Source organism: Chelonus insularis, unplaced genomic scaffold (genome assembly GCF_013357705.1).
Source record: "Chelonus insularis isolate UGA/USDA-ARS -01 unplaced genomic scaffold, ASM1335770v1 contig_74_pilon, whole genome shotgun sequence".
NCBI classification, from domain to species: domain Eukaryota; kingdom Metazoa; phylum Arthropoda; class Insecta; order Hymenoptera; family Braconidae; genus Chelonus; species Chelonus insularis.
Window position 1 is genome coordinate 31,602 of NW_023276734.1, and position 55,673 is coordinate 87,274.

Here is a 55,673-nt window from a genome sequence, read left to right on the forward strand (position 1 = left end):
CGACCTAAATTATTCATGCAAGAATAGTACTCACCAAATCCAGAAATGTTGATAATTTTCCAATGTATATTAGATTCATCAGAAAGGAAGTCAATAACTTTAATTTCTATAATATGAAAATTAATAACTAAATTTTCTATGGTGGGGTTCTCTCTCCTTTTTTATACGGAAAATTTCGATTTGGAGGGAATTTTGCTTAGTAACTATTAGTCATTAAAAACTCAAGTGAATGAAGCACGCGCGAGAGAAGTTTCCTTTTTTAATTACAAACAAAATTCTAAAAGTGCGATTCTTAGAGAAAAAGTCACTGCAAGAGGGGAAGAAAGAAAAGTGGATCTTCTAAATCCCACTGCTGCCACCAAAAAAATTAACTGTTACGTCCGACTTTTTATAAAAATTTATTTAAATAAAAAGGCGCGAAAAATTAAGATTGAAATTTATCCTTTTGCAGTGTTTAAAGTTTATGAGATACGTTGGAAGCGCTCGGTGTGAACTTGGCCCAGGAGGCGCGGACGTAAGTTAATCTCAGATAGAGGACAGAATTCCTCTATCTTTTAATTTTTATTTTTAATTTAGGGATCGTTCAGAAGGACTCTATCCTTTAGACCCTTTCTTGCAGAATGACTTTTCCTTGGATATCGGGATAAATGTGCACCTTACCTTTTTGTTGATAACTTATCCTACACAGCTACGACCGATGATGGAAAGATTGAACCTGCTGCAGGTTGTCGGGATGTTATCCAGAGAGGCACTAATAATTTATTGTACCACAGGTTTTGTCTCGTTATGAAGTTTATTTATTATTTTAATTACACCCAAATTATGTCACTTTTAATAACATGAATAGTATCAATATGTATATATATCTATATATGTTTATAAATGTATGTGTGAAATATTTTTAACTCATTAACTATTATTAGGTAGGAATATTATTCAAATCACTTGTAGATATTAGTTAGATAAGAAGAGTAATTTATGCGTAATTAAACTGAAATGGACTGCTCGTTCGACGTCGTTGAGCAAACTGACGTCATAAAATTCTCGCGACGCTAAGTACGCGGGCTGTCTTGACTAATCTCTGGTCAGTGACAAAAAGCCTCGACAAAAATTGTTTAGTCTACAGGTAGACTCGGTACTTGGCCTAAGTCGCCGGGGGTTTCCAAGAAGACCGGAACGATAAAGCATCGTAAGCGCTTTCGATTTCAGCGTTTTATTTAAAAAGTACTTACAATGTAATAGTTATTTAAATATAGCCTCTACTTTGTAAGGTAGCGACTGTTTCTCAGCTTAGTCAGCTTGAGAAACTAAAACTTAAACAAAACGAATTTTTACATTAAGCAAGGGCTTCGGGTTTCTGCATGGGAAATGAATTTTCTCTTGAGGAAGCGTGAAACTCAATTTCCGTCAAATACAAAAATTATTTTGTCAGCGTATCGGTAAATTAAGTATGCGTTTTATTTTGGTTTACCAAAAATAAAACGAAATATATATATATATATATATATATGAGAAAAAAAAAGAAAAATTGTAAACATAAAGTCGGACATAACAAAACGTTCAAAGATGATAATAAATTCATTAAATTGGATGAATAGAACTTCTCAAAAGATTCCACAAAGCAAGACAATTAATTAAACAAAAAGTATACTTCGATGTATTCAAAATTCGTATTTACATTTATTTCGATTACTCCTTCCTTACTCTTCCTTACTCCTTCCGTACTATTCTCCGAAGGCTTCGGCCAAAATGGAGAAAACACCGATACATTCGACTTTCATCATCATCGTCAATACAATAGGCACAACTTCCTCATTAACAGAAGTTTGGAATTTAAATTACGCTACGTTGTAAAACTAACAAATGCTTCTTTATAACGATCAGCCGATTTTCATGAATTGGAGGCGAAAGATTTCATTCTACTTTATGCTTTATGATCCTTATTCGTTATAACAAAATTATTTATAGTTCAAGAGTTTTTCGGGATTATTTAAATAGTAGCCCTCATGCAGGATTCGGTTCGGCACATGTTACCACGATTACTAAGAACACTAAGAGCTGAAGTGGACGCTATACTCATTTTTGCTCCGCTTTTGTAGCTTTAATTTGTAGATAACAAATTTTGCACCGCTCAATAATTTTGTCAACACCATCATGATAATGGTCACACATAGATTTCTTTTTTTGTAAGGTTTTCTTCCGTTTCGGATTAACATTTTTTAAAATTAAGAACAAGAATATTCTAGAGCTAGGATTCCCGGAAAAATAATAACAGTTAGGTACAAATTAAGTCTGTCTTTATTAGTAATAAACACTAACACAGAATTTCTCTTAGGTGATTAACACAGCACAGATATTTATTACAGTCTTATCTCAAGTGTCCGTCAATGTATAAGTGTGTGAGATTATTGAGAGTGTATGTGCGTAGTTGTACACATACAATGCTTGATGTTCCGGAATGCTGAAAATAACATTTATTTCCACTCAACCGGTGTCCACCTACACCGACTCGTCTGGCTGCTACACGTGGTTCAATCTTCAACAGCCGTCGAGTGACGTAATGTTGTACTAAGGCTGACGTGAGTGCGTGAGCGAGTCCACAATAGATTGAAAGCCTTACTAAGGATGAAAACTACTATGTCACAATGTTTAATTAATTTCGAACGCAATGAACTGAAAGAAGACCGAGAGTGAATGAGTGGAACGTCTGTTTGCGTTTACTTGATTGTCGGGAATGGCGTCATGAGATCAGAGTTTTTGTTCCACGACTATCAAATGGCGTTGAGTGTGTGGAAGGCCGGAAGATGCTGCCCTCTTAGCGAACGGCGGGGGCATGAATCAAACTTTAAAGTTTTTAACACATCTAAATGTAAAGGCATTTTGAACCACATACAACTAATATACACGAACAAAATACTCTTGATCATGACAATAGTTTTAATAACAACATCTCAACAATGCCTCAAAACACCAAATGGCTTTGTAAAAGCAAACTGACTAGTGAAATCATTGCTAGAGAAACAAGAGACGGCCACTCACACCGGGTAATCCTCCTATGAAAAAACTATTTGGCTCTTAGTACCTTGAAACATGGTGATACGTTAAAAGTTAGAATTCGCAAAATTGAACCCATCACAATTACTTTCTACTAAAGAGTCGATAATTTACATTGATTTTTTACTCACTGCAGGTTAAAGGCATAAAAATTCAAATTTATGATGCGACAAGCATTTGAATATCCTTTGTTTTTAATTTCAATTTATTTATTGACAACGATTAAAACTATCTTTTCATTAGACAACTGTTTGGAATAGCTTGTAATTATTGATAATAACTAAAAATCATTGGTTTTTTTGAATAACATCTCGGACTTAGCAGATATGAAGAGACATTCATTTTCTGATCATAAATTCGAAAATAATTTTCAAAGTATAACAAAAAAGCATTAATCGATTATGTATTCATAAAAATAAGTTAAACTTTATCGGAAACTTTTACTCATAATTATCTATTTTCTTAAATATTTCGGTATGGTCTTAACGACCTATAGATGCATCTTCCGTTTATGTTTGTCTCGACTTCAATAAATCTGCAAAAAATATATTACCATAAAAAACAACATTTTCCTGCATTACCATTTTTTTGTACAAGATTCGTTACATTATCTCATCATTGTTATTCCAGGCATGTAGGAATAATCTCCAAAATTGTTGATATGTGCCCATTTTACACACGTGGCCTTTGCGTTTACGATAGATACATACAACGATGGTCGATTTTTGCCTGAATTTGATGTTGATCTTATCAGCAAATTTTTCGTCTGAAAATAAAAATTTTTGTAAGTGTTGTTGTTCTTTTTATATGAAAAGAGAATAAAAAGCTGTTCAATGTAAAATTTATGCCAAAACTTTAAATTCAAAAAGTAATGTCCCGTATAATTAAACACAATTCCATGTATGAAGTAGCTCTCCAATAGTTATTGAAGGGAAAGTTTTACTACCGATAACCTCTACAAATTAATTAGGTTCTTTAGATTTGAATGAGAACTAAATAACTGATACAACACTCGTATTGTTGGAATACTCATATTATGTTTGTAAATTATTAATATACTACCACAACTAACCACACTACATGCCAGTGAAACGTTGCGCCACGTACAGATCTCAAATTATTCTGAAATTGGGAATTTTTTTAGTCATAACAGTTTAAATTTCTTTTTTTTTAAAAAATAAAAAATTTTCTAATCTTGTTAATCACCGAACTAATCGTTGGATTGATTTTTTTCTGTTATAGATTACTAATCTATTAGCCGATTGTATTTTTTAAAATTTGATACTATTTTTAATGTACTAATGAAGAGATTTTTTGAGAAAAACAGAATTTATGAGACTTGAGCCAATTTAATCATGCCAAGCTAGGGTGATGCAGGAGGGAAAGAGAGTCTCATGGTGGAACAAGGCACTTGAAAAAGCTCGCAGGGAAACCAGGAGACTCTTCAACAGGGCAAAGAAGCTCAAGACAGATCAGATATAGACTGAATATAAAACCTCACGGAGGAAATTCAGGTCTATGATCAAGTCGGTAAAGAGGCGAGCCTGGAGAAGCTTTTGTGAGAGACTGAAGGCCCTACCTGAGGTAGCCAGGATCCGCAAGCTGCTTACTCCTGGCAGGAACGTGGCGCTTCGAGGCCTAGAATCTCCGGACAGAGAGATGGTCGATAATCATCAGGGCATATTCGAGCTTCTCATTAAAGCGCACTTTCCGGGATCGACTCCGGTGCAAGAAACCACAAGCGAGGCCGATAGACCAGGTGGGTTTGTGAGGGCCGACTGAGAATCTGCCAGGCGAGTGGTGACCTACGATCGGGTAAAATGGGTAGTTGGTACCTTTGATCGCTACGAAAGTCCGGGCACAGACGGAGTTTATCTGGTTCTGCTGAAAATGGGCGGGGAGCGACTATGGCGCAGTCTGGTACATATTTACCGATCTTGCCTTGCCATGAGCTACATACCTAAGGCTTGGCGGACGGTCAGGGTGATATTCATACTCAAAATGGAGAAGGACCGCTACGACCAGGCAAAGATCTATAGGCTCATAAGTCTAACCTCCTTGGTACTAAAAACGCTAGAGCGGCTTGCGGACTGTTACCTTAAGGAGAGCGCACTGTGCACCAGGACCTTGTGCTCAGCGTAATACGCCTACCAAAGTGGCAAGGAGGCCTGAAGAGAGCCCTGTAGACAGGCAGGTCGGCAATTGGGGTCTTTTGGGATGTAGAAGGGGCGTTTGACAACACACCCTCCGAAACTATAGGCGAGGCAGTTCAGAACTCCGGAGCAGACGTTGCGCTTGCACGTTGGATCATGAACCTACTCGCCAATAGAACGGCCGTCGCCCAATTAAAAGGTACGGAAGTTCGAGCTACAGTTGCCAGGGGCTGTCCGCAGGGAGGTGTCCTATCCCTTCTGCTGTGGACCCTGGTAGTGGACGAATTTATTACGAATCACGGTCACAGGCAACGAAATAAATGACTGATTTTTTGTAAAAAAATTTTAACACCTAATTGCTCATTTTCAATGTAGCAGAGGTACTAACTACATTACATTAATAAAAAAGATTTTCTTGATTTATAACAAAAAATCGCTGTAAAAGAGCAGAAATCGAATCTAACAATTCAAAAATTTTTGATTAATCTATTGTTATGTAACGTAATTATATAATCGTATCTCGAACTTATCAACAAAACTCAGTACTGATACAATTAGACTGATTGTAAGATTGAAAGTATTGATGGCGTTCATAGAACCATCAAAACTGTGCATTGTAGTAATCTGGTAATTATGAATTTTAAATTAAACCTTAAAAGTTATAAACATTAAGATTAAAGTTAAATGAAACTAATTTTATAATACCACATCGTTTAGCATTCTAACAATAATACTGTCGACTCTATCAACAATAACAACTATAAATTTATTAACTTTTTAATAATTTGCAACGATGATTATCAAACAATAACTTGTACAAACTTATTAATTAGATTAACTTTGGTATTATTTGTTATGCATTAGAAATTTCTGCAATTCTTCATAAGCTGTCTTAAAACATATTGAATACAATTCAGGGTTTTCACCCTTTTTTTTATACTATTCAAGAAAAGTGTTAATGCCCTGAAAAGCTTCGATAAATGTTGGACAAGGATAATCCAGAATAGAATCTGTTCTTCTGGGTAACAGCTAGTCAATCTATAATTATAAAATTTGATGATCTCACATTGATCATTTACAATTAATAAGAAATTTTTATAATTAGCTGATAAAAAAGCATTGTCTCAAATTTTCGTAAATTAATTCCTTTAGTTTATGACTGTTTACACCGTCACATCGTATCGACGCGGATAAAGTCCTGGGAATAAGTAAATCATCTTTGTATAATTAAAAGTGTATCATACTTGTGGATGAACATATGTAAAAATATGAAAAAACAGCGCAAAAATGAAAAAGAATATCAATCAATTATCATTTGTTTTATTTGTAAAATTAGACCAATGATTGGTTGCTATTAAATTATTGATTAACACAAATATTTTTAGTTATAATTGTAAAAAATTATGTAAAGGAATCCTTCAAAAGAATATCACCGTAAAAAGATTATATGCAAACGATAGATAGTCTCTAGAATTAATCTTGTTTGAAACGAATTGTTTGTATTTCGAAATTACAGAGAAATAGTTCTAGTTACGTTTTTACGAGTCGAGAGATGATTAATTTCCTCCAAAAGTAATTCAGCAATATTACATTTAGGATTATATTATTAAAATCAGAATGTACACTGAAACGTAGGAGATATATTTCTCCTAAATATCGATGTCATTCGCGTTAATTCCATCGTCTAAGAATGTAAGTAAAATTTCAAAACAATCAATTTGTGTCTCCTGATAATGTAATGAAATTTTGGAATAATTTTTGAATAAAAGTATTGTCAATATTTGATTACAATAGAAAAGCCGTGTAGAAGCATGATTAATTCCAAGAAATTGTTCGTACGTTACAGATAACCAATTTGAGTACACATTTTTATTATCATTGTAATACAGCGAACCATTTAATATGTTTTTATTAGTAAATAAATCTGTCTAATTAAAATCCAGTCAGAGTAGCAAATAAATATAAAAAAATCAAAGTAGTGTTTTCTCAAATCGGTAAAAAAAAACCTATATAACAAAAAATTCAAATTCATTGTTACTAATAGCTTCTACAACGAATCATTAAGAACTATTAAAAATTACAATTCATAACAGTATCCAAAATAATTTATTAAGTAGATTGAAAGTCCATCTTAGAATGGGATACTTCAGGGAGTTAAGTTAAAATGAGTTAAGTTGAGAATGATGTTTCTACCACGACAAAGCAATTGAGTTTAAGTCGAGTGAGGTACTGTATATAATCAAGAATCCATCATACATGATAAGATCAATACATCTTATACCTTTGGTCGAACTTTATTTTTTTTTCCTAGTGGAAAGATTTATATGACTTCGACTTCGATCAACTCATCTTAGTTTAACTTGTCTTAATGTAACTATTATTATGGATAAGAAATAAATTTCGACAGAAATTTATACTTGATAATGATAGAATTATAATCAATAATGTGACTCGAGATTATTATAAGAAATTTTAGTTTTCTTTTACTGTGCATGAGTTCTTTCATAAAACTAAAGTTACCGAACACAGAAAAAAAATTTAAGAAAAACGTTTATTGTTGTCTATCGATCATGCCTTTGAAAAATGTTGAAAATAATATTTTTTGAACAAGTTTAACTTGTCATAATCGAAGAATCATGGAATAGTTTCCTAACAATTGTTTAATAAAAAAGTCCAACAAGTATGCTCGACAAATTATAGATCGAATGTTTGATTGAAATTTTAATAAACATTGGCTGGCATAAAATATATTCATCTTGGAGACAAATTTAAAAGCTTTGATTTTTGCATTTTCTATTATTCCACTAAAAACGTTTTTCCTTTGCTACTGTAATTAATATACTTTTATCTAAAAATGATTTATCGTGATTTACAATATCTATTTTTTTTGTAGTTTGTTAGTAATATCAATTGAGTTTTTTCAAATTATTTATGAACAACAATAATTACAACTAACATTGCAAATAAACTTGGATGATGGAGAAGTACCAGAAAATTTAAAACACTCAAAAAAGATACTGCTTCGACGACTGGCAACATTAAACAATCAACAGACATTATTTCACATTTTGAATTTGGGATATTTGAGTGAATTTTTAATAAGTGCTGTTATGTAGTATATTTATTGAATTACTCCATCTTACATGAAAAAGAAGATAACAAGACAAAGTGTTTTGATTTTTCATAAAAGTATACTTTTTATTGTGGTGTTGGCTATTTTCAAGGTGTGCTATTTGAAGAATATGATATATCTTCTTTTTTTTAACAGGTTCGTCGAGTGTTATTTTATCTCTTTCGATCTACAGAAAAGCATTGAGCAATGAGACGAAGATCGCACCGCGCCGGTTGAAAAAGACGTTTCATTTGAGTACCTTGCCTCATAGGGCATGACTCTAGGAATAGTTCTAATTTTCGCGATGGCGTTACTTGGGATGTAAAATTCCTGCACCTTGAAAGAGGTTCGAGGATACGCGCATCGAGCCCAAGGCCCTACAACATATCTCTACGAATCCAATCTCAATTGACTGAAGCATCTGATGCTACATGTCGTTTTCGATTTTGCAGCCCCAGGTGCGGGCTTGGATTTCAGTCGAAGATTATCGAATCTATTTGCTATACTTGGGAAGAAATTGTATGTTTCGAGGTTCATTATCGGTGTCGATGATCCTTATGCCGTATTGTCATTTAAAATGATTTTAAAATTATTTTAAGTAACCACTGCATCAGTACAAAGTGTGTATCACGCATAAAGATTACCAATCGCAGAACGCCCACGGCTACACAGAGACTATCCCTTGAGGTAGATGCACGGGCATGCGCGACAACTCCTAAGATGTCTCTCTGCGCGGCTGCAAGCGTCAGCCCAATCTTTTGCATAAATCACCTCATGATGGGGACGCATGAACGACCACCAGTAGGAAGCATCTTCTATACAGTATATAGTGAGACACGTGTGGTAATTGAGTCCCCAACGCATTCACGAGAGGTGTCTCATTTACAGAATAGCATTTCTGCTTGCACCAGTGGTTTATAAATATGAGATGATATATTAGGGTCTGTGCTGAACCAGACCCCCAGGTACTTAACTACCTCTGGGAATTTGATTTTTTTTCCTTCTATGGTTATTTTCAGTGGTTTACATTCGTGGCCGTCTTTCTTCATCTTGATATGTGATGTGTATTATCGATAGTTGAGTTTGTTTTGTCCCTGTAATTTCGCTTTTTTCTAAGCTTTATTTCACGCTCTATAAAAACTGCCTCTGTCTTCGGTTTTAAAGGTTCCAATTTGACATTCTTGTACCATGTCAATATCGTTTTGACAACTACCCGTCCTTTGCTTTTTAGAACCCTCCTGAGATTACGATCTATTATGACAATTATATCGTCTGCGTACGCTGCATATCGCCTTCCGTGTTCAGATTGGTAGAATGTCGTCAAACATTATATTCCAGAAAAGTGGACTGAGCACGAATCCCTGAGAGTCACCTTTGTAACCGAATATTTTGGCTAACTGTATGGTTTGTAAAGTCATCTTACATTACTTTGTAAATGTTTTGGGCGCAATTTCGTAGTGGTCGAAGATATTTCATACGAATTTTTCTCTCCTTCCTAGCTCGAGGAAAGACAAGCCTTAAGACTAGAATTCGTTGAAAAGTGCTGGAAATTGTTCCGGGAGGTACGCAATCGCGCGCTTGATGTTTTCCACTTCTAGTAATCTAGCCCTAAGGCTTTTTAATTCTTAAGAGTTCTAACATGTTCTTCAAGTTCTTCTTTATTAAACGGTCCCGCATTATCTATATTTGGTAAATTAAGAGCGCATTCTGTGTGGAGTGTAAAAAAGAATATCTATCGTTCAATCTTGGAACTATTTTAGACGTTCAATATCGTACAAAAAATTGTTGGTATTCAACAGCCGCTAATAGCAATATATGTACTTTGATACACATTGACGCCTTTAACTTCTCAAACCTTTAAGATTTTATAGTAATTTATAATTAATTTGTAATCAATCTCATAATTTAAATCCTTAACACGCAATGAATTGTCATAAGCACTCATTCACACATGCATTATAATCTGAAAGGGGACCGACAATTCAATACAATTTTAGCTCAGGCTTAGTGCGATGTTTTCGCGTCTTCAATCTCCCCCATGGCTGACGGTGTTTTCTATTTTCATCCTTGTCCAGGATCCTCTGCGGTTTACGAACCCTTGGCACTAGCAATGCCTTGTTGTCCGTCACTGATGTCAGTTAGTCCTATGACAGTGTATTTGATAGGTACACTTAAGACATATCGCAACCTTTTTCTTTTCAGACGACTCGCCTTGAAGAATAAGGCAACTCATGAGAGTGATAATAATTTCTGACTTCATGCGGCAAATTGCTGTACTTGAGTATTCGATTCTCGATCGACTGTCTTTTGTAACGAATGCAAAGACCCCTTCAATTAGGGCGCCTGACGAGTAGCGTCACTAAGAAGTGCCGAAATAGGTCAAGTTCTTGGAGGGTCACCCTAATTCTTGCCCATCTCAACAAAATACATTTTATACTGAGAATCGTTCTCGATTAATTGTGGAGTCGTGTATATATGTTCGAAAATTGGTAAAAATACATGTGATCTCTAATCGGAACTATATTTTTTCTGTTCTTTACTCATGAAATGATATCAAGAACTTGTTAAAATGTTATCGTAGACATAAAAAAAAGATTCTAATTTTCTCAATAACTTACTTTGAATTGTTAGAACGATCGCTGCTTCAAAATTGAAAACATTTGCTGCGTTATTCTGTAGATTTGTGAATTGTTTCCGATCATTTAATGTGGTAGGTAGCAACAATGGATCAAATCGACCAACACGAGGATAATGGACTAAACCACTGGCACCATCCACGTGAGGAAAAGGCATATCTACTGTTCTACCAACTCGTGGTTGCGCAAGGATACCTGCAGCTCGACGATGATGAAATTTTGTGAGAATATCGTTCATGCGTTCACCTGCTAAACAATAATAAACATTAATTCAATGATTACAATAATTATTATGTCCAGTAATGGACATGAATGCTTTTCAATTCGTTTAATGTTATACGTGCGTTTATCTTATATTTTTTTGTATGAAATAACACAGACATAATGTACATCACTGTACTAAAATCAAATATTCATAATAGTGGAACGCCTTGGACGTTAAAATTATGCACACCTCAGATCTTAGTTACATCAAATGAAATTCAATAATTTAAAATAAAACGTTCAGCTCATAATCCATAAAAAAAAGTTTACCCACTGAAAAATTGTGATCTCGATTTAGAGAAAAGAATTATAGTTTTGGTATAATTCAAATGGTATAACCCTCATAATATTAGACTGTAGAACGTTTTTGTATACTAAAATTGTCATTAGATATTTTTATATAAATCCAGTAATCAGAAAAAAGAAGTGAATGAAGAGAAAACTTTATCAATAGATTATTAGTTCATTTAAACAATTTCCACTTTTTTCTGTGTTAAGTATTTACTTTGACTTCAGTCACTTCAATGATGAGTAAAGTACTATAACAATTCTTTCCGCTGCAATGTAGGCATACTACACTGCAGTATCAGCTACGCTTTCGACATCCACAAGCCGCTTCACAATTCTTTTTGCAGCTTTGAAATACTATTTTAAACAAATCATTTGGAGTTGATAATTTTCATTTTTCGAATAAGCATGTTATCAAAATAATTTTAGTCCTAATTTTCAATGTTTACGTTTTCGATATCTACATTTGCTAAACCCATCTGAATTTGTAAATATGGTCTTTTTAGATGTTCAAACGCTGCATCAGCTGTAGGTAATGATGATTGTAAAACACTGATTTTTTGGCTGCTTCTTTCATAAAGAAATTGATTCTTAAAGTGTTCAAACCTTTATTTTTTACTGAAGCTCCATATAAATCCAAAATATATGCTACGTTTGCTTGAAATATATTATTAGAGTCTTTGTTTGATTCTCCAAATATTTTGCTAATTTATGAAAATCATAATGTTACTCGACATTTTTGGCAGACTTAATTGTACCTTTGTTAAAGAATGCTAATGTCGTATCGTAACCCGTAAAGGCATGTAAAAAAAATGTGTATTCCTCAAATTTTGAATACACTTTTTTTAAGCGTTTTAAAGAAAATATTTTATTTTCGACTTCGCCTCGGGATGGTTGTAGAAAATATATTTCACTATCTTCATCTACGAATGCAGTCAATATAATCAAAACGTTAATATTTTCTAAATCTATGACAACATTTCTTGTTCCTGAATTTATTTTACAGTGTCTGTGGCTTTTATTTAATATTGTTTCTTTCAGTGAGCTTCTTGCCCTCAGATAGAACAATTTCTTCCAGTTAAAGTTTGATAAATCAGTACTACTTCGGAGTTCCTTTCTTGGACGCAGAAATAAAGTTGTAGTTATTCTTCTCTTGTACCCTTCAATATATTTTTATGAATGTATTTTTACCAACATAAACAAAATCAGTTTAAAATAAAGTAACAACCCATTCTGTCCCTAATTCGATGTAGTTAAGCTCGTAACATAGGTATTCTTGTATTAATTGTTTTCAGATTGCCTAAATCTAAATTGGTTCCAGAAACGAACTCAATTTTTCGCAGATAATGAAGCTATGCTCATTAATTGTACAGGTAGTCCTTGAGACATCTATTCTTAAAATACAGTTACGAAAACAGTTGGATAAAATGAATAATCATATGATTACCATCATGATTATATAATAATTAACTGCAGAATGATCATGAGATTACTTATTAAACAACAACTAAAAAATCTTACGTAGAAATTTAATAGGAAAAAAATTATCTTTATCACAACTTTCGCAAGAAACATATAAAACATCACATAATTTTGACTCTCAAATACACATAATACAGTGAAGCTCCAATAATTTCGAGCACGTTAATTTCAACTTCTCCTACCTGGGCGGAGCTAAGTCGACCCTCACGCTCTTATATTTCTCTTCTCGCGTATCTTTGTGATGCGCGAAAAGAGAAAGAATGTTAAAGCAACGGTATTATACGTTAAATTCATAATAGCTTATAAGATTATTCATTTAGATTAATTTAATATATACTAATATATAAAATATTTATATACTTTATATAATTAGTATTAATAGAGTAAAATTGGTGAGAACAATGTCAAGTGGGACGATTTCGAAAAAAAGAAATGATTCTGTATCTTTATTTATAAAGCTGAATGCAATAAATGAGGTTAAGGAAGGAATGAGTGTGGATGAAATTGCACAAAATCTCAAGGTTCACCCCACGACAGTGAGATCTTGGCTAAAAAACCAAGATGAAATAATTAAATGGAGTGAAAAGGTACCTATTTCTCTACAGGAAAAAAGGAACGTTTGCGTATAAGTGATAATGTAAAGGTTGATACCGCCATGTGGTGATGGTTAAAAAATATGAGAGCTCAAAGCATTCCTCTAACTGGACCTATGCTTCAGGCTCAAGCTACGAGATTCGAATCTCAACTCAAGGAATCAAATAATTTCGTTGCTAGCCGTGGTTGGCTTCGTAATTTCAAAAATCGTTATGGAATTCGTAGTGTTGCAATTAGTGGTGAAAAACTATCAGCCAACACAGAAGCAGTAGATTCTTTTCAATTATCATTTATTAAATATGTTCGTAAAAAAAAATTAATTGCACATCAAGTTTTTAACTGTGATGAAAGTGGAGTAAATTATAAACTTCTACCAAAAACTACTCTTTCTGCAAAGTCAGAAAATTGTCCATCAGGTCTTAAAGGTTATAAGGAGAGAATAACCGTTATGGCATGTAGCAATGCCTCTTGGACATTAAAATTACCACTTGTGGTTATTGGAAAAGCTAAAAGTTCAAAAGCTCTTAAAGGAATTTCCTCATTGCCAGTAGTACATCAAAATCAGCAAAGTGCTTGGATGAATAAACAGTTATTCGAATCTTGCTTTCGTGATAATTTTGTTCCCATTGTGAAAACTTTTTTGATTGAAACTGGCCTACCTCTTAAAGCTTTGTTCGTTATAGACAATTGTTCAAGTCATAAGATTAATACAGCAAATATTTAGATATCTTTTTTTTAAGGTTTCGCCCTGGCAAGACAGGGTAGAGTAAGAAGCAAATTACTGACATCAACGAGAGAAAATTATTAACTAACTAAAAATATTTTGAACTTTCTTTAAAAGTCTACCATGTCATGCTTCACAAAATTTCTCAGCTTTTGAAGATTGGCTAAATCCTTGTTACTTAACTCAAGATAAATGTTTAACAGAGCAACAGATTGTACAAATTGTAAGAAAAGAGACCTGTGATAAAACGGATGTATATGACAATAATGATAAAAATGATAATGATTGTGATAATAATTGTGATTACGATTATGAGACTGAAGCTGATGTTAGTGTTCGAAATGAAAATGTAGAAGATGATACAGAGAACACAATGGATGGTATAAATGAAAACAATAATCATAACGTAAATCATATGACTGAAAAAAATGAAGCTATGTTATGTATCAACTATTTACGAAATTATTATTTAGAAAATCGTTGTTCAAAAAGTATTGAAGTATTAGATACCATATCCAAAGAAATCAAATCTGATCCTGAGCAATGTTAGTCATAATAGTTATTTTACTTAAAAAATATATACATTCATTATGTGTTTAACTATTTAAAATAATATAAGTGTTTTTGTTTTCATATTTTTATGAAATTAAAAATATATGTAATTATGAATCATAAAAATGTAGAGAAATAATATTATTTATTTTATTAATCCTAACATTTTTCAATATTCACTTATGTGTGTAAATTTTAAGTTGAAAATGATACACTCTGTACTTCCACTTATCCCCTCTCTCAGAACACAAACTGAAAAGAGACATTTATGTTCTGCCGTTTTCTATGAAGTGATGGAGGGGGAAGACAATAATTTCGAGTTCCTTGAAGAGACAAACTCATAAGCTCGAAATTATTGGAGCTCTACTGTATGCACAGAACACGTGTCATTTATGAATAAAAAGTAGCTAAAAAAAGTCGGTTCTGTTGAAAAGCAGTTGACGTTGCCGTTCTTCCGTCTACATGTTGTACGACCTGTCAAAGGTTGCTATGGCTCTTTATATGCTTCAGTCAAAATTGATTGCACAAAAAATTTATCGTAAATTGCCATCTACAAAATAACTATTTGAATTATTTAAAAATAATTTTCAATTTTGACTCAACTTGAGGAAGTAACTAGTAGAAAATAAATTTTATAAGACGTGGCTCGATTTTTTTTTAAGAATTATGTTTAAAAAATTTCTATCAATAGAGAACATTACAAAAATTAGCTACTTTCTCAAATAAAGAAAAATACGGAAGAGTATTTCCTCACACAATTCATCGAAACAAAAAAAAAGACCTTATTTTATAGATGACATAGTCCTCCGTTCGATTTGAAACTTTTTCGTTAATTCCCCCCCCCCTACCTCATCCAAACAGTTTTGTATTAGCACGTTTTTTTGGAAAAAAAGAATTTTTTCTTCCAATCAGGATTGGATTCTAGAATCCCCAAGTTTGGTGTAAGGTGCTTTTGCCACTTAAACTGTCGCAATACTTGAATGTCTATTCTCTTTCACCTACCCATACTCATCGTGGTCCGATGAGAACTCCGCCGTCTCTTTTACGGCCTTATATTTAAAAAAATTCATAAATCACTGAATTAGCAACCAGATTGAATAGTATTGATTAAAGTAAAAAAAAAAAACCTGCGATATCGCGGAATTGACGTGGTAACTTCACTTTATGCAAAAGATCAATAAATAACAAAAAATGTTTTTTTGAAATTTATTTTCATCCGTAGTATCCTTAATGTAATTAAAGCTTGCATTTATAGTACAACAACTCAAACTTCTCGTGACTATCTCGAGTTTGATTATTTATTATATATTCTATTAGTAATAAATATAGACAGTTGTTGAAATTCATTTCTTATTTTTAGCAATAATTACAGCAAGGCAAGTTGATTTTAAATGAGTTGATCGAAGTCGAAGTGATACCAATCTTTCCACGGGGGGGAGGTAAACAAATCGAGTCTGATAAAAGATATAGCCCTAGTAGCTACATCAACGTAAGACTTACGTATGTTGCCCTAAGTTTGTCGTTCACGTATGTATCTGCCGTTTTTCTGATGCAGACAGACGTAAGATTTTTGTCAGAAATATACGACAATCTGTTGCAGAACGGAAACAGACGTGCGTACGTCTGACCAAAATTCTAACGTCAGGACTGGCTACTATAGAGGGTGTATTGTTTTACAATCTATGCTACGATACTAGCTAATTCTCACGACGTCGTGCACGTAGTTGCGGTTTGATGAGTATGAACAGTAATGATCTGAAATAATTAACCCACGAAAATTAGAAACCATTTATGTTTTCAGCCAACTAAAAGATTCTCTTATTCATTGTAAATAATCGATGTGACATAATTACGTTACATCAGAATCGATTAATTCAATGAAGTTTCGAACAACAATTTCGTTATTTAAATGTCCTAATTCGAGATACATAATATGTTGTGATGAAATAAGCAAACAAGTGATAAATTTGTGTATATTAATAAAGAAACAGTAAAAATTCGAATTCTAATGTAAGATTCAATTTATACTTATTCAAAACAAATACATTCATTATACAAAACATGTTTGATTACATTCATTCTACATGATAAGTAACGTTTTATAAATAAAGGAAAAAATATCTCGTTAAAAAAATTCAAATTTATCGCATAGATCGTGTTTTTTAATTTTTACAACGAATTCAATTGTTACAAACAAAAAAAATATTTCTATTTAATTTACATTGTTAGTAACTTTTTTTCAGTAAAAAAAAAAAAATTGCGTTCAAAAAATTTAAATTGATTCTGTAGTTCTTGTTTCCGATTATTCAGAACAAATTTAGTCATTGTAAACAAATGAAGTCGGTCTTAATTCATGAAGAAAATAATATCCCGTCAGAAGAATGCAAATTAATTGCATAGATACCTTCTTTATTTATTTATAAAAAAGTCAAATATTATATGCTTAAACTAAGATGTAGCTAAAATAAAACCAGTAGTTAGAATTGTTGAATTTTTCACTTGGAACAATAACCAAATTGATTACAATTTTGAAAAAATGATCAATAAGAGTATCAGCCCAATTCCCCTATACCCTACAAATAATTATTTAGAGGCTGAAGGAAAGTTTATTCTATTGATTATGTTTCTAAGTATAACAATATCTATTATTGTATCGTATTTTCTCGTTTTTTTAATTGGTTATAAGCGAGCCGATTCCAGCACCTTCAATTGCATAATGTGTAGAATCACGTCTTATAACAACAAATTGCTCGAAAATGACTCAAATAGTAATTTTCTAAATTAAATGAAAAGATTATGATAAATATTTCTATGGGATATATAAGAGAAATTTCGTTTTTCATTGTTTATAACAAATTTAATCGTTATAAACAAAAGGAGTAGATTTCTATGCATTTCATGAGGCTTGTAACTATATTTCAGTGAAAAGAAAAAATTAAGTGTAAGAAGAATTCAAATATATAGCATAGATTCCGTTTTTAATTGTTTATGACAAATTTGATCGTTATAAACAATTTACAAAAACAAAACGTAGCCTATAACCTTTTTAACAACCTCCTCTACGTGCCTCCAAAGTTTGGTTGCAATCAGATTCGTTGTTTTAGAGATTAGCACAGACAGACATACAGACACCAGAAATTTATATACTAGTTATGAATAAACATTATTTTTTATATTTAAAAATTTAATCAACTTAAATTTTATATTATTTATCTTCAAAAATAATCCATAAGTGAATAATATTATTTATATTTTTGATAAATATTTACAGAGTGGGAGTATACCTATAAATATCGTAAAAAAATCTTGACCACGAGAGAGAGGTTCGCGTCAAATGGGATTTAAATAAGACTGACGAAGAGGAGGCTAGAAACGGAATTAGGGGCGTGGCCTATTTTTTATCTTGACAAATGCTCAATGAATGAAACTAATTTTCGATGTTAATGAGAGCTTACAGTTATTATTGATTGCTTATTGAAAATCATCCCGTAATTTTGATTAGTTATCAAGATATTTACAATCGACCATTGCTTCGTGACGTCACTCGCGACCTTTTCAGTATAGAGTAGCGTATGACTCGGCATTTTAAATGTAAGTCGCGAGAGTGCGTTAGTTTGACGAGAGGCAGTAGTCGAATGGGACAAAAAGTGCAGGTGACGTGGCGCCGAGTATTTACCGCTACTCTAAATTATATATTTAAATATTAACTTGAATTAATGGTTGTTTGAATAGTAAAAAAACTCAAAGCTACGGAAGAAGCGTGGTAAGACTGAGTCCAATTCAAGGTGGTCGAACGTCGTTTCGAGCTTCAGTCTTGCCCAGCCAGGGCTGACGCAAAGGGGGCTAGTTGCCGTAGCTCGCTGTGTGGGAAAATGAGACCACAGGAAGCTGCGTACGAATGCGTTTCCATATTTACGGCTGCTATGCGCAGCCTATGTATGGTCTAACATCCTTTCAGCTACAGGCATGGCGCTTGAGAAGTAAATTAGGCAAGTGTATCACACAGCAATGTTTCACGCCGTTGCTTAGCAACGATACATAATAGCTGCTACAGATACACGTGCTCACAGCAAATAATTTCTGCGATTAAACATTATTGGAAATTATTAATCACAAATGACATAAGGTATTTAAAGAATCGACAACAAAAAATGTTGAATATAGCTCTATGAATTCATTAGTTCGATGAAAAGACAATTTTATTCTTACTCAAACATATTTCATTAAATTTAAGCCCTTAGTGATAGTGATGTCCATTCAATAAAAATATCAGGTAAAATATTAAGGAAAAGAAAAGCATTATTCACAGCTCCCATGAATTCTAAGATTTTTGAAATGTGGAACGTCAGCGAAATAAGCATGGGTATAGAACACTATAAAATAACGGATGAAAAAAAAAATGGTGTGTATTGATTTAAGTACTGAAAACAAAGAAAAATTGAATGTTATGCCACTACTTCATATACAAATAATATCAGAAAAAAATCAAATAGTAATGAATAGCAATAATTAAATCAATATATTCTTCTGATATTTTAATTTGAATAGCGCAACTTAAATTTCTTTAATTGCAATACATGTATGATAGAGAAGTTGTTTTAGTAAATGTAAATTGAAATTTTTAAGTCTTGGAATTTTTGCCGGGTTTTACCCGACCGTAATATTACTAAATACCTGAACCCCACCCCTGATGCAGTACTGAGAAAATAACATCGTATTCTTAAAACTGCCACTCATAACTGTATATTTTTAAAAATATCGTTGTGAGAAGTGTAACAAAGTAAAGACGTGTGGTATTTTGTTATGTTTGATTAGAAAAATATTTCATTGAAATTTATTATAAAAATATTAATAGTGATAACTTGTGGTTAAGTGGTGATAATAGTGATCGTGATAGTAAAATTTAAATGTAAAATGGATAGGCAAAAAAACGCAAAGATTGATAAAAAGGACGCAAAATATCGTTTAGTTGTGTTTATAAACAAAAAGAAACTTAAAGAAATCGACATTGTACCAAGTAACTGGATTGATTTTGATAGGGATAATGAAAAAATACAATGCAAATTTATGCCTCCACCTTATGACAAGCCACGTAAAAAAATATTGAAACAAATGGTAAAACAATGTGCTGAACCGATAGAAAATTGGCCTCTTTACTTTATCAAGCTTTGTGGTAGAACAAGTAAGTAATTTATTAATTTTATATTTAGAATTAGTTTCTCATAGTTGCCTCATTTTTTTAAATAATTTTTAGATACATACCAAGAAGCTTCCTCATTATCACTGAAACTTTTTTATCAAAAGCATGCATACTCCACTGAAAACGATAGATCTGCTGATCGTAAATCAAAAGAAGATGAAGAGTTTTTGAAGTCAAAAATCATGTCTAAACGTTCTGCTTTAGAGATGATGAATCTTGCGCAAATAGATCTGCACGGAGACGTTGGTGAAAATTCCAATTTGCAGTTGTCTACAAACGGATCAAATAGTTTGGAAGGAAATAACGACAAAAATCATCAGGAAGGTGATCGAAAAGCCAAAAGTAAGTTACAATGTTGATTTTATTGCCATAAAAAATTTAATTTTATTCAACTATATGCATAATTCTTTATTTAAAATGATTGATTTTTTTTTAGAATCCAAATTGACAGAAGGTAAACCAAAATCAGATGTTTCATCTGATGATGAAAGCAGTTCATCTTCAGATGAAACATTAGAGATTGCAGAAATTTCTCGAGACTTGAATAATGTGACGGCTACAGGAAACTTCCAAAATGATATCTGTCCAACTTCATCCAATGTTCGCAATGAAAACAAAAATAATCAAGGTAAAGTAGTAAGTATTAATAAGTAAAATTAGAACAAACTTTATTTATAGATTGTATATCATTTTGTTTTAAAAACATTTGTCTCACAGATCGTTTGATGGACATGATACAGAGTCATTTCAAACACATAATGGGGGAATTTCAAAAACCGATGAAAAGTTAAATTCAATGGCAAAACATATTGATGAGCTAAAAGGCCAAATAATCGAGATTAAAAAAACTATTGAAATAAATAAAAACACAGGAAGTACAGAAAGTGAAAATGAAGATGATGAGAATGATAATATCAGCTTTCCCTGTGAAATAATTGAGATATATAGAATTCGAGAAAAAATTGAAAAATGATAAGCAATATTATAAAAAAATGGTAAAGTATTTTTAAAGACATTCTACGAAGTACTGAATAATTGACAGTTTTTATCTTAATTCATTATGTTTATGTGTATTTATGGGCGAAAAAAATATTGGTCAGGTTAAATACGAACCAGTCAATCACTCAAAACATGGGCGAAGTGTTGCGGTATATTATGTCTCGTGATGTAGCGGTACTTTATAATCCTGTGAAAGTTACGAAAACAAAAGAAAGGATTTTTAAGAAGACAACCTTATTTAAATCAATCAAAGGTAAAAATATAAGTTGACTACATAATTTGCTATATTTATACGACATTTTCAATATTATGACGTATTTGACAAGATCATTTTATGTTTCAGCGGTATTTACCAAAACATTTTCGAAGCCTAAAGATGAACCTCTGCAACTAGCAAAAATAATCCAAGCAGTTTCATCAATTCTTCACGACTGCAAAGATTGGAATGGTGGAAGAGCAGAAAGAAGAAAAAAAACAGCAAAAGAAACTGTGGAATCGTACGACAGCGAAGACAATTCAGATAACGACATTGAAATTGAATAATCATAATAATCAATTTTATGAATTTAACTAAAAATTTTGTTATAAGAAAAGAATATATTATAAGGTAATTTTATGTATTATGTTTATTGATAGTATAATCTAGTAAATTAAAATAACTTCACAATACATAGTTAAGCTTTTCTTATTTGGCCCTTTTTGTCGGTGCCTTTTGATCTACATTCATTTTCCATTAGGTCGCGATTTGGTCATCGTACGGTTTGCTGCATTCCGATAATATTTTTAGGCAGCCCGAATTTAAACCTAATGCTGTCCGCATTAGCTAGTCCAAATGGAATACGAATGTGGACATGCGTTACTTTCGGCATGAGTTCGTCATGTGGATTCCTCATTAGAACCGAATGCCCAGTTTGGCTGACCAAACATCATCCTTATTTGAACCAAACTGAGAATTCCAGTCGGGTCAATGTATTTTAATTATTCCACATAATTATTTAAAATATATTTTAGATTTAGATTTTTAGACTAGAGAAAAAGAAATGATTTGGTGGTAATGTTTCAATTGCACTTATGATTTTTCAATAATTTTCATTCAATAAAATTTTGTTATTGTTTTTATATAAATCACACATTTTTACTCTCTCTATGAAAGATCCCCTTATCCCCGTTTATTGATCGAAAGGCTGGGACTAAAGAGAGGAACTTAAAATCTCTAAGGTTAAGCATATGGTTTACATATTAACACCTTTAAAGAGAAAAAATACATAACAGTACTTATTCATAATTTTTTTAAATATTTATAATAGTCAATTTTATTATTTTAATACACTTTTTTAGCACAGTATTTTTTTTCGATATAGGATTTGAAAAGGTATTAGTGGAAACAAATGAAGCTAGTGACGCAATGGACTCAGAATACTGATACACTTCCTTAGTATGCGTTGTACATATGTGTTCAAGTGCATTAACATTAATTATTCTTTGTTTATTCTATGGTGTTATGTCCGACTAAGACATCTTCTGGTTTTTTTTTTTTTTCAATCCGTTATCACATGAAATGTATAAATATCTAAATTTAGACTGCTGACCACTATTTTTGACCGATAGTCAGCTCTTTCCTCACTCCTTTGACGGAAGTTTTCCAGTAGAATTTATTTTTGGAAAGAGTTTGCACCCAATTCGAATTGCCTAAATTCAAGTTAGGTGCCAAATGAGATACCACATTAGGCCCACATTGGGAATGTAACGCTTGTCCCTATTGGGACCAAGTGGAGAAAGCCTGATTAAAGCAAGTTAAATATAAAAACTTAGTTGTTTAATTAACTAATTTTCTATGATTTTATATTGTTGAAATACCTCATTATGAAACATATTTAAATTAAATTTCCGTGAAAAAATATGTGCTAAAATTTGTTCCTTAGAAGATTTGAACCTACGATTGCTACCTTGGTCACATCTGAGACCAGCGCCTTTACCCGCTCGGCTATTTATTCAATTAAAAAATTGTTGCTATCATATTAATATAAACGGATTCATATGTATAATTTTTTAACAGACTTATGTAAATCATTATTTATTTCAAATCTCACTAGTAAATAATGTTAATGGCTTAAATATTTTCATACCTTTCAATTGAGTATATTTTCTAAAACTACAATATATTTCGAGTCAGTATAATCCAGTTAAAGTTTGATAAGAAAAATCAACTATTGTTTAGCCCTTTGCCGGCAATAAGAAAAATCTCACTTTTGCTTATCAATTTGAATAAAGAGTGGAGGGGAGAAAACTCAGGAGTATATCAACTCTGTACATAAAAAATTTTCAATATTTCGATTGACGCAAAATTAAAAATACTATCATTATTATTATTCTTCTATTTATCCGAATATAAATAGCTACATAAGCTACAAATAATAAAATATGTTTTGTATAAAAAAATTATACGATTGACAGAAACTGAGATTTTTATGAATATTTGTCATATTGAGTCTGTTGATATTCTTTAAAACAAAAAAGTTTACAAAGAGGTACTTTACAATTAGCAGATCGCCATGATGTACAAATGTGGTATTTTGCCTTAGTATTCTGATTGCTTTTTAAACACAATATGTATTTTTTTTAGTGCGTTTTTCTATGACATGAGAATGTAAAAGATTACTTTCACAATGAAACGTTTATGTTGGAGTAACTTTGCTTCTTTGTCTTTTACGTGATGTAAAATTTCCAATCAACTGGAGTACTAAGTTCTGCCTAAATGCTAATTCTCTGTCACCATGCTCACTTCGCGAAGGTATACGACACAGCTTATATATTATAAATGCATTTTCAATGCAAATACTTGTTAAAAAGATATGTATATATATTTCCACCATTTATTGCTCTTTCACGCAACATAATAATATGACTTGTTCTGATCTTTAAATCAACACCTCCCATACACTGATTATATTTAATAATCGCTGCAGGACACGGCCACTCAGTCTGTTTTTTACCTCTTCAATGTTCCAAAATCACAGCTTCTGAAGGCTTAGAATTAGATGATAAGACACATCGCGTTTGTCGTGCCAAACAATAGCGGTGATTCTTCCAGAATGTAAAATAGAATATTCACCAGGTTTTAGTTTCCTGTTTCAGTATTTTCATTAGATTTTCAGTTCAATACTTTGGTGCTTTTTATTTGGAAAGGCCAGTCTTTTCTACATGTACGCACTGTACTACAAGAATAAGTAGCATTGTCGAGTAGCATTTGGATAAGTCGTACCGACGTACAAAAATTGTCGAAATAAATATGATGATACTTTCCAAAATATTTTTCTGCAATTTGAAGCACCACTTGTTCACCTAGTAGTAAATCCTTTCGTTCATTATATTTCTTTTCTAAATAAATGTCTAACTTGAGAATATAACCATTTACACTGTCGGCTATGACCCAAGACTTGATACCCCACTTAGTAGGCTTTTGAGGCATATATTGTTTAAAGTGAATCCTGCCCTTAAAAGCAATCATAGCTTCATCAACAGATAGATAGCAATTTGAAGCATAAAATTCACTGAGTTTTTTTTCCAGGTTCAGAGCTGGTCTTACTTTATATAAATCATCATAATTTTCATCTGTTTTTGCAGGTCTTTGAATTTTGTTGAATCTTTGAAATGTCATTGCATTACGTACAATTGGACAAGAAACTATTTTATCATCAAAATACATTTCTACATCTGGTAACTGTACTATTCCTATATAAATATTTATACCTATGTAAGCACGAATTTGCTCGGTAGATGTTGGTGACCAGAAGCGATCGACTTTGTTTTTTTTGTAATTGATCATATATAATCTTCTGTACACTCCACTTTTCTTTTTTCGATTAACACTCTTTTTGTTAGCCCTATTAATGTATTTTAAAATTAATTCAAACTTATTTGAATGATAGCTAACAATCTTGATGAGCGACATACAAATAATGGTATAGAAAATAATAAGAGAAGATACTCAAAAATAATACACCAAAATTTCTAAGAATTTTTCTCGTAAAACCTTCACATAGTTTTGTTATTCATTTCAGCGAAGTCTAACAAATGAACATGAGTATTGCAGAGACCGAGTTTATTTACATCAAGTTTTTTTATTATAGCTTTTTTTCGCTAAAGGATTTCTTCTCTTAGACGTATTTTGTATGAAAAGTACGAAAGAAAGCATTACGTTTCATTTGTAATTATCTGATTTATATTATTTATGTATATAAAAGAAATTAGAATTATTATTAGAAAAAGTTCCACGATCTGAGCTGCAAATTGGTACGGGCCTGAAAAAATTTTTAACTTTAGCTGCACGGCAATCACAGACATACTACCACGTTGACATGACACATCTAAAGAGAACAACGACGATTGGTTGAGCCCCTCCACTACTCACACGGTGATTCCTCGGGCTTAATACCGGCCAAGGGTTAGAATATCTAAAAATATTTTTATTTTTACAAGACTTTGTTATTTGAATTTAAAGAAAGTACTTAATTTAATATAAACCTTTTATGTTGTTACAAATTCATTTTTAATTTATCCTTACAACGTTTGGTTCGTTTTTCAAACATGTTAATCCGGCCTATATAATAAGTGCCTAATTTAACTAGTTTTTAACTCACATTTAACTTGTTTTATTTAGTTAAATATTTAATATTTAACCGGGATTTAACCGAGATTTAACCGTGGATATCAAGTTAAATACGCGAGTTATTTTACTGCTTTTCAACCGTTTTTTAACCGAGAAAAAACGGTTGAATTTCGGTTCGACTATTTAACCGGAATTCACCTTGTTTTTTTCAGTTCATAGAAACCGCGAGGGCACCAATTGAAGAAGATGAAAACGTCGAACCAATAGGTGAATATCGTTTATAAACATGTATTAAAGTATTTTTATGATACAAAACGAAGTTAATTTATAAACAAATTCTTTTCACATATTTCATTTTAGCTGAAGACGTACTTGACATTTTACATTGGCTTCAACATAATTGTGATTTTGCCAACATACATTCTCGTTGGAAAAAAACTTCACAAGTTTGTGATTATGCGTTACTGGAAGAAAAAGAAAATGTCTAGAATTATTTAAGAAACTATCCAGTTTTAATCGATGAAACTCGAGGTTACCCATTAGTAAATAGAGATTTTGATGAGTTGTATATAACTGCTTTACCAAAATTTTACGAAAACTGGGATCCTTTCATTACAAAATTGAGTAAAGTAACTATAAAAAATAAAAAACAACCTACTGATAATGAAGAAGAACTATTAAGCATAATTGATGATGAAGGAACTGATCCATGTTAGTTAGAAAAATGAAAATTGGTGATTATTAACTTCCCATTAGGAAGTTATTGTAATTGGGTCAATTGGTGAAATTTGAATTTTCATTAAATCTTCACGTTTCAAGATATTTGCAAGCATACTGACATATTTTTAGAATGATGTGTGTGTGTACGTATGTATATATGTATGTATGTATGCATGTACGGACGTCAGCATTTTTTTCGTTTTCGATATCTCAAGAACGGATTAAGATATTAACTTCAACCAAAATTAATTCGTAAGATATGATTATAAAGAAGATCTGAAAGGAATTTGAACAAATTCGGTCAACCCGTTTTTTTTATAACAAAATAACCAATAAAAAAATTGAAAAACTTTGAAATACTTTTAAGTCAAACAATAACAATTTCATTTGAGAATTAAGTCGATATTGAGTAGACCTAATTGTCCACAACCAAATATGACTTTCAACAATTACGCATTGTTTATACCAATAGGAATTTGTTATGAACAATTAAAAATTGTATTTATTGATTAAGTAATTTGTATATCACATGTAATTGGATAATTTCAACGAACATTGATCATAACTATCTAAATTTGTTACAAACAATTAAAAATGTGAAGTTCGTTGTGTTAGCACAGACAAAGTGTGCTCAGACCTATTTTTTTATTATTTATTTTATACATCAATGATTAACCGCGTGCAAATTAATGTAATCAATACTGTTATGATTACTTGTGCTGATCATTTTAAAATATATTTTGAATGTTGTAATGATTGAGCACTTTTGTATTATAATTTACTCGATTTTAGCATTACTTCATTTCACTGTAACTTATAATTACATTTATTGAAAATCATGTTTCCGTAGGATGCTGGAGATATTGAAAAGATCCACAATGAAAAAATCAATGAGATGAGAAAAGAAAAATACAACTGTACAACCATACATACTTGGAATTGAAAATGCGTTGAAATGTTAATAACTTTATAGTCGTTCTTGATAAACCTCTGTATCGTTTTAACTCTTCTCTTACGGGGCTCGCTACGTATTTTAAGATATGTCTGGCATGTGAGTTTTTCTCCACAATCTAAAAAAATCTGGCATTTTTTCAACGTCGCATTTTTAAATTCGAGACTGATTTTGATGAAAATATTGCCCATGTTAGTAAAATTATTGATTTAGTGAACTCTTCATTACGAATTCATATTATAAAATATTTATGTTCTATATTAAATTTTTTAAGTTTACTATGTATTTAATTTGTCCGTGTTGCAATTGTCATTTCACGGTAATGATTCCACTGTTTGGTCATTGCAAATTAAAAGACATCTATTCGTCCAATAGATCTGTTCAGTGTCTAGTGATGAACCTTCATTTGAATCAAAAAATCTGTTAATCCGTAACATTTCAATTATTTTTCTCGCAAAACTACATTCAAACCCTAATATGGCAAGATCCACCATACAGTATATAGTAAACTGGACATTAGAATTGTTTGAATCATGCAGTCTTCATTTAATAAAAGAAGTGTTGAATTTTGTTGATCCACATCTAGATGAAATGTTAAATATCATTGCAAACTCTTTCGACAATATGAAAACAGAGTATTTACGAAAAGAATGTTTTTTAAAGAATGACTCTTTTATTGAGCCACAAGCAATCACAATAGATACAGGTCTTACTAAAAAAATACAAGGTATAAATAATATTCATGTTATAAACAGAATTTCTTGCCAAATAACTCCAATGCGTTAGGTATTGACAAAATATCTAGAATTTAAGAATACTTACAGTTATACTGACGATATATCTAAAAAAGAAAATGAAAGTAATAACAGAATTGGTTCTTTTTCAAAAGGAAGTCTTTGGCAAGAAATGAAATTAAAATTCCTAAACAGAAAAGTAATTCCTATTTATTTCGACGATTTAAAAGTAAATAATCTTTTAGGTTCACATACTGCCATTGATAAAGTAGGAGTAATGTATTATAAAATTACGTCTGTACCTGTAGAATATGCATCCAAACTTGACAATATTTTTCTACCTTTAATTCATAGAACACTCGACCGAAAAGAGAATGAATTCGGATATTCAAATTTCGAAAGAATATTTGAACTTTTACTTGGTGAATTGAAATATTTAGAAAATAAAGGAATTTAAAGAGAAAAAAATGTAATCGAAGTATATTTTACCGTTGCTATAATTTGTGGTGACAATTTAGGTTTACATTTAATGTTAGGTCTAAATGAAAGCTTTAATTCTATCCATTATTGTATTGTTACGCATCAAGTCGTTACAAATGGTGGAAGACAATATGCAATTAAGAACTTTTTTTAATAAATAAGATATTTAAAAATGACTTTGTTTGATCCTAAATTCCTTATTCCAATTTCTCTCAATAATATATTGAATAATATTGAACATATAATAATAAAATTAAAATGATTATAAAAACGAACGAAATGATTATAAAAATTAATGATTCAAATAGTTCGGGTGAAATTAAATATATATTTTAATTTATAACGAAAAATTGTTATACATTATTTTGCGATTAAATGAGACTTTTGATGAAAACTATCATGCATATCAAAATATGAGATATTATTTATTGCGATGATTTAAAAGAATGAATACGCAGTTGCAAACGGATTTAATTATGTGATTTTTTAAATTAGGTTAAGAAACAATGTTTTTCTAAAAATTAATATGTATAATGTTTAATATTACATTACTTTGAATTATATTTTGTTGTGATCTAATGTTTCTATACTATTAAATAGCTATGTATTACAATTACAATGCATATCTTTTAGATATTATTAGCTTCTATATGTACCAATATAATAAACAAGAACAATTCTTTTAAAGTAATTATAATCGTTGATAAAATATGTTCAAATGTTAATAATAAATAGAAGTATAATTTTAGTAAGTTAACTTAGAATTTTAAGTAAAGAATATAATTACTTAATTTAATTTTATATTAATTTGTTTCAAACAATCTACTTCATTCATTCAATGCATTGTAGCTCTCAATCTAGTCTTTTTTTCTTAAATACATAATAAATATTGAATGAAGGCATAGAAAAAAAATTGAAATAGCGTATTATCCATTTACATTAAAAATTGAATGGTTCTAATTAAATCATTTCAAACATCAATTCAAAACACTATAATTTTCCTCAATTAACTTTAGTTTCATGCAAACGACAGGTGTAACTTTATTTAAATCACTTTCTTTTTTAAATAAATATTATTTAGTTCCCTTAAATATTTAGATTTCTTGGCGTAAGAAACTGATTCTTGAATGAGGAATAGTTTTCCAACTCAGAAGGCGTTCGATCCAATCGTATAAAGCATTTGTCTGTATCCAAACGCATAAGGTACTTGAATCAAACGATTTATAATTGGTACGAAGAACTATTTTATATTGTGCATGTGTGTCGTAAAATTCATGATATAATTAATATAATGACAGTCAATTAAAATTACTTAGTATAATTAATCCACCAAAAACAGATATCGTTCAATATCTCTAGAAAAAAACGGTGCCGCCTCACTGTTGTTCGAAAATGCATTATTTTCAAATTGTTCTACATGCAATAAATGCTTAAAATCATGGAACTGCGCCAAGTTTAACTTGCTATAATAGTGAAACCATAAAATTGTTGCTATCAATTAATCGATAAAGTCTTCTTTTTCTTTAATTTTGTCCTAAGGCTTTAAAACCAAAATCGTACAATTGAGCAGCAGCAGTCAATGCTCATTACGTAACGATATGAATTAATCACTGTAATTTTCGTCATGCTTATCTAACAGTAAAAAAAGTTCTTTTTAACACTATTATACCACCTCCAAGTAAAAAAATTACAACACATCGTAGGTGGTGTCATGATGAAAAACAGCACACTATTCGAAGTAATGAATCAAGCACCATTGTATGTAGGAGGAAATCGGGTATATTGTACTGCTCGATAAATTTTACGACCTCAAAATCTCTTGTTAGATGTCACTACTTTTCGTTTCTAGTAACACAAAACTAAGCGCTGACAGTGCCCTCAATTACTTTTTGTTTTGCAATGACATCCGGCAAGTGTATTCTGTTAGAGAGAAAAAAAACGTTTTTGTTATGATTTCATGTCAATTTTGACGCGTGTATTTGAGGAAATCACTCAGTTAAAAAGTAAGTTAGAGTTTTACATTAATTTAAATAGTACCTAAGAATTATTTTCTACTATGTAAATTAATAAAAAATGAATTATTACATTTATCGTATCAACATAGTTAATTTTTATTAGTAATTTCACTTATTATTCTAATTGTTTATTCACTTCGATTAATTACTACAATAAACAACAACTGTCATTTTATATTCCAATTCATTATTTCGCACGTGTGTCACTAACTATGACGCTACGAGCGCCTTAACTTCGATCTGCTTACTAAACTCGATTTACAATCGCATTTAGTAAGGCCTTAACTGCAGTTAAGCAACTGATGTAAAGGCTGTTTAAGCGCAATAACATCGATGTTTGCGTTTTTTTTATTGTGCCAAATAAAAAAAAGCAATTAAAAAAAATTGAAAAAGGTAAAAAACAAATAAACCTAGTAGGACTCGAACCTAATACCATAGGTTCCGTAGGGCTAGCGCGCTGCCCTTGAGCTATATCGTCATCGTAAGGAAATTTTTATAAGTCTTACTTAAAGTGCGAGTGGGGCTCCGCTTGCCCACGGAAGAAAAGGGACTTTAAGGCGGAATGGTGGGGATCTCCGATACGGAAGGAAGAAGAAAAGAAGAGAAATATAATTTCTTTCTCACTTGCACTCGCAGGAGCAATAAAGAGCTCCTCGAATATACCTAGGGAGCACTTGGGAGTTAGAAGAGTTGAGTTTGCCCAGCTTTGTTTCAAACGGGAAAAAATTGGGAAATTTTTATTCCTCCCAAATAAAACCTCGATGAACGCTCGCATATCTCGATATTATTTTCAAAGTTCTACTCTGCCTGAATATTAGGTGGAAAAAATCCGAAAATTAGTACACGTTTTTATATATACTGATCGATAGAGAATTTAATTCTCTATCGATGGAACATAACTTGTTTTTTAATTTTATTGTAAATTTTCATATGCAAAAAATTGCTAAATGCTTCGTTAACTATAAAATTAATTTTTAAACTATTTTTAGAAAATTTCTTGAAATTTATATACTGATATATAAATCAAAGCAATGAATTCAATCGATAATTTTGAGTTGTAACTTTCCAAGAATCTCGGAAAATCTTAGAATTCAAGTTAGCGATTTCTGCCGCGAAGCATTTTTTCTATGCGTGCGCATCTTTGGAGGGTAGTAGGTGTGACTGTGCTAAGAATACTGTCGCTACCTGGTTTTAGGGTACTGAAGCTTACATGTACAGTATCGCTCTCTGGCGAATGGGGTGATAACTTTGCGATTTGGGGTAGTATGGCGTGATCTCCAAATGGAACACGGCATTGTGATTCTATATACGTCTCACTTCTCTGTCTGCGATCAGAGCGCTGAACTTCTATTTTGCCGGGCAAAGTTCGATCCCAGTCCCAGCTCATTTTTTTTTCTTTTCCATCTTGTAAAATTCCACATAATTACAATAATTACCTATTCATATTAGTTTAAAATTGTCTTTTGAAGTTTTATACAATCTTCATTTTTCAATAAAGAGAATTCATGGTAACTACAAATGTAGTTTTTAGAAAACTTTTAGAAAATATTTTTAAACTAATATGAATAGGTAATTATGATGATTATGTGCAATATTACGACATGAAAAAGAGAAAAAAAATGAGCTGGGACTGGATTTGAACATGTTCAGCAAAATCAAAGTCCAGCGCTTTGACCACAGAGCTAGCATATGCGCGGATTTGAAAAGTCCATGTTTATTAATTATAAGCAGTAGGCTTGGATACGGTGGGTGGGGATAGCTTGCCAGCGAAGCGCCGGAACTCACCGCAGATGGTTCTGACTGTTTTTTTTGTTAATAATTAATAATTGTTTAAAAAAAAATTCTACAACTAATATAGCTATATAAAGATAAGTTTTTCTATACTTTTTAAATTTTTTATTACTTTTTCATTGTTCATTGGAAGAGTCATCATGAAAAAAATTGAAATTAATTTTAACTGGATGAAATTGCAATTAGATGCAATTTTAACACCAAAAAAGAAGAAAAAATTTTGCCGTGACTGGTATTGAACCCTGCTTGGCAAATTAAAAATCTAGTGCTTTGACTACAGAGCTAGTATACGAACATTTAGGATGTTTACATTTTTGAATTATAAGCTACTCGCTTGGGTACGAAGAGAAGGGTTTGAGCTTGTTTGCAAGCTTCCCAAACTCGCAGTCTTCTCTCTAATAAAAAAGACAGAGATGGATGTATATACTTAGTGCTCTGTCTTTCTCAGAATAGATGATTTAAGAATTTTACAATTTTTTGGTGCCCTAGAACTCCTTTTTCGTTAGTGTATTCCTGTAAATTGTCATTTTTGAAATAATTCCCCTGTTACCCACTCAATTTCAATTGACATCAAGCTTCGGCCTTCCACAGCACTACGCAAGGACGTAAAGTCAACTCCGGCAAACTTAAGACTTAAGGCTGGGCTGAAGTCAGTAAGATTCCCAAAGTTGAATTTACGCCCCCGGTTATGCGGTGAAAGGCCGAAGCTCGATGTCAATTCAAATTGAGTAAATAACAGGGATATCGTTTGAAAAATGATAATGAAATAATAAAAATGGAATTGAAGCATGGCAAATCAGTTCATAATATGTTGACAAAAAGTCGACCTTGAATTACCTAACCGTTTAAGGATAGGGATGATTGTGCCGGAAAAGAGCTAATTAGGTAGTCAGGCTTTATCAAAAATGTAGAATATTTATTTTTAGCACTAACAATGAATAATATACACTCTAAAACTTTTTACGTCACTAAATAAATAAATGAATGTCTTTTGAAATAACTGAATGTCAATGGTAATCACTGAATGTTAACTTGGATGTAATAAAAATATTTATTGAATAAAAACAATTTCTGTTTACGTCATTTCAGCATTCATTCCAAGATGGCCGTCACATCATTTAGAAAAAAAACTCTAATTATTTTATTTTTGTCACCTCAGTCATCCGAATAAGAGAATAACATTTTTTTAAATTTTATTCAGGAAAAGCTATGGAAGAATTTAAGTGTTAACGATGATAACAAAAAAGATTACGAGTATGAAAATGATAACCCATTAGAAAGTCATCGTAGCATTTCAAAGTGTGGTGTACGTGTTTTTACCTTGTCTTTCTCCCAAGTATCAATCAAAGCTTGAAAATATCAATGGGCCAAGAGCTCGCGTCATCTACATTTATTTTCCAACTAGCTGATTCCTGCGATTTTTGTCCGCATAAAGTGCATAATTACATCACATAATAATAGATTAGTCAAAAAAGTAGTAGACAATAATTTCGTAGGTTGAATAAGCCTATTCTAAATGCGTATTACTTTGTGATGGTATTGCAAAAAATTAATAAATTGCATTTGGTTTACAACGATAGAATTGTTATAAAAAAAAGTCTGTTTTCATTCATGTTATATAATCAGTACCTTCGCTTTAAAAGAGAAAAAAAAAATTTCCAATGGATGAATTTGGATACCTTGCATAGATTCTATTTTTAATTGTTTCTTACAAATCAAAAGATTATGAATACAAGGAGTTCGTTTATATTTATATGACAAGGTTAGTAATCCTTGTTCAGTGAAACCAAAAAATTTCCCGTTGACAGAACTTGAGTATGTTGTATGGTTCCCGTTTTCAATTGTTTATAATCAACTTTATTGTGATAAACAAATAGAGTCAGTTATTGATCATATAACACAGTTAGTAACTTTTTCTTAGTAAAAAAAAAATATAGCATTGGTAGGACTCGTATATATTGCAAAGATTTTTATAGAATGCAATTGTTATAATCAAAAAAAGTCCTCATACAATTATGTTACATAGTTGGTAACTTATTTCTAGTAAAAGAAAAAATTTTCTGTTGGCAATAGTTAAATATTTTAAATATCAATCAAACCAACTGCATTCGACGCGTAATTACGTAACTTAGAACTAATTAGATTTTCAGCAAAATCGGTCCAGCCATTTTTTATGTAGAATCAAAAAACTGAAAAAATAGTGAACTACCTAAATTCTGCAATTTATAAATTATACCATTTTTTAGACGGAATTTCAAGATCATTGCAGAAATATGAATATTAAATGATTGGAATACTTGTATGGAAATATGATGACAATATTTCATCGAAAAAAAAAAATTTAAAAAACAATATCAGCAATGAAAGAATTTTAAACTCGTGTCACGATTGAGAAAACAGCATTGAAGACGCTATACTAGTCAATAATAATTGTCAATAATATGGAATTGTGTTCATAACAATTGAACATTGTTACTAACAAGTGATTATTGATCATAGTAATATTTAAATAATAAGTTTTAAATTGTTATAAACAATAAAAATAGGGACCCTTTCTATATATACGAGTACTTTTAACGCATAATTTTTTCGTTTACTAAAAAAATGTTACCAACCGTATGCCATAAATAAACATACTTTTTTCGTGTATAACAATGAAATTCGTTGTAAATAATGAAAAAAAGGATCTATGAGGTACATTCGAATTCTTCTAACGCACAATTTTTTTTTTTTTACTGAAATAAAGTAACTAACCATATCAAATAAATAAAAACAGACTCATTTCGTTTATAACAATTCCATTTGTTATAAAAAATGGAAACGGGTTCTATTTAAATTGTTTTTTCATTTTTTCCACTGGGAAGTTGGTCGTATGGACCTTTCGGGTCGCACCCCGACCACTGCAGAGCACTGATATTTTTATTTTTTTGTTTAAATAGCATGTAATTAGGATTTAAACAGGCTGAAATTAATCAAAAAGAAGGATTCGTATTTTTTCTATAATTTTTCTTTCAAAGAGCTGTGGAAGAGTAACAAAATATTTAAACATTTTTTTTAAACAATTGAAGAGGAAGAAAGCAATTAAAATAATCTGCGGCAAGTTCCGGCACTTTATCCCCACCTTTCCTCCTCAAGCCTGTAGCATGTGATTAATAAACATAACCACTCTCTATGACAATATGTTAGCTCTGTGGTTAGAGCGTACGACTTTCACTGTGCCGGGTAGAGTTCAAACCCCGTCACAACAGAATTTTTTTTTTTCTTTTCATGAAAATTGTACATAAATGCGACCCGAGTCAGAATATCGCTATTATTTTAGCTGCTGAACCTCCTGACAGAAATTAATTTTGCCGCTGAACCTCCTCACAGAAATTATTTTGCCGCTGAACCTGCTTACAATACTTCATTTAAAATAAAATTTTTGTCTTCATCCAGAATATCTACACGTTTTCCATAATTGTCATGAATATATTAATGAAATCTATATTATTGAATTAGTTTTATCAACATTCGACGATTAAAAATTATTTGTAATGATTTAAAATAATTTCTAATAGTCAGTAATGGTGAGGAAATATTTTCTATAATATTTAATTGTTTATAACAATACATTATTATAGTTAATATGATTATTTTATTACTACCGAGTACAGAATGTTTTTATAAACTATTTTCAATAGTATCCAGTTCTTTTGATTAATAATTATTAAAAAAAAAATTATTAAGTTACTTTTAATAATCAGTGATTATTAATTGCAACTTTTAAATATTTTTTTTTATTATTTTGTGTATTTTGATCAATTTTTTATCATAAGATTGAGTTGCTATTAATAGTATTCCGTTTATAATATTAATTATTTTAGATTTAAACAAGTAGAAAAAAAAACAAAATGTAAATTCGACGCAGCTCAATGAATACAGGGACCTGAACTCGATCTCTCGACGTTAAGCAAAATTTTTCGTGTACAGGACTTGGATGGGTGACCGCTGGGAACAGCAACGATTTTTTTCTACTCCTTGCTTTATTATTTCTTAATAACTTTCTCATGTTGTCTGGTAAAAAAGACTCGATGGACGGAAATAATTAGAGCCTGATTAATTGACTAGTCGAGTCAACTCATTCTAGAAAACGTTGCTAGAATTCTAGTCAAATTTTTTTGGTAGTATGGAACAGTTTTTCATACTTTCTGATAAACACTATTCGAATAACCATGTTGCCACAATTTTATATAAATAAAAATTTTGATTCTTTCCAATAGTTGCGGATAGCCAAGCGGGCTAAAGCGTCGGTTTAATCTTCAAACTGTGAATACGTTAAATCGGTAATATATAATATTTCTTAAATATATAACAGATGATACGTTACATGAATGAAATATACTGTTGATAATTTTACCATATAATTAATTTTTTCAATACGTTGTTGAAAAATTTGATTAAATTAGCTACAACATTTGTAAAAAATACTCTCTAGTCAAGTAAATTTTACAAGAATTTATCGTAAACCTCGAGTATCTATTGATGAGACATTTCTTGTAAATTTTGCTTGATTCGACGATCATCCATATAAGATTTTTTTTTTTTATTGTAGGAATTAATTACAATCTGTTTGTTTAAACAATAAGTAATTTTGCTGTCTATTATTTTTGACGTGTTCAGTTGAAGGTTAGAGCTCGTTGAAAACCTTTAGGCTTTCACTCTCTGAATCTGTTGGGTAAATCTAATGGCTTATATCGCTCCTGTTGAGGATTGCTGGTACCAGTTGATTCGGGTGATTGTTTAGTCTGGCAATATATCTGGAACTAAATAGACGAATTTCTTCTTTCACCGTGCTCATACCAAGGTCATTGTGTATGGTGTCGTTGCTAACAAACTAGGGAGCATTCACTAACACTCTAAGTGCTTTAGACTGGAATTTTTGTATTACATTTATTGAGCTGGCACATGTGTAATCCTAAGTATTTAATTGCTGATACTGTAGGTAGTGGTTGATTGTAGAGTTTAACTGGTGGGCAAAACCTTGATCTGAGCGTAAATGTGATGTGTTTAGATTTTGATGCGTTACCTTTTATTCTCCATGTTTTTAACCAGCGTTCTATTTCATTGATACCTGTTTGTAGTTGTTTCGATGCTTCTGTTGGATTGTCATGTGTAACCATTAGTGCTGTATCATCAGCAAATATTGCCACCATGATTTGATTAGGCGTGAAGATGTCAGCTGTGAAGGTGGCGTAGAAAGTAGGTCCCAGGACGCTACCTTGAGGTACTCCTGATCGAATTGTGTGGAAGTTTGAGATATGTTGTCCGCTCTGCACTTGAAAAAATGTACTGGTTAGGTATGATTTTATCAATAGGAAATATTTAGGTAATAAGTTTTTTATTTTGAACAGAAGTCCAGTATGCCAAACTTTATTGAATGCCTGCTCGATGTCGAGAAAAACTGCGGTACAGTATGTTTTTGTTTCAAGGGAGTTGGTGATGACCTTGACCACCCTGTGTATTCATTCGATTATTGAATGGCTATGTCTAAATCCAAATTGGTGACTAGGAATGAGCTGGTTTTCGTTTATTTCGTAGTTTATTCTTTTTAATAAAAGTTTTTTAAATAGTTTGGAAATGACCGGCAAGAGGCTAATTGGTCTATATGATGAAACTTCTGCAGGAGGTTTTCCTGGTTTAGGGATGACTATAATTTTTGCATATTTCCATTGACTTAGATAGTGTGGTATTCTAATTATTGCGTTAAATAAGTTAGTGATAAAGACTATAGCTTTCTTTGGTAGTTCCTTGAGCATTTTTGGAGTAATTAGATCATAGCCTGGTGATTTTTTGGAGTTTAGTTCACTTTTGATTGTTTTATATACTTCAGATAGTAAAAAGTGGTATATCGGCAGATTCATCGGTAGTGGACATTCGAGGGATTTGTGAATTTCTCTCTCAGTATCATCATCTATTGAGTTTGGTAATAATGGAGTGAATACTTGTTCCAGGTGGGTGGCGAATGTCTTGGCTTTTTCTTCGTATTCTTTCCACGAAGAATAATCAGTATCATTGTAACGGGTTAAGCTACTGATTTGTCTTTGAAAAAGTTCGTTCCTGTATGTTCTTAGGTCTCTTTTGAGCTCAGCGGTTATTCTATTTAGTCTTATTTTATCATCTTGATCCCTGCTCTGGTGCCAGACTCTTCTCAGTCTTCTTTTTTCTTGGATTTTATCCTTTAGAGCTCTTGGGTAAATTATTTGTTGTGTATCGAGTTTTGGAGTAAAGTTCCAGGCTGAGTGGAGTAGCAGCTGATTTAGGTGTTCTATTGCGTCATCGATGTCGTTTGGTAATTGGAGCGGTTGGTTTAAATTAATCTCAGCTGTGATTTTTTTTCTGTATGATTCCCAGTCTGTTTTAATGTTGCGGGGGAGTGAATTAATATTTTTGGTTATTGTGCCTGCGTCGATGGTAATTATGACCGGTATGTGGTCTGAGGAGAGATCCAGGCTTGGGGTTAAAGTTGTATGTCTTCTATTAATTGCCTTGGTGGCAAATATATCTAAAATATTAGGTATTTTTGCCGGATCAGTAGGCCAGTGAGTTGGTAAGCCAGCACTTAATGCATTAAGATTGTTGTCAAGTATCGTTTTGAATAAATTTCGACCTCTTGTTGTTGTTAATCGTGATCCCCAAAACTAATGTTTACAATTGTAATCACCTCCAGCTATAAATTTGTTTCCCAGAGACTGAAAGAATGTTGTGAGTTCATCTGTGTTTAGTCGATACCTTGGTGAGTGATAAACAGCTGATAGGGCTCGTGGACCTTGCCAGTCGTTGATCATTATACTTGTTGCTTGTAGGTAGTCTTCTGAGTATTCAGGCATTACATGGTGTGGGATTGACTGGCAAATAATCACTGCAGTTCCTCCATGGGCCATTCCATCAGGATGCTTGGTGTCGTATGTTTTATATCTAGGTATTCTGAAAAAATTTCTGTCAGTAAAATGAGTTTCAGAGACTAGTAAGATGTCAATTTTGTTTATTTCGAGGAAGAAATGGATTTCACGTTGGTGTTGAGCTAGTCCGTTTGCATTCCATAGAGCGATTTGGAGTATATAATTCATTTTTTGTTGTAATGGCTTGATATTGCTGCTGTGAGTAAGTTGATCATAGTGTTAAGTAACTCTGTTTGTTTATTCATAATAGTTTTTATGTCTTCGTATGATTTTTGTATTACTGTGAGTATATGTGTTTCGTTGTTATTGGTTTGGTGATCAGATCTCGTTACGTTCGCGTAGGTTCTGTTTGGAGTATTAGCTGTAGAGAGGTGAGGAGGGGTCAAATTTTCTCTAGCTTGTGATTGTAGATATAGATTACTGTTGTTTTGATTCTGATTGCGGTGGTTCTCATTTTCGTTTGTATGACTTATCCATCTTGGTCTATTTAAATTGCTGGTTCTCTTTTCCATGATGTTTTAGTAGATTGCGCATTCTTTTTAATCAGCAGGGTAGGGTCCATTGCAGTACAATATTTCTTTGTATGTCCATATAATTGACATCGAGTGCATTCGACGATTTCTTTCCTTTTTCTAGGTGGTTCGACTTGTATTTTCGCGTGTAGTAAATATTGCAGTTGATATATCTCTTTTTTGTTATAGTTAGGTTCTAGGTCTACGAAAAATAATGGGAGAGGATCGTGTGTGCCTCGCTTGTAAATATTTGAGACTTTTCTCATCTTATGACCTGCCTCTTCGATTACTGTTTTGATGTCCTCGAGAGGGAATGATTGATGTAGTGATCTAATAACGATACGGTACGCTCGGTCTTGCTTCAGCTGATACGTGTGATAGTCTGCTTTTTCTTGTTTAAGTATTTTAATTATTTTTCTATACGCGTCAACAGTTTTTGCCATAATTTTTATTTGTTCGTCTTTATCAACTGTTTTGTATGTAAAACAGTCATCTTCAAAAGTTTCTTTAATTTTGTTGGTGAGCGTGTGAATTATTTGTACCCCTGGGATAAATATTGGTGGGGGATGAGGTGATTTTCTGTTTTGATTAGTTGAACCTTGAGTGTTGTTATTTTCTTGATTATTTGTCTGTGATGTCTGATCTTCTTGTGTGATGCTTGTTAATTTGTAGAAACGGTTATTGTCAAATGGTGGTTGTGGTTAATCTGTCGGTATGCAGGTTGCTTTCCGTTTTTTATTTTTTTCGTTACCTGGTATTATTTACCAAGAGTTTGGTGATTAGGAGTTTAGATTTTTTTGCAGAGTAACATGAAGGTCAGGTCTACTACTTCTGGTGTGTATAGTTGTTCTTGACGTGTGTTCGTCGCCAAGGTTTTCCAAGTCCATGTCTACTGATTGGTGATCACTTGTGTCTAACGTTGCACTGTGAATTAGAGGAACGTAACCAGTGCAGTACACTGATTTTTTTGTCTGGCTGATTGCCTGATGAGATTGGTCGTTCGTACTTATTTTCACTATAGTAACTAATTGCACTGTTTAGTAAATACGTCCGAACTCGACGAGCGTCTCGAAAAACATCCATATAAGTGAAAGAGTTTCTAGTAAACTTTTCTAGAATTCTAGAAATATGGTATGACTATTTTCTCCGTGTCAGAATCAGCAATACTTAAAATAAATTTTTTACTTCATTTTTTTTTTTTTTTTCGAAGAAAATTTACTATGTTCAATGACACAATAAACATAGCAACTGAAAACTTGGAGTGGCAGTTATTCATTAATTGGCTATAAACCAAACTTTGAATACATTAAAAAGAATTTCCATCATTAAACATCCTGGAATTTTTTTTGAAAAATTCAAATTATTATTATTATTAATTTAGAAGTTTTATTTTATTATTTCTTAACTTATTCTTATGATAAATCTAATTATTGAATTTTTTATAAAAATTTTAATTTTTATTACCTTCATGATCATCAGTTTTTATCAATATGATTATTCTGATCTTTTTCTTCAGTTCCGAAATATAATTTATTAATCGGTTCCAATTTAACTGCCCGTAGAGACGTTCATTGAAGAAATTCTAATTTTTCTGACCGTAAAGAGTATTGCAATTTTGAAATATTGAATTTTGCTACTAATTCTAAACCTGCCATTTATTTTGTTCGAACACCTAAAATTACCAGATATGCGTGTTTAACTAATTTATCCGTTTCTTCGTTCGAATAGTTAGTCACAAATGTTCATTTCCATTTTGTTTCCGAGCTTGAAAACGATTCAGTAAGCTTCGAAAAATTGAGCTTCCTCAAAACAATCTTTTAAATTTTTAGATAAAACATCAGAATTCTTTAAATCCTCTACACTTCAATTCTCTAAAATTTTCTGAGTTTTGTTCTTTTAACAGGACAATAAAATTGTCTTGCAGCTTCAGCTTTAGCTTCTTCCGACCAATTATGTAATCGACAAATGGTCTAAATTGACGTGAGTGACTTTCCCACGTCTGAGAACCATTGGATTTTGCTGGTTTCGTGGAAGCTAACGAATTCCCTGACGGAAAAAGTCAAGACAGATTCGATTATATTTGAATTTGAAAAAATATTGAGAGATGAATCACTTCTTACATCAAGTGTAAATTATAGGATGAGGACAACAGATATTAAGAGGCAAGTTTATTGAAATGATAAATTCAAATATAGAAACTAAATTTACAGATTCTACAGATGGAAACATACGTATTTTTTACAATACTTGATTGTTTATATGAAAAGTACTACAATTTTTTAATCAATCGATTGTAGTTCATTTACAAACAACCTTTACGAAGATTTTATTCTTCTCCTTCGAAGCTATCGCTTCAATCATCAATATATTCATGTTTAATGTATGAAACGACTTAGAATTAATTAAGTGTAATAACATCTTAAGATAAACAATAGAAAGTAAGAATTAATTCATTACAATGAAGACTTTTTTTGTTTATTTCTTTTAAAATAAAGCATTTTGGAAAACTGGGATTTACAGTGTAGAATGTTGAGGCATGAACGTATAAATCGGAGAAAAATCGTTTTATGTCTTTAAAGACATAAGTAGAGCTTCGTAACTTATTTATGTTCTTAAATTAATAATTATTCATATCTCGAGAACAATACGCGTGAACGATTTTTTTCTTTTCTAACAAGTTAATAATTAAATACTATCAAACTAAATGCTGTAACACTATCTATATATAGATAGTGATATCTGTTCGAAAAATCATGCCGAAAACAGTCAGGACGGCTTTCAAAAAAATGCGCGCCAAGTATGAATGACGAAGACGATAATCATTTTTCATAAAGTGCGATCTTCATAAAGCTTGTTTATGTGAAAAACTACAAAAATACGAGAAATCATTAAAGCCACGTATTTAAATGATTGACGGCTTATGCTCATAAGAGAAGACATTGACGAAGTCTTCATATGGTATTGTTCTATCTGTGGCCTTAGTCTGACTTTGCTGTTGAGTCTATGTAAATGTTGAAATAAATGGATAATTATGAAGCAGCACTTTTTTCGTATCAATAGAAATGAAATAAGAGTTTTTTTTCTTCTCATTAATATCGCTGTAGTATATTTTTCAAAAATTGTACATTCTCAAGTTACAATGATTAAATGTTATTTCTGGCTATCGAACTTGCCATATGAAAATGATTAATAGCTTTCACCGAGAATATTTAAGAAATTATTAATTTCGATTAAGTTCTATTTTCTGTCTGTAATATAAAGAATACTGCGTTTCACCAAACGTTAACAGTACTCGAAGGATAGATGGATGGTGTACTTAATATGTATGTTTACAACGTGATTCTTTTTTACACAAAACAGTACAATTGAAGATGTCTTATTGAAAAATTAAAGCGAGAAAAATGGAAGTAGACTCGTTTGAAATGCATTGCACGATATTCAATCGTATATTTAGTTTGAAAAATACACATTACAATCAATGCTTCCATTTCAATAGCAATGAATAAGTCGTTTAAATATTCTACAGGCGATGTAAAAACTTTAAGATTGAAAAAGTTTTATTTTTATACAACAGTATGTTTAATATTTTTCTATTATCATTTTTTAATTGAATGAAATATTGACTATGTTACAACAACCTAATGAATTAAATGCATTATTTAAAAAAAGTGTGATCTATTTACATTGTTAAAGTTTAATGCGGAAGACAGATTAGTTTTATACCTTAATCGAAGAGAGAAATTTGACAATTGTCATGTAGTCATGAATAAGATTGGCTTGGAAACTGTTACATCAATATAATATTTAATTGAAAATACGTATGTTTATGACTGAATAAGAATATTCATTTTTATTTAAATATAATCGCTGATGGATCAATTTTTTAACGAAGGATGTCAAAATGACAATTTTCTAAAATATCGTGTAATAGTTTTTTTGGTGGTTCCAGTTTTGTTTCAACTTATTTGGAGAATAGATCACTTTCAGAAATTCGTTAAAACTATTTTTCCTATGGAGAGGAAGCATTAATTAGCCAAAATGTAAGTATTCTAGTGTAAAATAAATGACTTTTTTTATCGAAAGTAAGTTTTATTTTTAACAAAGTTTAAAAGTTCATAAAATTGTAAAATTAGATTAAAAAGATAAATAAAAATGAACTTAACGAGAAATTCGAGTTGAAGTTCATGTGTAAAAGACAAATTTAGTTGATAAAATTCTCAATATTGCGGAGGGAAAAAAAATTTAAACGACTTTAAAAAAAAGAGCTGCATAGAAACAAGAAAATAAACATAATGAAATAAATTTCATCTATCATATAAACACTACTTTCAACAAAGTCCAACATGATGCTAAATTTAGTTACTAGACAAAATTCAAGTGTCTGGTGATGTTCTTACGGTCATTTTCCTTTCATGACTTATTATTTTCTTAATTGAGATTCGTATTCAATTACATATATGTTTAATAATATAAGATGAAAACAAATAATGAAATTCTTATGTATCTTTATCAAGGATTATATTAAACCACATATGTCAACTTAATGCATTATTGGCTGCTTGATATATTTATTGTTTTTTTTGAAAATTCAATATTTTACAAGAAGATGAAAAAATAAATAATGAATTATCTGAAAATAGCTTATGAATGTATCAGACTTTTAAATAAAACAACACAGAAATTTATTATGGAACGTTCGTTTGTAGCAAGTAGACATAATAACTTACAGTTGATTCTTGGAGTATATGTTGTTAGAATAAAAAAAGCAAAAACGAATGACGTTTTCATTTTTTTATAGACCAATATTCTGTTAGTTTACAAAATTTCAATGGATATTTATCAAAAATGTTCCTATTTTGAGAATCGATTATCGAGTATTATCCACTGTATACAAAATAACTTATTATATCAGCGATAATAGTGATACTAACAGCAAACTAATCTTTGCTGGTAGTTTTTATACTCGTCGAGGATGACTGGTGATTGCGCATATTCTACCATCCATTCCCTCATCCCTTTTTACTTTCCCCTCTTGTTTTCTTTATTTATGCAATGAAAATTTGTAATTCATAGCTAAAGACATTTCTTTAATGATAACACAATGATTACCGATCTATTGTGTAAATGTTATTATTTATTCATTTTTAATTAACAAAGGATAAGAAATCATCCTATGCGTAAAAGAAATTAGAGATAAATCATCATGGAATAAAATGAAGTATTCAACAAGTAGCATAAAATAATAAAATTTTTTCTCTCCCTGATCGATAAAACTTTGATAGTAATCGGTTAAAACTTTGTAAAGCAAAACATAATTATACATGAAGTCACAGTTGATTCACATTGTTCTCATTAAGATGTAGACATTTTGTTTTTATATTATTGGAGAGTTTTCGAAATTTTCAATGAATTTCAACAGTACTAATTTGAATAAATTTATACATTTTACCTAAAATTGTTAAATTATCACTTTTTTTTAAAATACTAAAAATGATAAGTTTAATTAATTGTACCTATTTATAGGCTGATCGATTAATCATTAGAGAACTAATACGCTAGGATTTAATTTTAACATTATCATAGATTTTATTTGAAATTCAATACGTCTTAAAATTGAAAGATTTTCTTGTAAAAGGTATCATAAATTCTGTACAGACCGTTCTAACCCAAAAACAGAGATAAAAATAGTTCAATTTCTGTGATGTTCCAATTGCCGCTTATAATTTAATTTCATTTTGGAAAATCATCAACCTTATTGAAGTTTTTAATAACTTAAATTAATCTCACAATATTATTTCGGTCATTAACGTCATCATAAACTTTAATAACATTGTTTATATGGCATAAAAACATTTTTGAGGTTCACAATAAATTTTAAAAGGCACATTTTTAACCTCAACTTTGTTAAAGTAAACGAAACAACAAAATTGAATGAGTGATGTATTCATGAAATGGAATACATCACAGCAATATCTTTTGAAAGAAAGATGATATTTTTCTAATCTTTGATCACAGAATAACGAGATTATGTGGTATTTATGAAGATTAAGCTACACATCTCTAATCATCCGGGATATTAAGTATGTTGTAGAAAAAATTGTGCTGAAAAATTTGAAATGCATGGATTAGGTGCGAAAAATAATACCTCACATAGTTTTTCAACTTTGAAGTTCCAGAAAAAGGAAAATAATCCATTTATCACACTCCTTTTTCACATCTTTTTATTATCTGACGATGACATCGTAAATCATAAAATTGCGGAGAATTAAGTCGAGGTTCTTGACCTACGACTATCTATTAAGTGTATTGTAAATGTACTGTAAAATAAGACCAAATAACAGCTTTGGGAAATTAATAAATAGAGGAAAAAGTTTATTAAAGATTGACAGCAATTAATTAGAACGAAAGAATCCGTGCGGTTTACTCAAGTCTCAGTCGAAAACTGGAGATAAACAAACTCTCCTCTCGTTGCTATAAACAATCTAATCGTCAAGCAATCGTCGTTAACTAACAAACTGTCGTTAGTCTAATAGTAAACAGGAGTTTTCAGAAATAAAATTAAATTAATACATAAATTTGTATAAGATATATAAAATGGTTTCGCCGAAGGTGGCCCGGCTCCTCGGATAGCCCCCTTTAAAAAAAACACAGTTATGATTATTCGAAACATTTGATGTTTTGCGGGTTTATGCTACTAGTACCATAGACAGGGATATATCAATACAATTTAATTTGGAATGTTGTTTGGAATTTTTTTAAACTATGTACAGAAGGCCATGGAAAAATAATTTGCAAAATGTGTCATGTCAAATTAAAAATACCCACACGTAATATTAACTAACTAACTAACTTTACTTAAAAAATTTTTTTTTGTATCTCTCTTAGTTACGGAAAAAATAATAAAAATAATACGTCTTGAGGTATTTTGTTTTATTTCTTACCCCTTGCATATATGACAAATCTTGTGTGACATCCGTCTGTTGTTATTAACTTTGAGAAGTAATTAACAATTATTTCTTCACATTAGATGGTTTTAGTAATTATTCTCTCATTATCGAAATATTTGTTGTGTTCGATTATTTTGTTATATTCTTTAAATTGAAGAAAAAAATTTCTCTCAACCTACTAATTATTGACTTAGCGTTAAATTCGTAATATTATCAATAATTTATGATGATGTCAATTTTAATTTAATGAAGTAATCTATAAGAATTTATGAAAGAAGCAATAAAACAATTAATGTTACTTTGAAAAATTTTACCAATAAGTAATAAATTATCTGTATCTTATATACATGCAATAGAACTTAAAATTTTGTAGCAATAAAAATAAATTGATTATCAATGCCTATTGTAACACCTTTTAAATCACTCCAAGGAAATTGTACCATTTCAATACATATTAGTAGAAACAATTAGGAAAGTAATTACGCCCGGTGACGTCGGTGCGTAGCGAGTAAGATACCTTCAGGCTAAGGTGTCATCAATATGGAAGGGATAGTGTGCTCCCTGAAGTATTAGTTCTCACCAATAAAATTTAATAAGTTAAAAATTACAAAGCTAATTGGTTTTGACTTTTCCTACTCCCGGAAAAATCAACGCCTTCTTCAAATGATATTTATACCATTGTAAAAACTCAATAGTCAGTTGCGAAGACGTGTTTAAACGAAACGAATATGAATCAGTGTTTAAATTGCAGTTCCTGTCTTAAATCAATTGACTATTGGATTCCTCATCTCAAATTGTACATTCTGTGGATTTACTTACTGTTAATTCAAGGTATTATAATTTTATTCAAAAATGTTTACTTGGTTTTATTGAAACTGCTTTCTAATATACGACTTTAAAAAGTCACTTCAAAATTAAATTACTGGTTTAATCAATTTTTACAATCAAAGATCCCTGTACTCCTTCCCTGTCTATTGGCTGCAGAATTAGAGGAAAAACGGAAAATTCTATGTTTGTGTCTTTTATTACAATTAATTCAATAAATTAATTGTACGTCAAAACATAACACTTGCAAACGTTTCTTTACCACATACACGCCGTCTTGAAATATAATATTGCAATCAATACTTTTTTAATTCGTTTCAGAAATTCAGTTAGTTAATACATTGTATTGGATTTAATAAAAAAAAAAACCACCTCCAAAGGAAAGACTATGATAACTTGTCAATTTAAATTTATCTTCAGTCGAAATTCTATCCAGTCTAAGACACTCTGAATCACCCCATAAATCTAGATCATTATGCATCCTCGTAAAATGGATAATTATTATAGTATTTACTGAAACTATGTAATCCCGAGTCGAAATAATGGGCCTGGTTTGAATCTTCAAAGCCTCAATTCCTTTGATAATGAATATGCCGCCCAACATTATGTTATTTGTTAAAACCTCCAAAGTCTACTTTTACACTTAGAAGACTTAAATCAGTACTTTATATATTTTGGAATGCTGATTAAGGTCTCTAAGTTCTATATTTTTTCATCTAAATATAAAAATATTAATTCAATCCTGCAAAATCGAGTAGATGTTCCAATTATAATCATAAAATAGTGGAATTCTTATGAAACATATGTTTCACCAAGTTTAATTATTCAATAATTTATTTTTACTTCATGTTAGTTAGTTGCCTAGAGAATTTCCTGTTGCAAATTTGCGAACTTATACAAAAATTAGTGCCAACCACGAAATATATCTATCATCTGATACAGCAGCGTACATAATTAAGAAAAGTAAGACTTAGTCATCACTAGATTAGAAATATGCAGTCAAACTTACTCTAATGGAAATATATGGTACAAAACTTAAAAATTATTGTGTACTCGGAAAAGTTGGTGATCGACCCAGAATTGACCCTGAATTATTCGAAGCTCTCTATGGTGAGTGACGTTTTCAATATAATATTGGTCGTAAATTTCTCCTTAGCATTAATAATATTCTGAATTATAATTTGTTTATGTTAAAGAAAAAATCAGATTATATTAAAGATATAAATAAATTATTCAGGGAATCTAAGGAAAAAGAAGAAAGATAATGCTAAAAAAGTAAAAAGTACCACAAATAAAGAATAAAATAATTTATTTCCAACATAATTAACAATTCTCTTCATATTTAAATTTATTAAAAAATAAATGGAAAAAACCACTATAAGAGGTATTTTTGAATGTTTACAAACAAAATGACTATTATAGTGATTGTTGATTAATATTCATAAATTATATTTCAGTTTTTGTATCTAACGTTGTGATGTTACAACTTTATATACAAAAATTTTTAAGTAATTTTTAAATATTAATTAATAACTATAATGATAGTCAATTTGTGAATTCCAAATTTTTTTAAACATCAGACCTATCAGGCTTGAACCAGAATTTCAGTTTCCCATGCACTAAACTTGTAGATGTTTAACAGTGTTTCAAAAACCTAGTTTAAATCATTGCAAGGAAAAAGGGAGATTCGTGACGGATTGAGGATTCAACCAGGCTTTTAATTGAAAGATATAGAATCTTTGAAGTAACTCAATGTCATTATTTTTTTCTGTACGCGTTTCATTAGTTCCGTCAATGAGTCTCTAATCATTTTTTAGTAATTTAATGAATACAGAAAATTTCACGTTTTGAAGAACAGGTTAGAAATATCAACCTTTGCAAAATTAATTATTCCTTGATTCTCTTTACTAAAATCGTGGAATCTAAACATATTTCCAAATAACTTCGTCTAGCCTGACATACTAATAGTTTTACTAGAAGTGTCACTACCTCTTTGAAAAGGAGTAGCACATGGCTAGAGTTGACGTAATTCTTAATATTCTTCTCGGAGCAATCTTTTACTAGTTATCACTTTTGAAATTAAATTAGCACGTACAAGAAGTAGAATATGTGGAAAATAAATGAGAAGATTTTTTATAACTTTTCAAATAAAGTTATCAAATATATTCTATTTGCAGCTGGTTATATTATTTTTCGTTATCATAATTGAAAAGTATTAAAATCTTTTTATCATCATTAATTGGTCCATACATAATTGTATTAATTAATATTTGAACTTCTTCATTCAAATTATTTTCTTATTTTTTATCACGTCGACCAAACTCGAAGTTTTTCAAATTTAAGTCATTAACAAAATTGAAAGTCTAATAAGAAAAATTTGCTTCACTGCAAGTAGTACTCCAACATGGCGGAGTATTTTCTGGTTTTTTAGTAGAAAAAGAAAATGACATATAGAAATAAATAAATACATATAGAATCAAACGTGATATTACTGCATGTGATTCTTCAACTAGTACAAAATAAGAGCTATAGTAATAACCATACTATTGATAAATTAATCACTTTTCTTCTTCGACCTGATTCTAATTTGTTATGAACTAATTTATCGGTATCAAATTAATGACTAGATTTTTTCTATTTTTAAATATCAATCTTTATTATTTTAGTTTTTTATACAAATTACTAATATCGTACAATTTTTTTGAGAAAACTAAAAAAAATTATTCCAACTTCTAATTAAAATATCTGTTTATTAAAAATAATTATTATAAATACAAGAAGTATTTAGTTTGTAGAACAACTCTGTTATGTCCGAAGATATTTATCATTAATTAATTTGAAGAATTAATTGAATAGTTAGGTAGCGGCCAAAAGGCTAAACGATGGATATTCGACAAACAAGTCTTTTCTGTTTTAATAGATGATTTCAGAAAAATTTAACATTTAGAACAACTGTCGCAATAAAGTTTTATCATATGAGAACCCACGTTTTAGCCAATGAAATTAATGCAATGTGTTGAGAATTAATTAATTCTCAGTTTGAATTTGCCAGCTGACAGGAACTTCGGCGGCCATCATAGGACTGGGTCGATAACCAATCGACCAAATAATCAATATTTCTTAATCTAGTCACTCATTTGACTAATTTTCAGTGTCCCTTTCGACTAATGAAGTTCCTGTCGCCATTCGTTTTCTGTTCTTATTCACGTGTACACGCCATTCTAATTCTTTTCGGACAAATCTTGAAGTTTTGAGTCAATCATTAGTGCTAGTGCTATTCTGAATCACCAGAAATATTCAATTTTCATTCTAAAATCAAAATCAACCAACATTTCGAGACATTTCATAGTAAATTCAAGAAATTTCATTAAATTCATTTTGCATTGCATTGATAGGCTAACGCTACGTATACAATCATTCTTGCTCAACTTAAGAAGTGTGCTGAGCTCGTGTGGGAGGTCAATAATACCGAACACACCAAGTTGAGTGTTCTTTAGACATTCGATTAAAATTCAGTAATTACAATTGACATTCAGTGATTTCTAAAGACATTCATTTCTTGTATTCTGTAACAAAAGTTGTTCATTGTATATTGTGTACCTGTTAGTGCTGAAAATAAAAATATTTTATTTTTCATAAAACCTGACTTCTGTTTGCTTTGTTCCGGCACAATCATCTCTATCCTTAAACGGTTAGGTTAATTCAAAAGTTGAGATTATCTCAACACAATAAAATAATTAATTGTTATACTTACTGCACACCGTTAGGATGACCACAGAAGAGCTTAGTAAAATTTTGAACTCACTAACACGTCGTGGCCAGCAAGCGTAGAGCAATCGAGCCTGCGTTTCACCATCTAGCTTGCTGATTAACTGCAAAGTGGCGGTTTTTATAAAATTGCTTTGACGTGGATAAGATTGTTGAATCGATGATAATTCGTATTTTGCTGATAATCAAATATTGTTGAAATGGATGATTCGATGGATAAGGATACAAAAATGTCGAACATAATAACTATGATAGAAATCATTTTCGATAATATTGCTAGTAACGATATGTAGAACCAGATGCTTTCGGTCAATGCTTTCAGCGTCCTGGAAAACACCATCGTAAGGAGTAGAATTATTGGAAGCCTTGCTTACGCCGATATGTAATCCAGTCATGTAACCTCTAAAATAAAGATTTTCCAGTCTAGCTGAACCACGGCACGGTGCAAATCCGAACTCAGCTCGATTAAACTTAAAATTCATTTTCTTGAACCTCTTTTAATTCAGCTTATTGAACTTTTTAAAAGATTATTTGAACCAAATTTAGACATCAGAGATCAAATATATCCGAAGTGGATTTACTCTAATATAAGTAGCATATTTAAACTCATTTTTCTTAGATTCTTAACAAGAATCATTTAAAACAAAAACTCGCGAGTGCAAGAAGAAAGAAGACTGGAAGGTTCTGACCAGGATTTCCAATGAGGCAACGACAACCCTACAGCAAAAGCAGCCATAAAAAGTCATAAAGTCATCTTACTAGCGCCGAAAGACATCTCACCAGCGCTGAGAGCCGAGAATCTCCAATTGACACGTCAAACAGACCAAGCAACTGCAGCTTTCCACTCATAGACAACCTTGAATGCACCATTGTGGTTTGTAAAGCACGAAGAATCTTTCGTACTTCTTTAATTCTCTATCTAAAAAACATTCTGCGAGGTCTCCGCACCCATGATGAGTAGAGGATAATTGGGTCTTGACTCGAAAAAAAGACTGTTCACTTACTGAGACGTAACAGTACAGATAAATGAAGTGTTCTTAATCACAGATGAAAATAAATATTAATAATTACATTTTAAACTTACAGATACCCGTGACTTTGTCCGCTAATAACCTGATTTCAGAAACCGATTGTTATGTGATTAAGTAAACTAAAAAATAATATATACGGAAGTATTGGCCGTATGAGAAAATAATGTGAATTATATTGCGAGATTTGATTTCTGCTTCTTTGCAACAAATTTTATTGTTTTAAACAAAATGAGTATATTTTCATACATTTTACTCAGTTTCAGCCGAAAAAAGAATTTCCCGTTGGAAGAACTCAAATATATTAAATAAATTCTGTTGTCTGTTGTTTATAACAAATTTGATTTTTACGAACAATTTACATTAAATAAAACAGCCTATAACCTTACCCACGATACCTTTTACATGTTTGCATAATTCAGTTGCAATCGAATTAACCGTGTCGAGTATTACTCCGACCACACAGACAGACAGACATCCGAAATTTTTATAGTAGTATAGATTAATCTGTCAAAAACAAATATCTCCCGATATCTGTAAAAAAAACAACGCCAAGTCGCCGTTGTTCAAAAGTCTGATATTTTCAAATGCTTTTCCATGCAAAAAATGTTCATAATCATAATATTGCACCAAGTTAGATTTGTCATAATCAAAAAAACATAAATTTTTTTCTAAGAATCGTTTATTAAAAAATCTGAGAAATGTGAGAGAGAAATTGCAGATCGAATGTAGAATTTAATAATTATTAATAATTTTCCTGCGTGTTTGGAGTATACCAAAAATCTTGGCGTGGCTATAGAAATAAATGCAATTATAGTTAATAAGAATTATTTATTAGACTGTGTGAGATGCTGTCCTTCAGATCAATTGTCCAAAGCGAGTTTATTTCATCATAGCTACGCCCAGATTTTTTAATATATTTCAAACTGCACAAATTACTTTATGGCAAGGGCTATAGAACGCCCACACGAAGGTCTTGTGCAGTATACTTGGATCTGAAGGTAGCACATGCTGGCAGAAGAGTGAGCTGGCGCCTGCGCATGAGACCCAGGCATGCGGCGGCTGGGATTCAAACTAACAGGCAGACGTGGGCTTCTGCACATTATTATGGTGTCGATACCTCTGACTACAGCCTACTCCAAATCTACTCGCCATGTTCGCATTAGAGTAGGGTATTAGAATATTTGTTTAAAAAGAGTATTACTAAGATGTTGAGTTTTAATTTCAGATTTTTCAATATGCTATAACTTTAATGAAGTCAGTATACACCCAGGGTGTAAACCTGGACAGGTCGAGGGCGGCTGGGGAAGAATGATTGAGATCTTCCAGCGAGCCTTAATGTCTCTAGTGGAGACCTTGATAAAAACTGGTTGTCTGAGTGATAAGCAACTCAACGTTTTTGTCCCAAGTTGTAAGCCTGGACAGGTCATCAGTGGCTAGGGAAAGGATGATGAGAATCATCACTTTATAGCCAGCTAATCAATATGATCTTTAGCGAAGATCAAAGATTGACGTGGAGTCGATCTAGTGGATTGACACAGCCAAAAAACTAGATAGCGTCATTTTGGAGGAGCTTGTCTATGTGCAGACCTCAATCCAGAAGACAAATGATCTCTTACTACACTGTCGAGCTTCCTGGACTTTCGGTGAGAATAGTAAAAACAGCGAACTTAGTTGCTTCACCGAAAGGGTTGTTCATCAGCGTTGAGGGTTGATATGATGACCAGTGTAAGGCAAGGCCTTGATATGTCACGAAGACAGCACAAATGGAAACAAATCCACCAAGACAACTCACGAAAGATTAGAACAAACACAACGAATACAAGAAACGATAAGAACTGAAGTAGACTCGGGTAAAACTCCTGAGGAACTGGCTATTGTCCAGCTCTATCTTCGAAGATTTTTTCCAAGTAGAGGGAAAATAGGCCTTGTGGGGGTAACTCGCGATAAGAGTAGGAGGAAGGGAGGTGGTTGAAAATTTCTCATCCAGAAGAATCTAATAAAAAGTTTGGGTAAATTCTTTTGCCACATGTGGGTTTAAAGGATTCGGGAAGTTCTCAAGTTTATGATCAAGACATCTGGAATGGCTTGGAGATCAGGAAATGTGGCTTGCTTATGGCAGGAGTTGATTTTATGATTCAAACACATTTTTTTTCTATTAAAGAAAATAATTCACCAGTTTACGCACCCACTGGCAGGGTTTTTCTTTTTTAGTAACAACTTTTTCACAAGTGATGAGCGAAAAAAAGACTGTCAGGTGAAAAAGTGGAGTCTGAAGAAGCGAAGCAAATAGAAAAAGTCCACGTCGCTAGTTGCGTGAATTGAAAGTTTGTAACAAAAAAAGTTAATTTTTTAACCCACGCACCTAGTAGCGGGGGCTTTTTCTTTTATTTCTTGTCACTAAAAAAAGGCTCTTCAAGCTGAAATATTCATTATCAAGATAATTATCAAATCTATACTTTAACAAAAAATATTCCCGGCAGCCCGATAGGCTTCATTCAGTAATTATTTATATAAAATTATTGGGCTTATAGTATATCTCGTTTATGCTTTACCACTTCAAACACGCAGGAAAATTCTAAAAAATTTATTTTAACCAATGTTAACTAGGATTTTAATGGTACATTCGATCTGCAATTTCTCTCTCACACTTCTCAGATTTTCTAATAAACGATTTTTAGAAAAAAATTTATGTTTTTTTGATTATAACAAATCTAACTTGGTGCAATATTATGATTTTAACATTTTTTGCATGTAAAATCATTTGAAAATATCAGACTTTTGAACAACGGCGACTTGGCGTCCGTAAGGCGAGCTTCCGTAAGGTGGAATATCTAAACATTATCTTCTATTCCTTTCCTTTTTCTATACTTCTTGAGTGCGTGTGAGTGTAAGAGAATGCATGCGAACAATCTGGTACTAGTTGCTTGCGTCGAGAATCATCTAGCCTTCTTCCTCGTTGATGAATTCTCGTGTGATTAATAATTATTGTTGATGAAATCAGTATTTGTAAGTAAATATTTTCTTTGTCAAACCTAGTCCTGGTTGTCTTGGACTTCCTTCTATTTCCATTAGAGATCATATCTGGTCTTCATTCTTTTTTCTGGAACCATCTTAGCTCTTCACTTTCATCAAGATAGTCACACTCGACTGTCCATCAGCTCAGCTGACAAAACACTCTCTGGGACAGCTCACCATCGACTTTTTTTAAAAACTATCTTCTAAAATTCCTTAATACTTAATTTCTTCAATCTCTTAATTTTCTTCTCCCTCCAATCAAAAATGTTTTCAGTTTG

General features: G+C 31.3%; 1 protein-coding gene across 1 annotated transcript; it reads right to left on the reverse strand.

Annotated features, from left to right (window-relative positions):
- Positions 1-3,450: 3,450 nt before the first annotated feature.
- LOC118071109 (CAPA peptides-like) lies at positions 3,451-44,620 on the reverse strand. Its single transcript, XM_035090063.1, has 4 exons — positions 44,537-44,620; positions 10,938-11,204; positions 3,661-3,820; positions 3,451-3,589 (listed from the first exon to the last, which is right to left on the reverse strand). The coding sequence occupies exons 1-4, from the start codon at positions 44,595-44,597 to the stop codon at positions 3,517-3,519; spliced, it is 561 nt and encodes a 186-aa protein (XP_034945954.1). The 5' UTR covers positions 44,598-44,620; the 3' UTR covers positions 3,451-3,516.
- Positions 44,621-55,673: the final 11,053 nt, after the last annotated feature.

Bases quoted from the DNA above. Each gene is read 5' to 3' on its own strand.
- LOC118071109 (XM_035090063.1), bottom strand. From the start codon at position 44,597: ATGAAAACGTCATTCGTTTTTGCTTTTTTTATTCTAACAACATATACT. The intron at 3,821-10,937 runs GTAAGTTATTGA...TTTTATTTTCAG, and splicing joins GATCGTTCTAACAATTCAAA to ACGAAAAATTTGCTGATAAG. The intron at 3,590-3,660 runs GTAACGAATCTT...TATTTTTTGCAG, and splicing joins AATAACAATGATGAGATAAT to ATTTATTGAAGTCGAGACAA.